This window comes from Dama dama, chromosome X, assembly GCF_033118175.1.
Source record: "Dama dama isolate Ldn47 chromosome X, ASM3311817v1, whole genome shotgun sequence".
NCBI classification, from domain to species: Eukaryota; Metazoa; Chordata; class Mammalia; order Artiodactyla; family Cervidae; genus Dama; species Dama dama.
Genome location: NC_083714.1, coordinates 43903333 through 43975421, shown reverse-complemented (window position 1 = coordinate 43975421; position 72089 = coordinate 43903333). Strand labels below are relative to the sequence as shown.

At 41.1% G+C, this 72089-nt stretch overlaps 2 long non-coding RNA genes across 2 annotated transcripts; both read right to left on the bottom strand.

The window, feature by feature from the left end:
• Positions 1–17792: 17792 nt before the first annotated feature.
• Positions 17793–65806, bottom strand: LOC133051576 (uncharacterized). Its single transcript, XR_009691893.1, has 4 exons — positions 64183–65806; positions 55451–55517; positions 51130–51201; positions 17793–17861 (listed from the first exon to the last, which is right to left on the bottom strand). It is a non-coding gene; the product is annotated as an uncharacterized LOC133051576 (long non-coding RNA).
• Positions 65807–65889: 83 nt separating this feature from the next.
• LOC133051575 (uncharacterized) lies at positions 65890–70509 on the bottom strand. The gene is made up of 4 exons (XR_009691892.1): positions 70455–70509; positions 68514–68549; positions 67631–67698; positions 65890–66603 (listed from the first exon to the last, which is right to left on the bottom strand). It is a non-coding gene; the product is annotated as an uncharacterized LOC133051575 (long non-coding RNA).
• Positions 70510–72089: the final 1580 nt, after the last annotated feature.

The window sequence follows — 72089 nt, the reverse complement described above, 5'->3', positions numbered from 1 at the left end:
GAAAATTCTGAAAGAGATGGGAATACCAGACCACCTGACCTGCCTCTTGAGAAACCTATATGCAGGTCAGGAAGCAACAGTTAGAACTGGGCATGGAACAACAGACTGGTTTCAAACAGGAAAAGGAGTATGTCAAGGCTGTATATTGTCACCCTGTTTATTTAACTTACATGCAGAGTACATCATGAGAAATGTTGGGCTGGAAGAAGCACAAGCTGGAATCAAGATTACCAGGAGAAATATCAATAACCTCAGACATGCAGATGATACCACCCTTATGGCAGAAAGGTAGCATATGACTGCTGCTGCTAAGTCGCTTCAGTCATGTCCAACTCTGTGCAACCCCATAGACAGCAGCCCACCATAGATGGCAACCCACCAGGCTCCCCAGTCCCTGGGATTCTCCAGGCAAGAAGACTGGAGTGGGTTGCCATTTCCTTCTCCAGTGCATGAAAGTGAAAAGTGAAAGTGAAGTCGGTCAGTCGAGTCTGCCTCTTAGCGACCCCATGGACTGCAGCCTACCAGACTCCTCTGTCCATGGCATTTTCCAGGCAAGAGTACTGGAGTGGGACTAGATCATGTTTATTTATCCATTCATCCACTGTATGTCTTTTGTTTAGTAAGTTTAATCTATGTACATTTAACGTAATTATTGATAAGTGAGAACTTAGTATTGCCATTTGGTTCATTGTTTTCTGTTTGTCTTACAGTTGTTTTGTTTCTTTCTTTCAGCTTCTTTATTGTACTTCTTTTTGGTACTGTGGAGCTCTCCAAGTGATATTCTCATTGGCATGCAGTTCAGTTTTTGTTGTTTTTTTGTGGGAGGGGTAAATGTTGGGACCTCCTGGTTTGCCATCTTGGTGACATCAGGGCAGAGACAATTTTCAGTAATTCGGAGATTTTATTGAATATATTCTCTGAAATGGAAACATCCATTCATGAGGGCTTTGCCCTCATAACCTAATTACTTCCCAAAGGCCCCACCTCCAAATACTCACGCTTTGTTATTCTAAGTGAAAGTGAAAGTCACTCAGTCTTGTCTGACTCTTTGAGACCCCTTGGACTATACAGCCCATGAAATTCTCCAGGCCACAACACTGGAATCAGTAGCCATTCCCTTCTCCAGCGGATCTTCCCAACCCAGGAATTGAACCAGGGTTCGATCGTATCCATTGCAGGTGGATTCTTTACAAACTGAACTATCAGGGAAGGTTACTATAACAAATTCCCCAATATGTGAAAGAACTCAGTTTAGTTCAGTTGTCACTCAGTTGTGTCCAAATCTTTGCGACCCCATGGACTGCAGCATGCCCTGGCACTAAGGGGCTGCAGCATGCCAGGCTTCCCAGTCCATCACCAACTCCCTTTGCTGAAAGAACTCAGCCAAGATCGAAAAAGCTGCTTCCTAACTTACCCATAGCTGACTGCAGACACATAAGTGAGCCTAATGAAGAAGACATGCTCAGCAAATTCATAGGCTCATAATAATAAAGATTATCAACTTAAGCCACTGTATTTTGAAGTGTTTTCTTACCAAAAATAGGTAAGCAATACAGGCCCTATCAACAAAGGAACCTGGAAGAGAGGGACTTTGTGTGTCTTTTCTATGACAATCAAGTTACCACTGAATTCAAAATTGGGCTACTGAAATGAAACATCTTAATCCATGTTGATCTTTGCTGCAAAACTTTAAATAACTGTTTTGCCCTTGTTTCAATAAGAAACCATGTAAAGAATGTCACTACTTGGATTATTGGGTGTGGGATGAGGGTGAGAAAAAGAAAGGTAAGTAACTGACGTGGGCATAAAATTGCAATTGAAGTTTGCTATCTTAAATTTCTGGTGTTTTATGTGTTGGTGCTTATGACACAAACAGAATTGTGAATTATTTAGGTGTAAAAAAATGAGCCCACCTGAAGCTTCTGGATAAAATTTTTAAGTCTGATGATGTTTGATGTTAGCTACATTTACTGATAATTGCTGTTTGCAAAGATGAACTGGTCCATACTGAGATAATAAATGTCTGCATTTATTCTAAAAGCCTTTAAGAAAATGGAGTTCAAACTGCCTGCAACAATACAAAAGATACTAGTTCCCATTAAAAAAAAAACACTAATGATACCTTTTTAGAGAACTGCTTGATAATCTATTTGAGCTACTCACATCCCACACTTTTTGAATTCCTCTGGTGGTGGTGGAGATTTTTCTTTGCAGAACACTGGGGTTTGATGGAGATTGTCTGGATCTATGCAATTTGTGGCCATTTTAAAGAAATATAAACTAATAGAGAAAAATGGAGGCTGCTAAACTGGGACTGAGGCTGCCAGTGCTATCATTTGAACTCATGGTATGGTTTCGTAACACCTATCATCGTATAATAAAGCCAGTAGAAAAGGAAAAACAGTAGCATCAAAACACAAATGAAAAATTGGATTAATAAACCCTCATTAAACCAGAACAACAACAACAAAAAACAACAACAGTAACTTCAAAGCAATAACATGAATGTGGGTATATTTGGGGGAAAAGTAATCATTTTGATTTATTATGAAAGTGGAGAGTAGCCACCATGGTACACTATTCTACCCCAAGCAGTCATGTGAAACTGTTTCCACTCCTAGCATCCTGATATTGGTCTTTTCAATAAAAAGAAACTGGGGTCCTTAGATAGTGGCATTCTTTAAAATCAACCTGAACATCCTGATCTTGGGAGGAAGCCAGCACACTTTGAAAGGTGTCTGAATTGTGGCACAGGAGTCAGCGTGAAATCACCACAACTAGTCTATGAAAATTCGAACATGAAAAAAGTTATTTTGGTCTCCTGAAAGCAGTGGAGTCTGTGAAAGGCCAAACGTCCATGAGGAGGCTCGAGAGGGACAAAATTAAGTAAGCAAGAAACAAGTTGTTTAAAATGCATATATGATTGCAGTCCTCAGACAAACTTTGTATTAGGACCATCTGAATCTGGACATTATTATAAATTGAATCTGTGGGCTTTCTCACCTACTGGGAACTTGAGGGCAGACACAACATGAACACCTGAGCTCATCCTCCTTTTTCACGTTGCTAATGAGGATAGAACCTTTTTGATGCTGAGCTTGGTTCAGAATAGAGACACAAATTTTGGTATGTTCTTCCAGGATAGATAAGACCCACTATGATCTTCCCTGAGCAAGGAGAATCAGATTGGTAAGGAATGAACAAATACTGGATGCATTTAAATGCTTCTTTTATTACAAAAGTATTAATGCTCACTTTAAACATAATTTTTCACAATGCAAAAATATATAAAATAAAATATGCATTTAAATATTAGTGCAACCACTCTTAGAAACGATATTTCAAACTTCTAAACTACTATATAAGAAAAAAGAGGAAATGCACTTTGACAAATCTAGCAAGAAAAAAACTAAAAATTTTTAAATGACAGAATTATTACTAATTTGACAGAATTGTAATCTATGTGAAAGGTTTAATTATGAATTAAAAGGCAGACATTCTCAGATGAAGTAAAAAAAAATCACATCACATGCTGTTCTGGAAAGATGAACTCAAAACAAAACACAAAAAAAATTGAAAATATTGGAGTGGATAAAGATCCACCAGACAAATGCTAACAAAAACCAAGTAGGAGTAGCAAAGAAATGTCAAAGCAAGAAGCATTAAATGGGTTAAAGAAGGTTTCTTTATGTTGTAAATTAACACAATGCAATAAGAAAATCATGAAATTTAACACAATGGGAAAAAAGTTCAAATATGTAAAGCAAAAAAGGTTAAAAATATATCCCATACTTGAATCTAAAAATTTAGATCAAGCAGTTAAAAAGGGAAAAACTGAATAATAATGAACAAGTTTGATTTAATATGTAGAAATATGATACATTATTACCAAACAAAAAGAAAATACACATTTGCTTTAATTGCCATGATTTGAAAATGTTAAGCAGGCACTACTCCAGGGACTTGTTAAACAGAGATATATATTCTAAATGAAATATCAACATAGTCAAAGCATCACTACCAAGTCAGTTTTATTCTAAGAATAGATCAACATTAGTTAAGTCTTAGTGTAACTAATACATTAATGGATTAAAGACAATAATCATATATCACCTTCACAGATACCAGAAAAGGCCTTTGATAACATTCTATATACATTCCTGACAAAACTATAAGTCAAGCTGGAATAATGAAAAGAAGGGCATTTCCATAACTTGAAAAAGGGTATCTATCAGAAACAATGGCAATCATCATATTTTAGAGTGAAACAATGAGTTATTTCTATTAAGGCCCAAAACAAGAGAAGGATACCTATTCTTTATTAAGTCATATAAATCAGCATTGTCCTGGAAGTCATAAGATCTTTACCAGTGTGCTAAAAAGGAAAAATGTTAGATATAAACATCAGCAAGGAAAAGACAAACATTTCATTATTTACAGCTGACATGATTGTGTATCTCGGGATTCAAGATCACTAACTGGAATAAACTCCCACAGAACTAAGAACAGAGTTTAATATCATGCCTGGATACAAGACAAATGCAAAGCTCTATATTGTAAAGATGTCCATTCTTGACACATTACTCAAAAATTCCAAGGCACTTTGAGGAATTTTTTTGTTTGTTTCGTAGAAGTTGATGAGTTGATTGTAAAATACATCTGGAAAAAGAATATGTACAAAAATAGCCAAGTAAATGCTAAAAATAAAAGAATAATGAATGGGGAGCAGATTTCAAAACAGATTATAATGCTACAATAATTAAAGCAGTGAGATACTAACTCAGTAATAGACAAAAATTGAACAGAAAAGAAACATAAACAACATACCCACAGAGAGAATTCCAAATCAGTGCAGATATAATTCAATACAATAAAGAGATTAGGAAAACTAGCTCTCTTCTGAAAAAGTAAACATAGGTCCCTACTTTTCACCATACACACCACATATGGATTAAGACACTAAGCAGTAATATATAAAATATTAGAAAAAATATTAGAAAAAATAGGAGATTATTTTTTGATCTTGCCATGAGGCATGTGAGATCTTAGTTCCCCAACCAGGGATCGAACCTGTGCACCCTGCATTGGGAGCACTGAGTCTTACCCACTGAACTGCCAGGGAAGTCCCAGGAGAGTATTTTTATAATCTTGGGTTACAGAAGCCTACCTAAATATAAGACAAAACCAAGAAGCTATAAAAGAAAGATTAAAATGTTTCCCTTTTTACATAATTAAAATTTATGCCAAATATCATCATAAATAAACTTTTAAAAAGACATTGGCAATATATAACAGACAAAAGGGTATCAGCTCTAATATCCAGAGGCCTCCTACAAATCAAGAAGGAAAAAAAAAAGCACAAATGATTCAACAAAAAATAGGCAAAGGATATGAACAAGCAATCTCTAACAGAAGAAATATAAATAGCTAATAAATATATTAAAAGATGCTTAACTTAATTGGTGATTAGGGGAAAAGAAAGGAATGAGAATCAGTTTTTCATCCAAAATGCTGACAGAAAATTAAAAGAATAATAGCGTCCGGCATGCCGGGAGGGCAGTTTAGCTCAAACCCTTTGATCTAGCAGTTATATTTCTAAGGTATTAGTCTACGAAAATATTTCTAAATGTGCAAAAGACAGATTTTAGAAATGTTTTTATAATATTACTTGTAACAGTTAAAAAAAAAAACTGTTGACAACCTGAAGACCTATCCTGTGAAAAAAATTGAATAAATTATGTAGTTCACCTATTATAGAACTCTACCGGCTGTTACAATGACTTTTTATTGATCCCAAGGCTGGGAGGTGCGGGTTGATCAAATTGTAGAATAACAAGCATAGGATAATTTTGCTTTATAAAACACACAAGAACACATAAACAGAAAAAGAACTTGGAGATACAAAGCAAACAAATTATCATGGCTATCTCTGGGCTGTGGGACTAGGAGAGGGATATTTTCACCTGTTACTTTATATAGCACTGTAATTTTACTTTTATGATAAGCATGTATTATTTTTCTAACAGGAAAAATAACATAAGCTCACTTTATAACATTTGGATTTTTTTTAAAAACTATAAGGAAACAGAGAAAACATGATATGAATTCTCACCACACAGAAGCATTAAATTGTTGCCACTTTTCTTTTCAGTCCTTATTATGCATTTTTAACATATTTGAGATTGTAATTTTAGGCTTGTCTTTCAATTAAGATAATACTGTATTTTCCCTATAAAAATTCAGAGAATAAAGAGACACAAGAGAACAAAAAGCACATGTATTCCCACCGCACAGAGATAAATGCCTAAGAAAATATTGTAAAATTCAAGTGCACAAAAATGGATTATGAGTCATCCATTCACATTGTCATAGAACATGCAGATTTGTTCTTTAATTTCATAATAATCACACAATAATTAGTCAATATGTTTTAATTATAGAATGAATACCACCCACTCACCCATCAAACCTGAGCAGCACAAGAATACTGCCAATGACTTCCCCCTACTTCTATTCTAAACGCCTTTCCTCAATCCCAATTGCCATTATCCTGAATTTTTTATTGCCTTTCCTTTACTTTCTCATAAAATACTTTTAATCCCTAGTATATATGTACACCTAAATAAAATATCCTTCAGTTTTACTTGTTTTGAATAATTGATATAAAAAGAATATCCTATTATATGTAGTCTTCTGGGACTTGATGTGCTGTGCAGTGCTTAGTCACTCAGTCATGTCCAACTCTTTGCGACCCCATGGACTGTAGCCCTCCAGGCTCCTCTGTCCTTGGGGATTCTCCAGGCAAGAATACTGGAGTGGGTTGCCATGCCCTCCTCCAGGGGATCTTCCCAACCCAGGGGTCGAACCCAGGTCTCCTGCATTGCAGGCAGATTCTTTGCCAGCTGAGCTACCAGGGAAGCCCCTGGTCTACCCATATTTATATATATAATATGTTTATCTGTTGTCCACTCATTTCTCTGCTGTATAATATTCCATTGTATAAATGCAGCACAATATATTCAGTTTCCTTTGGGGACTTTCTCTACTCATACTTCAGTGTATATTCTATTGGTCTATACATACTTTCATAGACCTATTTCTCTCACTACTGAAGAGTTATGTCATTCACCTCTGTATGCCAGTTTCCTGATCTGTAAAACAGGGATGATAGTATCTACCTCAATGGGTTCTTATGAAGATTAAATGAGTTGATGCATGTAACGACCTTAGAACAGTGCCTGGACATAGCAAATGCTATGTTAATGTTGTTGCTGTTACTATTATTTATGCAACATAAGATTAAACCACAAAAATTGGTGTTATAACAAATGGATGAATACACTGTATGTTAGCTTTACTAAAATAATAAAGTCTCTAAACAGCAGTTTTTCTCATTAAAATAAGAATTTCACTTGTACCAAATGGAATTGATTTTATTAAAAAATAGGAGCATTAGTAAATTTGCAAAACTTATCACAGCAATCTTATGTGTGTTTATTCTCCAGAAACTGTTTAATAAACACTATCTTTAAAAGTTGTAAAGAATGAATACACATTTCCTAGGAGCAAAAAACACTACTAGGCTGAAGGAATGCCTTATTCAATTTTTTAAGGCTAATTCTACTAGAAGCAGCAATATTTGAGTTGGAAGACTTGCCTATGGAAAAATCTAAACATGGAAAGGCTTGGACTTGGGAATACTAATTTTGAAAAGGTCTCGATCTGGGGAAAATTTGGAAGACCTGAACTATGGAACATGTTAAAATACCTGGATATCGTAGACACTGGAAGACCTGAATGTTAGAAGACCGGTACACCGGAGACGTTGGAAGACGTAGATATTGAGCCTGCTTTTGGAAGACTGAGTAGTTGTTTGGAAGACATGGAGATGCTGGAAGACGTAAAAATGTTGGAAGACGTGGAGATGTTGGAAGACGTGGAGATGCTGGAAGACACAGAGATGCTGGAAGACAAGCAGATGCTGGAAGCCCTGGAGATGCTGGAAGACCTGGAGGTGTAGGAAGACGAGGATTTTCTGGAAGACACACCTTCGTTGGAAGACAAAGATTTCCTGGAAGACGTGGCTTTGTTGGAAGACAAGGATTTCCTGGAAGGCGCACCTTCATTGGAAGACAGGGATTTTCTGGAAGACGTGGATTTCCTGGAAGGCGCACCTTCATTGGAAGACAGGGATTTTCTGGAAGACATGGATTTCCTGGAAGGCGCACCTTCATTGGAAGACGTGGATTTCCTGGAAGGCGCACCTTCATTGGAAGACTAGGATTTTCTGGAAGACGTGGATTTCCTGGAAGGCGCACCTTCATTGGAAGACGAAGATTTTCTGGAAGACGTGGATTTCCTGGAAGGTGCACCTTCATTGGAAGACGAGGATTTTCTGGAAGAGATGGATAGGCTGGAAGACATGAATTTGATGGAAGACATAGTTTTGTTGGAAGACAAATATTTGCTGGAAGACATTGATTTTCTGGAAGCCATGGATTTGATGGAAGACATGGATTTCCTGGAAGACATGGCTTTTCTGGAAGACATAGATTTTCAGGAAGACCCGAATTGTCCGGAAGACCTGGATTATTTGGAAGACGTAGATTTGCTGGAAGACCCGAAAGTTATAGGAAGACATGAATTTTCTGGAAGACGTGGCTTTGCTGGAAGACCTGGATTTAGTGGAAGACATAAATTTTGTCTGGAAGACGTGGATTGACTGGAAGACATGGATTGGCTGGAAGACTTGTATTTTTCTGGAAGATCTGGATTTGATGGAAGACGTAGATATTTCTGGAAGACGTGGACTGAGAGGAAGACCTGGATTTCTTTCTGGAAGACATGGATTGACTGGAAGACTTGCATTTTTCTGGAAGACATAAATTAGCAGGAAGACTTGGATTTGGTGGAAGACAAAGATTTTCTGGAAGACATGGGTTGGCTGGAAGACCTTGAAATTGTTGGAAGACATGGATTTTCCTGGAAGATATGGATTTTTTGGAAGACCTATATTTGCTGGAAGACATGGATTGACTGGAAGTCATGGATTTTCTGGAAGACTGGTTTGGTTGGAAGACCTTGATGTTGCTGGAAGACTTGGAATTAGTTGGAAGACTTGGAGTTGCTGGAAGATCTAGAGCCGCTGGAAGACCTTGACACTGGCGCCACTGGAAACCCTGGACATTGGAGACATTGGAAGCACAGGATGTTGGAGACATTGGAAGTCTTAGATTTTGAGGACATTTGTTATTCTGGGCATTGGAGACTTTGGAGGCCCTGAGTGTTGGAGTTAATGGATACTGGAAGCCCTGAAAACTGGAGACCCTGCAAGTCCTGTACCTTGGAAGCCCTAAACATTGGAAGATATGGACAATAGAAGACCTAGACATTTAGAAATCTTAAAATCAGAAGACCTGGATATTGGGAGACTCTGGAAAACCTAGATATTGACATATTTATGCTAAAGGACATAGAATTTGGAAGATATAATTTTCAAGATTCTTTAAGTCAAGGATATTGGCAGCCCTGGACTTTAGGACACTTGGTCTTTAAAAGATCAAGATATTAAGAGACTGAGCTATTCAAACACTGAGGATGTTGGGAACACCTGAATGTTAGAAGACCAGGTTCTTGGAGATATTGAAAGACTTGGGCATTAGAGGAACTTGTGATGACAAAACATTGTAAAATCAGGATTTAGGAGATACTATAAATTGCAGGGACTGAACTAACTATGTGCTGGAAGATATTAGAAGAGCTAGACTTTTGTACACAATGAAATACATGGACTCTAGAACACCTGTCTAGGAGGCATTGGTGGATTGGGAACATGGGAAAAAATGGCATTTAGAACTCTGGACCCTGAAAGGCAAGACATAGAATTAGAAGATTAATTTTTGGACATATTAGAAGACCCTGATATTGAGGAGATTAGAAAACATTGGCAGTGAAGATGCTGCAGGCCAGAGAGTAGAAAACATGGAAAATGTAACATGTAGAAGATCTAGAAGATCTGGCAACTGGAGATATTAAAAGACACATAGCTCAGAAGACCTGATATTAGAGACACTGAAAAACTAAAAGGACTAATGTTAGTCCTTTTTAATTAGAGCTATTGGAAGGTCATATTGAAAAATATTGGCAAAGTTGAAAGACTTTCATACTAGGACCTGATATAACATCAAAAGACATAAGACTAATAGTCTTTATGAATATAGCATCTCTTCCACTAAAAAGTAAAACACAGAGAAAGGACTTTTTAGGAAGATGACAAAGCGGAAACAGGCAAATTCAATTAAAAGTAAGTAGTTTCAATGGATTGGAACATACTTCATAGCTTCAGTGAACTGGGATTTTGGGGGTTTATCAGCTGATAGCACAAGAATGAGGAATTATCAAAGAACAAGCAAAGACATGGCCAGGGGAACCACCTGGCTTTAGATCAGGGGTCAGCAAAAGTTTTCTGTAAAGGATCAGAGAGTAAATATTTAAGGTTTTGCAGGCCACGTGGTTTCTGTTGCAACTACTCAATTCTACCATTGTAGTGCCGCTTTAGAAAACACATAAATGAGCTGGGCCAGATTTGACTCAAGGGCCTTAGTTTGCCAGGCCCAGCTCTAGGGTGTGGTAAACTTAAGTACATTCCAGCCTAGCACTCATGGAAAAGAGTAGATAGAGCATTTTGGAGCCCAGCGGTAAATAAAGATCCTATGCATGAGATGCTATTCAGGAGACAAAGCTGGCAAGAACCTAAGAATGAAGTTTAGATCTCTGATTAATTGTTTCAGGGCCCTCAACAAGGAGATTTGTATTCAGAGCCAAAATTAAGTGGGTAGTATTCAAGGCCCCAGCTCAGGGGGATAGGGTTCAGTGAGGATGCCCTAATTTAGTAGGTTGGAAGCTTAAGAAGAAAGTCACACACAAATATTTTTTTTTAAAAGAAGAAACTCACCACTACAGACTAGGGTCATTCTGCCAAGACTAAGCATCACCCACCAAAAGAGAGAGAGTCCCCAGCCTAGGGCAGCCAAGGACCTAGTGACAAGGCCCTCACTCTAAGTCCTATGTTCCTGTCATTCTACCACTGCCAAATAATCTCTAGGTGTTTGCAGTGATGGAGGAGAACAGGAAGGAGATTATAGTTTGGTAGGCTAATCTCAGGCACTCTGGCTTCAAATAATAAGTTTCTGATTTCTGGTCTTACTCACCAGAGACTGATAAGTTAAGAGATCAGAATTGAGCTATAGGCTAAAGACAGGGCTGAGGAAGGGAGGGACTATCATTTATATTGCAAAAAGGAAACACTGGCAGACAAAACTGGTTAAGGTACACTGAGATTGGGCCCAGACTTCAAGGTTAAGTGGGTGAATATATAGACAATGGGCAGCTGCTGATGATTTTTGAACAAGAAAGTACCAGAATCAGAGTTTGCACAAGGAAAGTTAGTCAAGTGGCAAGATGTTGAATGCCAAAGACTATTATTATATACATAAATATAACTAGAACACCAAAGACTCCAAGTTAAAACACTTAAAGGGTTGGATGGGATGTGAGTTATGAGGCCATTATAGTTGAATTAAGTTGAATTACATTTCTGTTGCTCAGCAGACATAGCATCTGTTTTACGATGAATACTTAGCATTCTAAATGCAACTATTTCAAACTGCTTGAATGCTATCACAGAATACATGAAATACAATACAAAGAAGTTCAGAAGCTAGTTATGAGGAACTGTCTTGTTCTCATCTAGTAAGATCACTTAGACATCCAATTTCTCTCAAAGGCAGCTGAACTAATACTTTGTGGTTTAAGCACACAAAGGTCTATATAGCTTAAAGTCCCATATAGCTTTATCTTTGGCTCCTATTAACAGAGTCACTTAGTTATCTTAAAAGTGGAACCAAGTGGATGGATTATTTTCTAAGGAATAGAAATACATCCATGTGAGAAAAGTCATTACCCTTAATTGCTATATAAATAAATAACCACATTTTAAATATATCATATGAAATCACTAAGGTCAAGGTATAACAGGGACTAAGGAATTATTGTCAGGTATCCTTCACAAGCAAACAAACAGAAATATTTAACATCGATTTTTACTCCTCTCTTCGTGAGACCATCATGTATAACTTATTTTGAAGAAATCAGATAAAATTTGGCAAAGATAGTGAATGATCGTATTCTAGTTCTTTAATGGTTATTCACATTAAAATAATAGTGATAGCAACAACTATTGAGCATTTACTTTATGCCAGGCACTGTGTTAAACATTTCATACAACCTCATAGCAATCTTATAAGGTAAGTATTTTCAACCCCATTTTACAGATCAGAAACTGAAGTCTGAAACAGTTTAAAAACATGGCCACAGTTACATAGCTGTTAATTGGCAGGGACAGGATTGCAAGCAGGCAGATACCTGTACCTGATTCCCAAGCTTAAGACCCACGTTAATTTCTCACACCTCGACAGGCCAAAGGTTATTCTGCCAGGACTAAGTACCACTCACCCAAAGAGAGGGAGTCCCCAGTTCAGGGCAGACAAGAAGTCATTGGCAAAGCCCTCACTCTAAGTCCCATGTTCATGCCCTTAGGCCACTCATCATACCACTGCCAGTTAATCAAGAACCAACTCTGGGTCTTTGCAATGATAGGTTGATTAGATCTTTGGCTTTATGTAGTAATGCAAGAAAAATGAAGTGCAACATCTCAAGCACACTAGATTCATATTTAACTACTCTCCATGTTTGTTAATGAAATGTACTATTTATCCTTTCACCTATTTTCTACTTGATTTTATAGTTCCCCAGAGCATAGCACATATTTATTTTTGAACTCTCAGGAAAACAACCATAACACACTGACATCAAAGGCCATTAAAAGGTAATAAAACTATGTAAAGTTCAGTGAGTAATGTATTTCATAGCACAAACATGACCCATACACTCTTTGAGACTGTACACACTGTAGAAGCCCTTTATTAGCATTCAGGTGCTGGCAGCTATATAATCCAAATGTGTAGTTTAAAGAGCCTTCTTTGCATTTTGATCTTAAAAGATTTTAAGCAAACAAAATGCTCTTTTTAAATGTAATGCCAGTTTTCTAATATTTTCTACAAATTTCAGCAACCTGAGCTATCTTTTCTCTCTACCCATTTTGTCTTTCTTTTCTTTCTTTTTGCCAGTTGTTAAATATGTCTGTAAAGAAGGAAATTTCCATGTACTTCATAAAATCGAAGACCAGAATTTACCTGAGCCATTTGACAACAGAAAGATCCTTTCCATTCAAACTGTATATAAAATATACCAAAAGAAATTTCAGTTCTTCAATTTTAGGAACTAGTCTTAACTTAAAAAAGAAAAAAGGAACACCCATGTACATGGCGCTATTATCGTTAACTTCTATTTCTACCACTTAGCCTAAACCAACTTTCACATCTGTGTTCTGCAGACTTGTGTGTGCTCAGTCACTCAGTCGTGTCTGACTCTTTGTGACCCCATAGACTGTAGCCCACTAGGGTCTTCTGTCCATGGGATTCCCCAGGCAAGAATACTGGAGTGGGTTGCCATTCCCTTCTCCAGGCTATCTTCCTGACCCAGGAATGGAACCCCAATCTCTTGCATCTCCTGCACTGGCAGGCAGATTCTTTTACCACTGAGCCACCTCGGAAGCCCTGCTGACTTGCTAGACTGAACCATATTAAAATGGTCTTTTACCCTCATCAATGATATTTCTTAAATTATTTGAAATGGATATTGCCATAAACAAGAATTAGATCTACCCCAGTATTTTCAAATGGTCTAGGCCCTAGACAAATGTTTCCATATATCAAGCCAAAGTCTAGGCATTCCTACCACCACCAGAATCATATAATAGTCAGTTTCCCATTGTATTATTTTATATTAACAGTTCCTGATGGATGCTATTCAACTTAAAGTTTTATTTCTCTAATTCTGGTCAAATTAAGACAAAAACTTGCCAATGCAATAATGTCAATAAATGATAAACTTATCAAGAAACTACATTCTTTAAAAGCATATGGAACTGCTGATTATACTGATAAAAAAAATCATTCACTTAAAAATATTTGCCTCTAGGTATGATTAAGAGTACCCCAGTTATCCATGGAACCTTGAAACAGTTAACATATTTCTCTGCTTTGGTTTATGGAAACGAAACAAAATATCTAGTTTTATTGACAATGTCTATGCATTATATATATAATGCAAACCCTGTAACTCAGAGTTGATGTTACATTGGTTTCCCTTTCTTCTATGGCATCTGTGACTAACTGTTTTCTGAGAGGGAGTAAAACATAAGAAAGCCTGAGTCGCAAGAACCATTTTTAAAATAACAAGAGTACAAGACAGTAGTATTACTACTTAACTTGGTCTCTATGAAAGGGCTTAGGTAGTCTCAAAATCAACCAATGAGGCTGATGTACCTTTCTCTCAAGGTAACAATGTCAGGGATAGAAGGACCTCAGAGACCAAGTGTTCCTATTCTCTCCTTGGACAGATAAGGAAAGAGTAGGATGATTCGAATAAGAGCATCCACTGAGCCCGTGGCAGAGCAGAAACTTGGAATAGAGGTTTCCTGCCCTCTGGGCTCACTATCATTTGTGGTATATTTTCTATCATAATTATGGTTTTCAACAGCAGTGGTTTCCAGCCATGACTCTATTAAAAAACTGCTTGAGTAGCTTTCAAAATCAACAGCTGCTGGCCTAATCCCCAATTTAGCACATCTAGGGACAGATCCCAGAAAACTGCTTTTGAAGTTCCCCATAACAATTTTGATGGGCAGCCAGTGTTGAAAACCACTGTGACTTGGAGAAGAGTGTAAGCTACCCTGGCACTATGGTGAGTCCCTAGGTCCCTATCACCCAATAATGGGTTTTCAACACTCATCTGCCTCTTTGGAACATGTTGAGGAATGTCTGTCATCCCAACTGTAACTACACAAGCCAAGACTTTTAACTTTTGTATTCTTGTCCCCTTTCTCTGATCACTGCAAACTCAGATATAGGGGACCTATCTTTCAGATTTTCCAGGCTAGGGGAAAACTTACTGGATTTCTACCAACTTTAGGGAAGAGGATATTCAACCATTTAAATCACTTAGAAGACCAGATATGAGAACAGAGAGGATGGATGGCAATGAACTCTAGCAGCTTCTCCTCCTTGATTAGGTACCAAAGTAAATCCAGGAATCCACTATAAATGTACTGCCTTCCAGGACACACCATGCCTTTCGGTACCTTATACAACTGCTGCAAAACAAATGAACTTATACCAAATGAATTAACAAGGGGATTTGTATCCTTTTTGTTGAGACAGCAAGTTAGGCTTAAACAGAGTTAAAATAAATTTTAGGGTCAAAGACTTATCAAACTGAGTAGCCCCCTCCTTAGGTCCTAGAGTTGAGTTACTTAAACCCTCCTTGTAGGGGAATTTGTGTTGGAGGAATTTATAAGTTTTGGGGGGAAATTGGGGGAGGGAAGGGAGTACTATAAAAGCCCAGATAATTGGTTTGTTCATCAGAATAAAACACTAAGTAAAGTGAGCCTTGATGGAATTTTACGATTTTACATTAGCAATTGTGATTGGTGGGCAACTAATTTCTATTTCTCTCTGAGCTCAAGGTGAAGAATAACATCACTGAAAAGGCCGATCATCACAGTAGTGACAGGGAAAGAATGGAGAAAACAGGATTTTATCTGCATATGAGTAAGCTCAGTCTCCTGCATGGATCATCACATCATCAAAGCTGTCAGAGTCTGAATCCCAGGGTTCCACTGTCTGTATGAGGTCGTTCTGTCTGCTATTTGTAGAATGGGTTTGCATGATGCAGTCCGATGGTCCAGCCTCTTCTCCCTATTGAACCAAGCATAGAGAAAATGCTTACTGGCCTTTGTTTGAAGGTTTCTTATTCCTGCCTTTATAAGGTTGTGGGTAATCATTTAAGCCTTGCCTGAAAGTCAATAAATATTCCACCAAAGAATCTCTTTTCTCTGAATCATCACGGCAATTTGATTTGCAGAGTGGGTGCTTCAACATTCTTCAAGTTCTGGAAGTTAACCTATACTGACCTCTTTCATCAACTTGTGATGTGATCACGTCTCTGACAGTTGAAATATTTCTCAACTATCTTCTGAGGGTGAGAATCTAATAGTTCAGCAATGTCACTTAATTCACTGTCTTCAAATCCTTCACCACCCAATCATTTTGCAGATGCTACAACATTTTCAGTTTCTTCTGGCACTGGAAGGAAACTTTCAGAATTAGTTACAACCTCATTCTGAAATTTCTGCCAGGCTCCATTAAGGGCTGATTGTTTTATTTCTCTCACTGACTCTTCTACTATCATTAAACTATTACATATGGAGAAATTTTGCCAAGTAACTTTCACAGTAATTTCAGGTGTCTCTCTCCTAAGAGTTGCCAGGTAGTCAAATATACTCCCAAGTGCATGGGTTGAAGGAATGGAGTTGTACTGGGGTAAATGGAGATGACTTTAACACAAAGATCAGCATTTACTATCACATTTTTATCAGTGGGAGCCATGTTCAGAATCAGCAACAATTTGAATTCAAGATGTTTTTGGTTTAAATATTGTTTAACGTCAGGAACAAAACACTTCAAAAACCAATCCAAAAAGAATTTCTCAGTGATCCATATCTTATGGCTTCCCTGCATATACACAGAAAAGGGTTTCTGGCATTTTCTTTTAAGAGGGCAAGAATTTAGGAACTTGTGAAGCAACACGGGTTTAGTCAGACAGTCACCAGAAGCATTGGAACAAAGAACTTTGGAGCTTATCTTTCCCAGGCTTCAAGCCTCTGGTCTTTGTCTCCTCCTTTGCAATAGATGTGCAAGTAGGGGCATGCGCTTCCAGAACAAGATTGTTTCATCAGCATTGTAGACCTGTTCAGGCATATAGACATTTTTTTCTATCTGTTCCTTCAATATTCTGCAGTGGCTTCATGATCTGCTTCCTCTGCAAGCCATGTCTTTTCATACAGACCATGGCTGTTCCTAAACCTATCCCACCACCTACTACTCATGATAAATTTTATAATTTTCCATCCAGATCAAAATTTAAATTTGCATGTTTGTGATGCTTGCTAGCAGATTTTACACACAGAAAGAGCTCTATTAAGCCTTTTCTGTTTTAGAAGCCACAAATGCAAATCTCTTTCCTTTTTTTCTATTTGGGCATTTTGAGTTGTCTGATTTTCTCAATGATTCTGGTGTGCCCCTCATGCACTGGCCTTAATAGCTTTCTCATTTTTCTTTATTGATTCATTAACACCCAAAAATGCCCTACAGAGGTCTTGGTTTCACCATTATCAAGCATTTCAAGAATTCTCATTTTGTTTGCCACCTTTTTTGTCCTCTTCACCCTTCTTGCCTCTCTATCATTTACCTTCTTGGTTTTTTGCTTGGATCCATTCTTATTCAAACTTACACAAAATTACAGCTATTGAAAGTTTTCTGTCACTGAGCAATACACAGCACTAACATATAAAGAGCAAATGACAACATTCACAAGACAAATAAAAAGGGTAAAGTAGCTTTGGCATGACTATACATCTGTGTGATTGACGGCAGCAGAAGGAAGAAACAGTAGAAGAACCAGGGTACCAGCAAGCAACCCAAATGTTGGTCCTGTCATGTGAGATACTCAACAAGACAGCATGATGGTAACTGGAATTTGCATATTGTTCTGAAACTCTCAAAGGTGCAGACCAGGTAAACTCAAATTTCATATGAGAATGACTTGCAGTTGTGAAGGCATCACAGAACTCAGGAGTCAAGGTCAGGCTACCAGGCTGAGATGAGAACAAGTATCACCACCTAGGAAAAAACAGACACAAAAATGGGAAACGAAGACAGGAACAGAAGCAGTCTGCACAAGTAGCTTAGAAGCTAGTCAGGAGAACAGAAATGTGGAATAATAATAATAATACTATCTGCCAAATTGCCCTTACAAAAGTTAGGCCAATTTTCATGCTCACTAAGAGTGGATAAGAGTTCTTTTCCCCCATATGTTCACCAAAATAAAATACTATCCGCTTCTGCAATCTGTAGCAAGCAGAAGGTGAATCACAAAGTATCTCATTTTTAATTTTCATTTCTTTCATCATCTTTCCATATGGTAAGCCATTTCTATTTCATCTTTAAATTGTCTGTTCATATCCTCTGCCCACTTTTTAATGTTTTTCTTAATGATTTGTAGGCACTATTAGCATATCGTGTGTGTGTGTGCACGCACTCACTTGCTCAGTTGCATCCCACTCTTTGTGACCCCAAGGAATGTAGCACACCAGGCTCCTTTGTCCATGGAATTCTCCAGGCAAGAATACTGGAGCAGGTGGTCATTTCCTTCTCCAGGGGATTTTCCAGACCCAAGGATCTCCTGCATTGGCAGGCAGATTCTTTACCGCTGAGCCACCTGGAAATCTATTAGCATATTAAGGAACTCTTATTTTAAATTCTATATTGTAAACATTTTCTCCAAGCCTGTCATTTATTTTGTCTTTTGCCATAAAGACAATTCAAATATTTATGTAGTCAAATGTTTCACGCTTTGCTTTTAAAAACCTTCCCCTAAGAGGATAAAAAAAACATATAAAACTAAAAACACACAAAATACATTTTATGCATGCAAATAAGAGCATCAAAATCTGAAACTCCAGGTAGGGAGAATGACATGACTCTATATTTAGCTAAATCACTGGGTAAAACTTCATTCAACCAACTTTCCAATGATAGCTATACTTCTACCCATAAAATTCACTTTGGGTCAGAGTTTAATCCTGTGTTCTCTGACTTTTCTAAGGATATGTCATTTTTGCACGATGCTGGAGCCAAGTTAATGTGAAGAATAAAGACTCTGAAGTAAACGTCCCACATTAGCTTTCAGTTCTGCAAGCTGTACAGACGTGAAGCTTTTAGTGAGAGGGTAACAGACAGGAAGGCTAGGGGCCCCCAAACAGAGGAAATAGGCTTCAAGTGTCGGACGTTTTTTTTATCTCTCTCTTAAGTGGCAAGAGGAAACAAACTGCAAGTGTCAGATTTTTTTCCCTTCTCTATACAAAATTAAAAGGAGATTTCTTTTTAAATTCTCTGTTGCCATGAGGACACCTGGTTCCACCTGAACTTAACTTTTCTCATGCCTTGAGCTAACCAATGCATTTTTCTTATGGAAAAGTTTTTCTTAAGCTATGTTAACGAACTGTGTATTTACCTTAGACTCTTTCTTCAAGTGGTTTTTTTTTTTTAAGTTTCAAAACATACTTATTTTAATGCTACAACAATTGCCTTGGAATTTAAACACCACTGTCCATTTTTATGAGGTAAGAAACCTAGAATTAACTTAAATCCTGTGAGCTGCCATCTTGACCTCTCAGTGGTCAGGGTCCATATGAAAATTATCATTAGGCATAAATGCTTCAGCCAGTTCCTATTACTTTATATAAAGCAAGTCAGTTTTGACTAAGACAGAACCAACTTGACAAACCAGTATGTTTTCCTCATGCAAATATTCTCTTAAGCTATGTTAATGATACTATGTATTTGCTTGGAAACCTGCCTTTCTTCAAGATTCATGTCAATCCTCTTATAGCCCGGGATGACTCACCCTGTGCCAATGTTATCTCAAAATGCATGTTGTGGGTGAGGGGCCTGGTGCCACTCTCTGAGTTTTGAGACACTTCCTTTCTCTAATTAGCAGCCTGCTAGTAGGTATATAACTTTCTGCTAAAAAATAGCAAGCAGCAAAGGGGCACTCTTTCTGTCCCCTTCTGATGTCTATGTCAGAAGCTTTCTCTATCTCTTTTATACTTTAATAAAACTTTATTACACAAAAGCTCTAAGTGATCAAGCCCTGTCACTGGCCCCAGATTGAATTCCTCTCCTCTGGAGGTCAAGAATCCTGGCATCTTTCATGGCTTAGCAACAACCTTTCATTAGGATGATAATAAATAATAGAATAACCAAGTGCAATTCTTAGCAAGGTATTTTTCCAAAGTACATTTAGCTAGATAGTGTAATATCATGCTTCTAGTCTTTGTGAATCTGAGAATGCCTGGCATCCTCTGTGAGGAGAAATAGAGCCTGGCTGGTTGAGCTTTGTAGTTATGAGCTGGGGCTCACCCTGTTCAAGTGCCCAAAAGGGCAGAAGGATCTCAGGATGTTTTTTCCTGTTAGCAATTTCACCAAGAACAAAGAATTTTATAAAACATCACATCCTTTGAGGATTTGTATGGACAATAAGACTCAGTTCGTTGCAGCTTCTGTTATGAAAGGACATTTGGTTACAAGGGGTTTGCTTTTGTAAAAATTGTGCAGAACTAATATCCTTCAAAATCTCCTTCAAAAATCTTAAAACATACACACACATGCAAGTGGTGAGCTCAAAAAGTACAGACCATCAAAATCATTTAACATTTTAAAGTATAATACTCATAAATGGTAACCAATGGTGAGGTTTCCATGAGAAATCTTTTTTTTGTTTCAAAACTTATAAACTACCCACAATGCATTTACTAATATGTTAAACAAAGATGTCATTCAACTGACTTCTGAGACCAAAGGACGATAATACAGCACTTCAAAAGTAGATCCTCACGATCAAAAATTTCAGCTATTCATTCATTCTCTTCAATCAACTTATGCTGACAAAAGTGCTTATCATGGACAAGGCCACATGACCTGAGGAATAAAGAAATGAATTAAAAAATCTTGATCTCAAGGAACTTAGTCTGTTAGGGCAGATAAATAGAACACACTATAAAGGTAGGAAGCCTCATATAAGAGTTGCAAACAATGGATTATGGATTATGTGGGCCTAATCTGCCCCTTTCTGTACATTTCTTTTATTTTCTTGGCCATGTGGGATCTTACTTACTTGACCAGGGATTGGGCCCCGGTCACTGCAGTGCAAGTGCTGAGTCCTAACCACTAGGCCTCCAGGGAATTCCCATGTCCATCCCTACTTTATCTACAGTGGTCCAGGCCCTTCTCATTCCTCATCTGAAGAGTGATATAAATTTCTAAATCTGTCTGCCATTCAACCCTATGGGCCACACTGCCTCCAGAGCAACCTTTCTAAATGTGGGATCTGATGCAGTACTTCCTCCACTTTAAATCACTCCCATGAAAGACGTCCCCATGGCTCAACTTCCTCTGTACCATGGCGCCTGCCTACTTTCCCCATCCTATCTTTCACTACCTCTTCCCTTCATCCTCTGTAATCTACAAGTCAGCCAGTTAAGGGGCTATTTCAGTCATCCAGATTTCCTTAAGCTTTAACACTAGTTCAAGTATCACCTCTAACAGGAGGCTTTCCCTGCTCCCTCCAGCTATCTGAGAAGCACTCACTGACTGGGAAGCACTGATCAAAGCTCTCAGAGCCTCCCTCCCACGCTTGCTCTGGTTACAGCACAAACATTTCCCTGTAGTGACATTTCCCTGTGTATTCATCATTTGTGAATATCTCGACAGTATCTGGAACAGAAGAAGAGATCCTCATTTTATTGCACAAATGCTTACAGTAGAGAGAGTAAGAGCTACATGCAACACTCACAAAGGGTCAGCATTTGAATTGGACTTTGAAGAATGGGTAGGATTTCCAGTGTTAATGGAAGGGGCGAGTGAGGGGGAGGTGAGGGCTAAAGGAACTGCTAGGGAAGTATGGAAACTCAGTTAGATGAGGCTGAAACATGGGGCGGCTGAAGTGGATGTTGCTGCTGTGTAGTTGCTAAGTATGTCCAACTCTTTGTGACCCCATGGACTGTAGACCGCCAGGCTCCTCTGTCCATGGGATTTTCCAGGCAAGAATACTGGAGTGGGTTGCCATTTCCTCCTCCAGGAGATCATCCCAACCCAGGCATCAAACCTCCTGCATTTCAGGCAGATTCTTTACCACTGAGCCACCTGGGACAAGTGGGTAGTCAAAACACGAAATTGGAAGTCTGTTGAGGAAAATCATGGAGGGCCTCCAATGACAGATTTCTTTGGTGAAGTGGAGTTGTGTTTAACTGTCCTGATATTAATGAAAGGGTTTATGCTTGCAATGAACAGAAAAGCAGGTATTTAGGATAAATCAGACCTATTCTTCCCTGTTACTAGGTCTCAGCACAAACATTCCTAGGAGAAAAAGTTCTAACTAGTTGTGTCCTAAATAATTTAGGGACATCCTGCTGATATTCATTATCACATAGCTATTTTGTTCTTGGTATTTCAATCCTTGGCAACAAAGACAGTTATGAAACATCTTCACTTTCCTTTACTGTTTGGATGGGTTATTAATCAAATGGACATCCAACGTTCTTAAATAATAATCTATTTTCCCCACTAAAATTTCATGGAAAATAGTGCACATTTCTTTCTGGATCCAAGCAATCTTTATATCTCTGAAAATTCTCTTTCCCCACCCCCCACCCCGACCCCCCACCCCCAAAAAAATGTCAAAATGGAGTCTATGTAGTCACAGTGCCCTCTGCTGGCTACAGAGAGGAACAGCTAAATCCGGGAGGAGAAGGAATGCAACAGCTCACAGAACTTCCCCTTTTATGTTAAGCGGAATGTTGAGTTAATAGCTCCTCAAGGTAAGCTCCTGAAGGTAAGCTCCTCAAAGTAAGGGCTTCCCTGGTGACTCAGATGGTAAAGAATCTGCCTGCAATGCAGGAGGCTGGGGTTTGATCCCTGGGTCAGGAAGATCCCCTGGAGGAGGGCATGGCAACCCACTCCAGTATTCTTGCCTGGGAAATTCCACGGACAGAGGAGCCTAGCAGGCTGTAGTCCATGGGGTCGCAAAGAGTTGGACATGACTGAGCGACTAACACACACACAAGGTAAGCAAACTCATTTTAGCAAGAATCAGACAAGCGCTCCAACAAATTTCACCTTTTTCCCTGTTCTTTTGGAGGACTGGACACACCCAAAGCTTCCAAAGATTTTTTTTTTTTAAAGAAGAGGCACATAAATATAAACAATAGTTTCCCTATCTCCTCCATTTGCTTGGCCTCTTGACCTCATTTTCACCAGTTTTCATAAGACAAAAGAAAGCTTTCAGTTAGGGAACTCTTTAAGGAATCTGGCAATCAAGGACCCAGTGGCCAGCCTCATCCCAATCTGGAATACAACCAGGACACCTCCCAAGTTCAGGCTTGATGCACCATTTAAACACCCACAACCTTAAGATTCGTGCTGAAGCTGAAGCTCCAATACTTTGGCCACCTGACGCGAAGAACTGACTCATTAGAAAAGATACCGATGCTGGGAAAGATTGAGGAGAAGAGGACAACAGAGGACAAGATGGTTGGATGGCAGCACAGACTCGATGGACATGAGTTCTGGGAGTTGGTGAAGGACAGGGAAGCCTGGCATGCTGCAATCCATGGAGTCGCAAAGAGTCGGACATTTCTGAGCAACTGAACAACAAACAACCTTAAGGACAACGAACAATAAGAAGAAAAAAAAAGATCAGCCAAAAAAAAAGTTTCAAGGGATAGAGACCATTGAAAGGCGATTTTTAGCCAGCGCCTAGCGGAGTCTCTGGCCACCTGCTAGGAGAGTTAGAAGCGGTAAGATACGGGGACACGCACTGCAAATGATGGAGTGTGATCCTCATTAAAGGTGTTTTTATCATTGCAATCTCAGACTGAATTGCAATGCCAGGAAACGTTTGTGGCTGGCCCGCAAGGAATAAGGCTTCCCCAAGTTCAGAGACATCCCTTTTTCGACAAAACCATTTCAAAAGCCCTTCCCAGCCTCTTGTGGGTCCTTTAAGGAAGGTATTTATATTCAGCCCAGTTCTGAATGGGTTCCTCAGCCCTAATTAAGGGAACACCGCTTCCTTTTGTGCCTCACTTCCGCGGGGTTTTTTTGTTTTGAGTTTGCAATGAATGCGGAGTCTTGTACCTGAGGCCCTTAGGTAAGCTCTCACCTTCCATCTCCGCGCGCCACACCTTCCTTGCTGCCTCCTTGAGTAAAGCCCGGGTGGGGAAGCCGCAGTCTCTTTGCCTTCCCCGCAGCCAAGGAGGCACAGACAAACTTAAGCCCCAGCCCATTGCAACCGGAAGAGCAAGAAATAAAAAACACAGAGGGTTAGGAGTTGGGACCACGAGAGCGGCGGGAATCACTGTGAAGTTGCCTTGCCAAGCCGGGGGTTAGGGTGAGGCGAGCAGGGTCAAGTCCCTCCCAAGTAAGGCTCGGATCATGTCTTTAGGTCATATTTTCATACTTTGTTCTTCTTGGAATATTTTTAGCATTAACTTTGCACTTTAAAGGTATTGCATTAAAACTTTCATCTTCATTCCTGAGTATCTCGTTGTCCCCTGCCCCTTAAATTTTGGGCCTCAACTCAAATCCCCTGGCGATGAGTGTGATCGCGTAGCCGGAGGCAGCTCGGGAGCCGACGATACTCCGACTCGCTCGCTCGGCTAATTTGAGGGCAGCCCGCCCCCACCCCCCGAGGGCAACCAGTCTGGTTCAAGGAGAATACCGAAAGGGCGGCGGCTCACCTGGTTCGGCTGCTCCAGACTCCGCGATCTCCTCTGCTAACCGTCGAGGCCCGCCCCGCTCCCGCTGGGGAGGACTCCTCTCGCGTTTGCAGGGCGCCAGCTCGGAAGCAGCTCCCCTCCGCGCCGCCGTGATTATCCGGCGGCTCTCGGGAGAGAACTGCCCCCCAAGAGAGGCCCACTTCCTCGGCGCGTGGCGGGCGCATCCCCCGCACGGATGGGAGGACCGCGTGCTGTCACTCCCGACCCGATCGATGACTGTGGGTCAGAACACCACCTCGATCTCCCCACCCCAAGCCGCTCGGTCCCCGCAGCGGCGGCCGAGAGGCAGTCTTGATTAACTCGGTCTCAGGGCCCAAGGGATTAGACTCCGTGAGGGTCTGTAACAGTCCCTTGGGCGGGCGGCAACTCTTAAAGCTGGACCGAGCATCAGATCTGGGTAGGATGTAGCATTCGGTGTCTTTCGTGAAAAGTCACCCAGCAAATGAAATCTGAGCCAACATGCAGTACCAGGGGTGCCTCCGAACAAATACGCCCTCAAAGCAAACTCCACCAATCGCTGCCTTGGCAGCCTTGAAATCGCCATCAAGAGGCATGCACAAGAGTTTAGAGAAGAAAACGGTTTCTGGTGGGATCTGGCCAAAAATAAGTCCAGCCCCTCAGAATACCAGCGCGGGGCGGGGATGGGGTGGGGTGGAATTTGTTGTTTCCACTCAGCTCCTTAATAGGACCCCGAGTTTCTCTGATGCTCTCTAAAAATGCCTGCCCGCTGATTACTCCAGGCTTCTTACAAAGCTTGTCTGAGACTGGCAGCTAAGAATGCTAAACAAATACTTCTGGAAAAATAAAAATGGATGTGAAACACGGCTGTTTATACCACACAGTTGTTTTTATGTGTTAAGGTGCACATTTCCCTCAAAGCTCCAAAGACATACTTTGCTTCAGGAGGCCTGTCTTCAGATTTTTGATCATTTTTCAGGCCTTAGTCAATGCATCCCAAAGTCCCTAAATACAAGAACCAATGCCAGATTTAGCAAATAAAAATACACGGGTCACCCAGTTCAAGGTGAATCTCAGATAAACAGCAAATATTTTTTCATGCAGTATGTCCTTTACAGTATGTGGGACACACTTACACTTTCAAAAGTATTCGTTGTTTAACTGAAATATAAATTTAACAGGGTGTCCTGTCTGTTTTTTTTCTGGCAACTTTTAAGAATAATGCAATGACTACTTGAATTATTTTGTTTATAATTCAACAAACAAGACACAAGTCTACATGGAGAGGTAGGCAAAAAATATCACAAGGACTCTTAATAATTTATACACAAAAAAGAATAGTCACTTTGAAATATTTATTAGGAAAGCAGTAAAAAGCTTATTTATATTAATTGAAGAGCTTGTCCAATCGGGTAGTTAAGGGTATTCATACAGGGATCTGCAAACTGCCCCCTGGGGGCCGGTCAGGCCTGCAACTACTTCTTGGGTGCTTTTGAGCTAAGAATGGTTTTTCACACTTTTCAAGGGTAGAAAAGAATCGAAAGAAGAATAATATTTTGTGGCAAGTGAAAGTTATATGTGTTTCAAATTTCAGTATCCATAATTGAAGTTTTATTGTGACTCAGCCAAACCATTTTTTTTTACTGTCTTGGGCTGTTTTCAGGCTATAAAAGCAAATTTGAGTTATTGCAACAGAGATGAATCAACCTGAAAAACCAGAAATATGTACTATCTGGGCCTTTACAGAAGTCTGTCAACCTCTGATATGGATGAAACCATTGCCTGTAAAGTGATGATACCAATAATCAGTAACTCTGTCAGCTATAACTCTGTACTAAACATTTTCCTCATTTGCAGAAACTATTTGCTTGGCTGTCCTTTCTCTAGTAGTTTAGAAAAAGACCAGATTTTTATGGATACAAAATTTTGGTAAATTGAAATCAATGGCGTTTGAATGAGATTGGTTTTAACAATACTGGCCACCTCTGCTTTTCACAGTTCTAATTCACCCTTTGTGCGCTGCTACACCGCCTCACAAACCGCAGCATCTCTGTGGTTTTAATAGCCCCAACTTGCTCAGCATTTTATCAAAGCAGTTCGCCTGCCACCTAGTGGCGAAAGGTGGGAGTGTATGATTATCATTTATTTAGGTAAACTGGCAAGCTTTAAGCTGTAGGACCTAGGACAGGGATGATTACAATAGTAATTACAGTTGAATGGTAGTTTGTCATTTACAAAGCACTTCCTTGTATAGTATTTTAATTAATCCTCTCTCCAGACAACACAGTGTTATAAGCAGCTCTTCTTTGACCTATTTTTCTGTTGACAGAGTCAGAACATTACCTTATTTATTCAGGGTCATACCAATAGGCAAGTGTTTTGTTCACAGACGCCCTCTGAACTTAGGTTCCCTCATTTCTATATTTCTAGTTCTACTCTATCGAGAGCTTCTATTTGCCACAAGTATATTTATTTTAGTAAATTTCCAAGGATAGTCTTTTTAAACAAACATGAGCCATCCAAAATATCCCTAGTCAAGAAAAAATTGTAAGGAATACAACATGATTTATTCTAGGTAAATGTTTAATTAATGTTTATCAAAACCAAGGTGTAAGTTAAGATCCATTTTCCGAGGGAGGGTGAATAAATTGGGCAGAAGACACTTAAGGCTTAATCCTTGGAGGGCTGTTTGATTACTGGCAGAATACCAGCACCTTTAAATCCTTTTTGATTAAGACATATAATAATCATTTTTCCAATGCAATATGATTCCCTTACTTTTAGACCTAAAAAATGATGTTTGAACTTTCAGAGTGTAAGACACAGAGGTCTCAAAAAGAGATCCATTTTAATTGCTCTGTGTCTCAGGAACTTCTGGAGGCTTGTGAATCTGCAAAGGGATCTTTGAGCTCGCTATGCTAAAGCTCATTTGAAAAAGGAGATCTGTGGTCTCTTCCAGTGCTTATTAAGGTGCCTCCATCTTGAACAGCAGCCTGTGTGCTTTAGTGATGACCAAGAACCAGATTAAGTGAGCCAAAGGTTAGGGCAACCCAAAAGAAAGAGACACATATACAATGACATTTCATTGGCTGAATCTGCAGTGGGACACACAATGGGAATATACTCAATCACAGGCTACCTGCGAAATGCAGTCATACTTGTCGACTGCACCCAAAATCACACACAGGGTCAAACGAGAAAGAACAGTTTCCACAGCTTTGCAGATCATGGTTCTCGGACTGTGCCTGTTTCTTGTGAACACGGCCCCTGTGGGAACACTTCAGTATTACAGTCATCCCTCAGTATCTCCGGAGGGAGGCAGGGGAGTTGAGGGAGAGAGGGCTGGTTCCAGGACCCCACTCCACCTCTCGCAGATAGCGAAATGCACAGATGCTCAAGCTCCTTACATAAAATGGTGTAGTATGCTTGGCCCTCCGAATCTATCGGTTTTGCATCTGCTGAATCAACTGCGGATTGAATTTTTCACATTCAATTGGTTGAATCCAAGGATGAGCAACCAGAGAAGGTTCAACCTGGGGATAGGAGGGCAGACTGTATTTGGAAATAGCTGCACTTTCATATTAAAATTACAGCTTGAGGTAGGGGTGTGACAGCTAAGGCACCTGGGACATGGGAATGAAATTCTTTTATTGCCTTACTTTCAGCACAATCTTAAGTTTAACCACAGGTGATGCCTACTGTTTGCAAGCTTTGCTGATGTGATTTGTATTTCTGAAACTCTAACTTGGACATAATCTTGGACCTGTTTTATTGGTTGCCCCCATTGTCTTGACAGCTAACATTGTGGCTGAGCCATTTTTAGCTGCTGAGGCCTGGCTATGCATGTGTACATGTGTACATGGCTCAACTCAGGTGTATCTTCACAATTATGCAAAGAGGGTAGTACTGATCATTTTTAAATAGCCCCTGAGGTTCACCACTGGTTTTCTCAAGCAAGTCAGGCCATCCTAAGTTGTCCTTATAAATTCACAGCGCAAAAGTTCCCTAAAGATGCTACTTATTTATATCACTAGTATTGTTGCTGCTACTGCTAGTGCTACCAACAACAGCTGACACATGTAGTGATCCCTTTTGCTAGGCACCATCCTAGGAGCTTCATATACATGAACTAAATCAATCCTCTGAGGTTGTACTTGAGGGACACAGTCTATTGTCACCCCCATTTTACAGATGTTAATACCAAGACCCAGAGAGGCTAAGAGACTCGTTCAAGTTCACTGATGAATTTGAATATAAATGCAAGCAGTCTGACTGCAGAACCCTAGCTTTTAATTAATATTGCCTCAATCCCAAAGCACAATCAGAAGAAAAGACACACTGTTTACTCAATGAAGTCCAGCGACCCAGCTTGGCGTTGACTACCTTCCATGATCTGGATGCACCTGATGTTTTCCTCACGTTGTGCCACCATTCAGCCGAGTCTACTTCAACCACTTCAGAGGACTTACTGAGCAGGACTCTGTGGAGCTCCTGGACACAAAAGCCTCTTGTGTCCCCCACTGCTTGACTACAGGAACTAGGCTTCATTCAGCCTCCAAGACCTTCCCTGAGTTCCAATGGGCAGGTTCAAACAGCTGCTTAATTAGGGAAGGGAGGGGATGCAGAAATAAGGGAGGAACAGTCAAAAAGCAGCCTTGGGGCAAGGTCCTGGTTTGCCTGGGTACACACAACAGCCTTGCATTGATCTGTTTTGCAGATACTGAAAACCCCTCCGGGTGGGCAAAAGTTAATAATTAAAGAGTGTTCTCTGCCCACAAGTATACAGATCCCAGACCAGTTGAGACCTGAATGCTGATGACGCTGACTCCTATTACAACACCACGAGCCCATCAGAAGAATGTCCACGAGCTGACCACACCCTCTTTGAACCATTACTATAAAACTTCTCACTATCCTCTCAAAGTTGGGACACACAATTTTGAGGGCATTTAGCCTGCTGTGGACCCCTCTGCCTGGCAAAGCAGTAAAGCTATTCTTTTTTACTTCACTCAAAACTCTGTCTCCGAAATTTAATTTGGTGTCGGGGTACAGAGGCCAGGTTCAGCTTCATTGTCAGGAAGAGGTTACACCCTGACTCATGCTGTCCCTTTTGTACTATCCCCTCCATCATCCCTCCCCTTGTTGAACTTCTACTCATCCTGTAAGGCCCAGCTCCAATTTGATCTCTTTGGTAAATACCTGAGGCCCCAACTGGAAGTAAACATATTCACCCCTGAATCCTCCCTCATAACTCTTTGTCTGAATTTCTCTCAGGCACTTAGCACCTTTTACATGGTATTATAACTCCGTATATGCATAGCAGTCACATTCACTAGATGATAAATTCGCTAAAGAAAACTCAGCTCAAACTCTGCTTCAACCATGAGTCCCTCCTTGGCTTCCCCAATGATATTAACTCCTGTGTGCATGCTAAGTCGCTTCAATCATGTCTGACTCTTTGTGACCCCGTGGACTGTAGCCTGTCAGGCTCCTCTGTCCATGGGATTCTCCAGGCAAGAATACTGGAGTGGTTGCCATTTCCTTCTCCAGGGGATCTTCCTGTTGGAGGAATCGAACCTGTGTCTCCTGCTCTGTAGTCAGATTCTTTACCACTGAAGCTTTAACTCCTAAGCTCCCTCACTACTTTGTTCTTACCTTAATTGTCTGTAACACTTAACCTTATCCCACAGTTCTGTCATTAGTTTGGGTATCTGTCTTTTCCTAGTAGGTAAACTCAAGAACAGAGGTTATTTTATTTGGCTTTGTATCCTCAGCCTAGCATAACCTCTTGTTCATTTGTTTGTTGAATGAGTGAATGAATGAATGAGTGAAGCCTTTCCTGAATTCCTCCTGCTAGAAGTAATCACTCCCTTCTCTGAACTCGAATAGCTTCTTGTTCTTCCTTGTGGCACTTCCGTTTCTTACCTTGTATTACAGTTATCCACAGACAAGTCTTAGCTCCTTGTTAGACTATAAGCACCTTAAGGCTGGGCAATGCCTTAGGTATCTCTAAGGTTTGATCTTAGAAATAGGTATCTCTATAGTTCCATCACCTGGCAGAATTACTGGTCCAATAAATGGGCTCAGTAAATATTTTTGAGTGATTCATCACAATGAATATAGCCCCTTAATGATGGATTCATAGGTGTCCCCAAAGAAAAAGTGAAAAAAGGCCGAGCAGGGTGGGGATTAGCCATCCAGACTGAGGTAAGCCTTGTGTGATGGAAGGGCTGTGATTACTACGGGACCTGTCACTCACACGGATACAAACAAGTGGCCATCACTTATCATTGTGAGAACTGACATTAGAGGCAATTCATTATCCTTTGCTTTGCAATTGGAGAAATTAGAACAAACACCACCATCTTCCAAAACAATAAGACCAAGTGATAAAAGCCTATAAAGAAAAAAATTAGTTTCAGGTTCATACAATAGCTGTACATGTTCTAGAAAAAGAACTATGCATTCACTGGCCAGGGCAACTATATCCCAAACCTAGAATTTTTTTTACATTATTAAGCACCTAGTACTATAAGAAAAGTAATTAAAAAGTGTATATGATAATGCAAATGTAGAAAGGTTTTAAAAATCATAAAATAATCATGTGGGTCTACAAGTTAATACTGGATCATTCCTTTGACATCACTGATAAATCAGCAAAAATAAAACATTTTTCAGAATAAAGTAATCTTGAAAACTTAATTATTTATAGAACAACACATGTATAATTTAAAGGAAGAAAGGAAAAGAACATTTGCTGAGAACCTACCACCTGTCGAATACAATCCTCAATGATTTTACCCACATTGTCTAATTCATCCCTCTGAAAAATCATGAGAGGTCACATGAAAAATCATACGCATCTGAACTGGAACTTGGTCATAGGTCTCATGTGTCCTCCCCTGTATTCTTCCCCTCTTATTAAGAACTCACTGCAAACATAGCTCATTGGAATTCCTCATCAGTACTGTTTAACTTGAAGCCTCCCCACCACCAACAGCATTTTAGATGCTATCTGGACCAGTTAATTGAATTTCAGAGATTCATTCAACACATCTAAGTCCCAGTACTCAATATTTCTCCCATTAACCTACCCTATTGTCAATGCACATCAAGTATCTTAATGTAGTTAGCTTAAATTAAACCTGTTAAGTTACACAGACTAGTGTTTCTAATTTTTTTTTTCATCTCCCCCAAACACACTATTTTAGTAGCCTAAAGACAGAAAGTCAATTGTGGCAATCCAGATGTTACAATGAATCAATAATCCACTTGGCATCTGGCTGTCAAATACCCAACCAACCATCATCAGAAAATATGGAGCCAAATTCTCTAGCCTGCCACTAACTAATTGAGTGGGTCATTTTTCCTTAGCAGTGGTGACAGTCCCTTCCAAGCAATGGTAGGCATGAGAGTAATATGGGACCAGCACACAGACAGAGGACTTACTTGAAGGTATTACAGACAGTTTCAGACTTCGGAAGAGTTTGTAAAAATGTATAACAACAAATTTAAGTACTAGAGTAGTCACAGTTTTGAAAACACTAAGCACTTGTCAAAACGGCAGAGTTAATTTCTTTTAGAATTAAATGAAGGAACAATAATTAGGCGTGCAATTATCCATAACAATACTTGTAAGATTTGTAATTATAGTTAATTGCTATAAAATGTGTTGATTTTAAAAGCTGTTAACGAAATTGAAAATAAAGTAATGGCATTGTAGATGCACATTTCCTTATGTTTGTCCAGGCACATGGGCTAGGGTAAAACCTCAAATGACGTCGCAACCCAGCTCACTGTAATAGCTGCTGGGCTGGCTATATATTCAGCTTCCCTTATTTTTGTTGCACCGCTTTTTTTGCTTTCTCACTTTGTCTCTGCATATGTAACAGGTTCTATTATTCTCTGCTCCCTTTTCCTATTCCATAGAGCTCCTGTGAAGGAGATTTCAAGAGAAACTGATCCACGGATTAAGAAAAAGTAAAATGAAATCATGGAGGTGATCTGGCTTTAAAGTTGGAATACCATTGGATTTGGTTTCCCTGGTGGCTCAGATGGTAAAGACTCTGCCTGCAATGCGGGAGACCGGGATTGATCCCTCTGTTGGGAAGACCCCCTGGAGAAGGAAATGGCTACCCACTCCAGAATTCTTGCCTGAAGAGTCCCATGGACAGAGTATTCTGGCAGGCTACAGTCTAAGGGGTCACAGAGTCAGATACGACTGAGTGACTAACAGTTTCACCATTGGATTATTAAAGCCAGGGTTAACTCTCTCTACACTTGACCCGACGGCAACGCACGTCACTTTTATTCTCTGCAACCACAACTATCTCTTAACATAAGAGGTCTCCAATTTCACCCTTTCTGATGTTTTGTTCAAATATGATTTGGGTTATAATTATAGTATAACGATGGGCTTTCAGGGGAAAAAAGCATGATGTTATCTTTTCAAACTTCACCTTACATTAAAAAATCTAAATTCATGGCTCTGCAATATCTCTTTGTTGAGTTAAATCACCATCCTCTTGTGGGCTGTCCTTAAAAAGAAAAAGTTGGGTACTTGTTACTTGTTTGTTCTATTTTTTGTGAGGAGAAATTTTATAAGCAGTTCAGAGAATTATTTTTTCTTCAAGCACTTAAAGGTTCATGTTTCAAAAATATATAGTTATTAATCACCATTCTAACTATTGCTTGTCCATTTTAATAGCCCTTTACTTAGTAGCATTTACTTACATTGGGCTATAAATTACCTGCATTTAACATTTTTCATATTTGAGACCAATTTGATCCCTTAAAATATCTCTGCAACATTAAACGTATACTCTGGACACTGTGAGACTCAAAGCAAACTGGCAAAAGATGCTATCTTTAGCTTTCCATCTATGTCTAGTATCTCTTTTGTGAAAATGCATGGGGAGTGAAGATACCCTGAGTCTAAAAATTTGATTAACTAATTAGCCTTTAGCAATTTGCTCCCAAAAAAACCCCGGCACTTTCGGATTCATTTCAAAAAGTGGACAATTTCACTGCAATATTAATATTCATTAATTCATTCATCTATTCATCCCACAGACCTTTACTCAGCTGCTATTCTGGGCACATCATTACCATTTAAGGTGCTGGAGATGTGTAGAGTAATTCATCACACGTCCTGACAAAGGTGTGAGGTAGGTCCTACTGTGATTCCTATTTCACAAGTGGAACTTTAAGAAGTTACTTGCCCAATGTCACATAGCTAGTAAGTAACAGAGACACTCCATAATAACTCAGACAACATGACATCTTTTACTGAATCTTTCACTCAGGGAAGTAGCATTTAATCAAAAATCATAGAGGATTGGGAAAGCCTCAGGACACTATGGACACAGAGGACTATTAACTGGAAAAAAATGTTTGTCACTCATTCGTGTCTGACTCTTTGTGACCCCATGGACTGTCAGGCTCCTCTGTACATGGGACTTTTCGGGCAAGAATACTGGAGTGGGTTGCCATGCCCTTCTCCAAGGGGTCTTCCTGACTCTGGGATTGAAGCCGGGTCTCCTGCATTGCAGGCAAATTCTTTACCGTCTGAGCAACCAGGGAAGCCCCTATTTACTGGAACTTTCCCCTAACTCTCTACCACCTTGACAAGACATTATCACCACTGTGAAGTGAAGTGAAGTTGCTCAGTTGTGTCCCACTCTTCGTGACCCCATGGACTGTAGCCCACCAGGCTCCTCTATCCATGGAATTTTCCAGGCAAGAGTACTGGAGTGGGTTGCCATTTCCTTCTCCAGGGAATCTTCCCAACCCAGGGATCGAACCTGGGTCTCTTGCATTGCAGGCAGACGCTTTACCACATGAGACACCAGGGAAGCCCCTGTCACCACTGTAGGTGGCACCAAATTTGGCCATTCATGATCACAATAACTTAGCACCTCTTTTTCAAGCACCCCGACAGTCAGAAAGTGCTTTGACTTCCCAGGATCCCAAGATACAATTCAGTAGGATCTGATTTAAAAGCCTAGGGTTTTTTGTTAGTTTGCCAATCTATTCCGAACTCATTACCAGGTCTCCAGCCTTAGTCATCCATAAAGACTGAGCAGGCACCTGGAGTTCTATGAACTAACAGGACCTTGGAGAAGGTGACTCCCAGAATTTGAGGGTCAGGTTAGAAGATGCAGCCTGTGCTACTAGGAATTAATGTGAACTCAATGACTGCTCACTCCAAAATAGAGGATGGTTCAGTTCCAGTCAAGCCACCTTTTCTATGTTCTCTTCCTTAGACCCCTTAAAAGTCACCTTCAAAAATTCCCCCCACTAAAACAAAAGCCAAACAAAGTAACACAAATTTGGCAGAAGGAATTCTCTTAACCAAAGAGATGGTCACACTCCTTGACCCCATGTTCCTCTCTGAAAACAGAACAAGTAATACTAAGTATCTCCCTGGGAGGCCAAATGGAATGCAGTAAGCTGATTTTCAGAAATAGCAGCTAAGACAGAATTAATTCAAGTCAGTGTTTCCTGTATGTTTGCTTCATTTTAACAACAGAAGAGCTAAGAAGAGGGTCCGTTCATCCTGGAAAATTAGTTGAGGGTCTGAACTAAGCCTGTTTGAGTGTTGCATGCCCCCTTCATCCAGCAGCTGGCCAACCTGGAGTTATACATGTTTCTGGCATTCATGTCACAGAGCCCTATATCATTATGATCACACCATCTACGGCCTTATGGAAGGAATTCAGAGCACAGAAGAAATGATCACTATGAGTTGCATTAGGTGAGTCAAAATCATTAGCAGGAATCAAGTGTTTGTGATCCCCATGTGATTCTAAAGTGCTTCCAGGGCTGAGAACTGCAAGTTTAGATGGTTTCAACTTTGAGAGGTTTCCAAGTAACTGGAACTCATATCACATGCAAAAGGAGTTACTCTCTAGACCAGGACTACCCAATCATGATATAACATAGTTCATGGATAAAATTTTTAAATTTGCAGATAACACATGGATAAAAGTGAAAAGCAACAGGTAAATTAATTTTATAACACATTTTATACAACCGAATATATCCAAAATATTAGATACAAACATAGATCCATACTGACACTTAAACACTGATTCTGTCTTTTGTGCATTCAGTCATTGACTGGCCACCCCCTGGCAGGCACTGTGATAGACGCTGCAAGGTACACAGAAGTCAAGGAGATTTTCCTTATAGGGGACTGGAATACATAAGTAGGAGGTCAAGAAATATCTGGAGTAACAGGCAAATTTGGCCTTAGAGTACAAAATGAAGCAGGGCAAAGGCTGACAGAGTTTTACCAAGAGAATGCACTGGTCATAGCAAACACCCTCTTCCAACAACACAAGAGAAGACTCTATACATGGACATCACCAGATGGTCAATACCAAAATCAGATTGATTATATTCTCTGCAGCCAAAGATGGAGAAGCTCTATACAGTCAGCAAACACAAGACAGGGAGCTGACTGTGGATCAGATCGTGGACTCCTTATTGCCAAATTCAGACTTAAAGAAAGTAGGGAAAACCACTAGACCATTCAGGTATGACCTAAATCAAATCCCTTATGATTATACAGTAGAAGTAAGAAATAGATTCAAGGGATTAGATCTGATAGACAAGAGTGCCTCAAGAACTATGGATGGAGGTTCGTGACATTGTACAGGAGGCAGTGATAAAGGCCATCCCCAATAAAAAGAAATGCAAAAAGGCAAAATGGTTGTCTGAGGAGGCCTTACAAATAGCTGTGAAAAGAAGAGAAGCAAAAGGCAAAGGAGAAAAGGAAAGATTTATCCATTTGAATGCAGAGTTCCAAAGAATAGTAAGGAGAGATAACAAAGCCTTCCTCAGTGATCAATAAAAAGAAATAGAGGAGAACAATAGAATGGGGAAGACTAGCGATCTCTTCAAGAAAATTAGAGATACCAAGGGAACATTTCATGCAAAGATGGGCTCGATAAAGGACAGAAATGGTATGGGCCTAACAGAAGCAGAAGATATTAAGAAGAGATGGCAAGAATACACAGAACTATACAAAAAATATCTTCATGACCCAGATAATCACAATGGTATGATAACTCATCTCTAGCCAGACATCCTGGAATGTGAAGTCAAGTGGGCCTTAGGAAGCATCACTACAAACAAAGCTAGTGGAGGTGATGGAATTCCAGTTGAGCTATTTCAAATCCTAAAAGATGATGCTGTGAAAGTGCTACACTCAATATGGCAGCAAATTTGGAAAACTCAGCAGTGGCCACAGGACTGGAAAAGGTCAGTCTTCATTCCAATCCCACAGAAAGCAATACCAAAGAATGCTTAAACTATCACACAATTACACTCATCTCACACGCTAGCAAAATGATGCTCAAAATTCTCCAAGCCAGGCTTCAACAGTACGTGAACCGTGAACTTCCAGATGTTCAAGCTGGATTTAGAAAAGGCAGAGGAACCAGAGATCAAATTGCCAACATCCGTTGGATCATCAAAAAAGCAAGCAATTCCAGAAAAACATCTACTTCTGCTTTATTGACTATGCCAAAGCCTTTGACTATGTGGATCACAACAAACTTCAAGAGATGGGAATACCAGACCACCTGACGTGCCTCTTGAGAAACCTGTATGCAGGTTAAGAAGCAACAGTTAGAACTGGACATAGAACAACAGACTGGTTCCATATCAGGAAAGGAGTACCTTAAGGCTGTATATTGTCACCCTGCTTATTTAACTTATATGCAGAGTATATCATGAGAAATGTTGGACTGGATGAAGTACAAGCTGGAATCAAGATTGCTAGGAGAAATATCAATAACCTCAGATATGCAGATGACACCACCCTTATGGCAGAAAGTGAAGAACTACAGAGACTCTTGGTGAAAGTGAAAGAGGAGAGTGAAAAAGTTGGCTTAAAACTCAACGTTCAGAAAACTAAGATCATGGCATCTGGCCCCATCACTTCATGGTAAATAGATAGGGAAACAGTGGAAACAGTGACAGACTTTATTTTCTTGGGCTCCAAAATCACTGCAGATGGTGACTGCAGCCATGAAATTAAAAGATGTTTGCTCCTTGGAAGAAAAGCTATGACTAAACTAGACAGCATATTAAAAAGCAGAGACATTGCTTTGAGAACAATGGTCCATCTAGTCAAAGCTTTGGTTTTTCCAGTAGTCATGTATGGCTGTGAGAGTTGGACTATAAAGACAGTTAAGCACCAAAGAATTGCTGCTTTTGAACTGTGGTGTTGAAGAAAACTCTTGAGAATCCCTTGGACAGCAAGGATATCCCACCAGTCCATCCGAAAGGAAATTGGTCCTGAATATTCACTGGAAGGACTGATGCTGAGGCTGGAACTCCAATACTTGGTCACCTGATGTGAAGAACTGACTCATCTGAAAAGACCCTGATGCTGGGAAAGATTGAAGGCGGGAGGAGAAGGGGCTGACAGAAGATGAGATGGTTGGATGGCACCAGCGACTCAATGGAGATGAGTTTGAGTAAGCTCTTGGAGTTGGTGATGGACAGTGAAGCCTGGCACACTGCAGTCCATGGGGTGGCAAAGAGTCGGGCACGACTGAGTGACTGAACTGAACTGAACTGATCCTCAGGGTGCATAAGGGAACATACAACCAGCTGACATACAACCCCCAAACCTAAGTGTACAGAGACATGCATATGCAACACTATGAGAGGTGCATCTTTTTACTGCTTCCGACCTGTATGATTTTGTGTCCAGATCATTTTGACCAGATCAGGGTAAGAAAAGGAAACAGAGGTGAGATGAGGAGAAGAGAGAGGAGGCAGTTTTGACAAACAGCAACACTTGAAATCCGGGCTTGAGGATCAAAGCTACAGTCTTAGTTTATTCTGCTCTAATGGCACAGTGGTGAGAAGATCACCATTTACCCAGAAAAATCATGCATTCTTGCTTGTCCAGCTTTGCATGACCCCCAAGGAGGTGGGTATGAATTTTTACCAAAAATGTGAAAGACAGCCTTCCCAATCAAAGATATATTTACAAGATATGAACCTATTTGCCCAGAAGAAGCAAGAGAATCTTCACTATGGGGCTTGTGCAGAGCTCAGTTAATCTGGCAGTGTTCACAAGCTTTATTGGGAAGATACAAGCAAACGACCATGCCTGGCCGTTGGAGCAACAAACACAGCGCAAGATGGCTGATGTTAGCGTCAGAGAAGCCTTTCTCCACAAAAAAGTCTAGGGCCTTGCTCTCTCCACCTCCTTCTCTTGACCTTGGAGCTGATAAGATTTTTAGGTTTTGCCACAGAGTGTGCTGAGTGGGACTACCAGAGGTCACTGAAGATTGGATTTCTTGTTTGAGGCGTAAGGGATGATAGCAATGCATTTAAGATGAGCCTTGAAGGATGGGGTGAGTTTGAACAGGCAAACTGAGGAAGAGAAACATTCTAGGTGAAAGCAGTGGCATGCAAAGGGAGAGAGGGAGAAGAGCCTAAAGAAACAAGATGAGCCAGAGCAAGGTGACCCTACACTTCCAGATCACAAATTCCTACAAGCCCATGAAAGAGGCTGAATCAAAGTTCTCTGCTGGGGCTAAATCTAATGCCATGTCCCTAGAATCATCATCACCCAGCAATCCGGGATATGGGTGAGAGGATGACACGGAAAAGGTGGACGAACAATTGCAAACATCTCTCTTTCCTAGGCCAAGTTCCTCTCTCTCCCAAAGCTGTTTCAGCTCCTCTTTCTTAAGCCTCCATGTAATAATGAGGACTTGGGGGTTAAATGTGCAGAGGGCTTTCTGAGCTCCTACAGGGAACTCAATAATAGAGCTTTACAAACAAGGGGCTTTCAAAGTCCTTAATCCCAAGAAATTTAATAATATTCACAAACACAGGTTTAAATGAAAAACTTGAAAAGCAAAAAATGTCTGCTACATTAATACAGCATTAGTGGACTGTAATAAGGTTTTGATTTAATCTCTTTAGAAAGCCCTTAATACTCTGCATCAAATACAAAGCTAATCTTCTTGTTTCCTCTGAAACTCTACCTCAGCAAATTGTTCATCCAGCCATGGCAAGAAATTGGAGCCTCTTCAAAATTTATTCTGCCCACGGGCAAACCAGTGGAGATTTCCAGGTCTTATTTTATACCACATGCATCTCACTTTGGACTTACAGTGTATTTTGTAGATTAAACAATCCTCTATCAATAGTTATGTTTTTAAGTTGCAAAGCTTAAAAACACTTTCCAAGTACTTGCGCACAGAAAGGACTTTTCATCCTCTTTTGGTCATTCTTTTTTTCTCCTGGTGATCTGTCTTATGTCAATTTAATTATTAGACTGGCCCAAAGAACTCAAGAAGGATTAAGAGGAAATTTCCCCCTCCCGACACTGTTCAACATGCCAGTAAATAGGGACGCAGTAAACTCTAATTATCTGGCACACCATAATAAGATGTTTCATTGCCTGGATCAACTAGATAAAATTTACATCAGGGAACTGACCCTTAACTGATTGGGTTGAGGGAAGCAAAACAGATTGACTAACGCAGAGAAAGAGAGCTGTACCCCTCCCGGATCAAGTGTCCAACGGCTGCCATTAAATTGAAACTCAATGAAATACCTTTGCTGCCTCATGGTTTCATTTCCTCTACCCAAGAAGCAGTTTCCTGAATATTTCAAATAAATTGGAAGCTCATAACTTTAATAAAGTTTTATGAAAATGAACAGCGAGATGGTTTTTTCTAGACTGGAGGTTAATACTTTACATTATATCAGTTCTTCATCTGTAAAGGAGCACAGGGTGCCTTTAACTGCATAAGGTGTTAGCATCCATCACACACTCTGCTCCTTATTAACAGACTGCTGGCCTGGGAGAGGGAGAACAGAGTTTTGCTGCCCTTGGCCCAGTTCTGCTCTTCGTGAAGGCAGTTGGGCACAGGATCCCTTCCAACTGCCAGCTGAAAGGGGACCAGAGATCCAAGTCAGGACACCTGGCTTTGCAAGCTCACAATGACTGCAGTCCAGAGTTTCAAACTTTGAAAAAAAACCACAAAACCCAGTGCATCCCACCCTCTACCTAAATAAACTTTTTAATTTAAATATTGCATTTCTTATTTTTCCTGCTAAGAAAACTCCTCTGCATTTATGGTGGACATTTTTGAAAATGGATTAATCTTTTGTTTTTCAAATGAATTCAGCTTTGCATTTGAAACTTACATGCTGTTTTCTGCAGAAACTAAAGGCAGGGCAAAGGCAAGGAGCCAGATTTGAAACCGTGGGAACTCCAGCCGCAAGAAGAGAGGTGGGAAGAGCAGCAAACATAGTAAACGCCAACAGTAAGAGGCATCAGAATATTTAATCATGAGCACAGTGCAATGCAAGCAAAGTCTTCACCCACATGACTTTTCTTTCCAGAACATTCCCAGCACCTCAGTCTGTTCTATCTCTATAGCTACATGTACAGCAATCACCCTTCTTGCCCTAATTTTGAGTTTAGCTCTTGCATGGAGTGTCCATTACATAATTTTAAGTAAGTCATCATTGTGATGTGTGCTGGTTATATAAACCCATCAGGAATGTGAACATTCTCATAGATGTAATATCACACTGCATTATGAATCCACCACATCACATCTTCTTTACATTCTACTGGGGATTATTATTTAGTTAATTATATATGGAATATATCACACTTTTCAGCCCATGTAGTAAATAAACCTTTTAGCTAAAATCTAGAGAAAGAAATAGATTAGATTGCTATATTTTTAAGTGACCAAGTCCTCTTTTCCTCTCCTTGCAGATGATGTTCTATGTTCCTGAGGCTGTGGTGGGGGAGGGGACATGAAGAAAGAAATTTTCAGCTTACTCCCACTTCACTGTGAGTAATGCACATAATGAATACAATTCCTCGATCCCATCTAAGGTTCACTTTTCTGTATTTTCTCAGGTTCCCAGAGTCCATATGAAATGATATGTAGATAAACTAAGGATATGCAGAAGAAAAATAGATACTACAGCTCTCAACAGAAGATAAATTTCTACTCTCCATTTTTGTTCCCCCCTGTACCACCATGAGGCTTCCCAGGTGGCTCAGTGGGTATAGGGTCTGCCTGCAATGCAGGAGATGCAGGAGACCTGGATTTGATCCCTGGGTTGGGAAGATCGCCTGGGGAAGGGCATGGCAACCCACTCCAGTATTCTTGCCTGGAGAGTCCCATGGACAGAGGAGCCTGGTGGATTACAGCCCACAGGGTCGCAAAGAGTGAGACACAACTGAAGCGACTGAGCACACACGCACATAGCACCATGACTTAACTTTCAGTGAGTAAAATACTTTTGGTTAGAAGCTTTGGTTATCCCTGGGGTTCTTAGTGAAGCAGGTTTAAGGCACCTTTCAGATGCATTTAGAGTGTCTGGAAACTCTGGGTGACTCAACACTGCAATCTGATCATAAATGTCATGCAGTCAATAGACAAATGATACTCAGCTTAAGGAACAAATGGTCCAACTGCACCAGGAATACTGTCCAAACTTTGGGATCCTGGGGACCTGGACTCTCAGGACGAGGGAAACAAGGGTAAGGGTGACACGGGCTAAACTGTCAAATGGAGAACGGCAGAGACTAAGCTAGGCAAAGAGAAGAGTTAAATGTCTTCAGTGACCAAAAGTGCCACATGTCAGCAGGATGCAACTTGCCCCAGAATTCACAATGTGCCTCCCAGGGAGGCAGACTTCAGTCCAGTACAAAGCAGAACTACTGAAGACAGCCAGAGGCTGAATGAACTGCCTCAGGAAACACTGAGCTTCCCATTTCTGGAGGAAAAAAAACATTTATTGGAGGTTTCAAAATTAAGATATAATAATTGCACTAAATAGCCTTGAAGGGTTCTTTGCAACTCCGTGATGATATTATCATCTTCCTATAAATGAGGTCATCGCTGAGCTCCCAACCTGCCTTCATCAACAGGTATGGCCTCTCTTGGTTGGTATGGGAACACACAGTAGGGATTTCAGGCAGTGCTGCAAGCAGCTCAAGAAAGCTCTGATTCCAACCTGAGCGGGGCCTTACCTAAGTCAAGTACAGGCACCTGCACAGATGGCGCCTTTCCATCTAGTTCATGAAGTCCCCCAGAACACCCTGCCCACACCTCATCCTCTTAACTATAGGCATCGTTATGCCTGTACCGACCTCTGAGTGCAACAGCGAACTTCCCTTTACAGGCTCTCTTGTGATGAAAGTCTCTCAAAATACACGTGCCCGGTGGCAAGCTCATTAGCACAAAGACAGCTGCCTAACCACCATCCTTATCCTCCATCTCCAATCCTGATCTAGGCTGTCAGGCATCCTCCCCAAGCTAAGTTGTCAGGCAGCTGGCAGTCTCAGATCTGGATCAATCACAGACCAGATGTTGGCTGCTGGTTATTGGTTTACCAGATCTGCAACCTTTGTGGCAGACTGAACCTGGAGTGCAAACTCTAATGCAAAAACATCAAAATAATGCACATATCTCCTGGCCATTTCACCCCCTGCATGGGAACACAACACAGTTCCCTCCCATTTTCTAGTAGATGCTTGCAGCCAAACACACTGCACTGTCTTAGGCAGGAAATAAATAGTTTCCTCTTGGACATTCATTCCTACAAAACTAAACCCCATCCTCGCTTTTGCCACACACAAGAAACAAAAGGTCTTATACCTGATATGGGAACTAAAGGGAACTGTCAATCACCACACCCCATTAGTGACAGAAGACATTACCAAGATATTTCCAATGGCATTTTCTATGACCTCATTTGAAGTGCTGCTTTCCCCTCTCTCCACTGCATCATAACAAAACCCTCAGTTGTTTAAATAAGGCTGGCAGGATGTACCACAAAGTCACTACGGGCATTCTTGCACACTTAAAAGCCATATGGTATTTCCTGGCTTCTTTGAGCTTTCATTATGCCATTTTCGCACCCCACCCCTCCACCCTGCCCCATATCCAGGAAAATTAGTTCCTTCACATAATGGAGTCAAAAGTCTACTTTTCTTACTCAGATAATGGCAACTATGAATACAGCTCCATTCTGAGCAATAAGAAAGCTCCTGTGGCCATCTGAAGTGGCTCGCACCTATGGCTGGGTCCTCCTTAACCCTGGATATAGCCCACGGGCTTCCCAAGTGGTGCAAGCGGTAAAGAACCCGCCTGCCAGGTTCTGGCATAAAAACTCCTTATGCCAGGAGACATAAGAGACACAAGTTCAATCCTTGGGTTGGGAAGATCCCATGGAGGAGGGTATGGCATCCACTCCAGTATTCTTGCCTGGAGAATCCCCATGGACAGAGGGGCCTGGCAGGCTACAGTCCATAGGATCGCACAGAGTCAGATACAACTGAAGCAACTTAGCATGCACATACGCCCTAGAAAAAGTCCTCAGGACTAGGCCCCAGGGATGCAGAGGATCTTTCCTGGCTACACTTCTTCTCATGTCTTCTCAGCCCTCTTGCCCTGTCTGAATAGCAGTGATTTCCAGCCAGAAGCCTTGACCCAGCCATCTTGGCAGCAGTGTGATGTGCCTCGGCAGGCTCTTAACACAGCGGGGGTGCTGACTATCTGGCTCTAGAACCCCCTTGGATATCTGCTGTACAGTCATGGGGCAGAGCGGCCTCACCGCTGAGTGCAACTCAAGCACCAGGACCCCAGCAGATCAGTGGCGCCCAGACTCCATGCCGGGGAAGGGGCATAAATCATCTTCTGTATCTGCTTCAACCTTTAGAGATCGCAAGTACTTCCATGGACATTTCAATCTAATTCTAACAATTAATTTTATCTGGGGTTAAGGTGAAATGTCACTGCCATTTACAGTTCAGAAAAGAGAGACAAAGAAGATGCCACAGGTCCTATGAATCAGTGGAGAAGTCCATACAAAGTACTGTTGACCATTCCTGTGATGTACTTCTACAACTATTACTCTTAACAACAATAGTAGCTTAGGAATACTGTATTTACAAGTACTGACAGAAAGGATTCAGGACACATTAGAAAAGCAATGCTTCTAATTTAATTTGGCAACTTCAGTTCATTATTCTCTGGCAAGTGTCTCCTTTTGAACAGATTAGCTATATAATTTGTGGGGTTCAGGGCAAAATGAAAATGTGGGACTTCCTTTTAAAAAAGGTATTAAGAATTTCTAGACTATGACAGCAGAGCTTTAAAGCAAGCATGGAGCCCTTCTAAGCTCAGGGCCCAATGAGGCTACACTTGTCACAAGCTGGGCCCTGCTTCTGAGCCTTCAAGAGACACTTAAGTCTTAGTATAAGTGTAGGGACAAAAGAGGAAACATGGTTGGGATTCTTTTATTTTTCTCATTTCCTGAGAACTCTGAAATTTGTTTCCTTTTATAAATATATCATCACGAGTACCATTAGAATCAGAGATTCGCACAATTTCTGGATGATAAATCTAGACTGTGTTTTTCCTTCACTGATTCTTGACATAATGAATTTCCTGTGGAGTTTTTATTCATCTTGCTCAGCCTCTCAAATACTATCTAAAACAAAGACTAGGAAAGCAGTTCTATCTCCATCCCTCCCTCTCTTAGACCCTTCAATTAAGAAAGGATACGGTGAATATGTTAGAACTAAGCTAAGCAGGGGCAGGCAGAAAGGCTGTGTCAGTTACCCTGCTTGCGAAGAACAAACAGTGCCATTGAAGGCACAACCCCACACAAAGCTGTGCGAAGTGATTCTCACTCCAGAGATGCTAGATATTTTCAGTCTGGGGAGAGCCAGTCTGTGCCCAGCCGAAGCCCCACCCATCACGATTCTTCCCTAACTCTCCCACTTCCAAGTTCAGTTCAGTTCAGTTGCTCAGTCATGTCTGACTCTTTGCAACCTCATGGACTGCAGCACGCCAGGCCTCCCTGTCCATCACCAGCTCCTGGAGTTTACTCAAACTCATGTCCATTGAGTCAGTGATGCCATCCAACCATCTCATCCTCTGTCGTCCCCTTCTCCTCCACTTCTCCCACTTCCAAGCCAGGAAACAAACAAAAGAAAGCTAGGAAAACCATCAAACAACTAACATGAAATGCATATTGCAATGTTTTTAAGTGCTCTATGATAAAAGTTTGAATAAGAGCCACATTTTGGGTTTTGTATACCCGATCACACACAGAAAAGGTGTTTTCACTAGGCTGATGTCTTGGAGTCTGGCTTTCTGTCCTCTGTGATCCTTTCTTGACAAATGACTGACCATATTTAACCGATTCTAAGATGCATATTTTCTTCACATTTTCATGTGTCTGAAATCAGAATGTGTCTTATAAACAGTGGCATTTTACTATCCCTGTCAGCCAGGAGGCAGTTGAAAGGGAAATGTCACTGCCATATATATTCAAACTTGGTTGTGGCTATTTTGGTATCATGATATATGATAAAAATATATGTCCATATATGCCAAAAAAAGCCCTTTTGGTAAGTATAAAATTAAAATTTTATGGATATGAAACCATTACATCACAGTTTATTTGGAAGTATTTTTTTCTTTCTTAGTGTTACATAAAAACATACTACATAAAAAAATCTCAAATATGATGAAACACGTCTTATCTTCTGTAGAATGCAATATCTGCCACTGACAATTTTGAAGAGCTTGAAGAACTTCATGTATATCCACTGAGAAGCCATCCATAGTTCATTCTGGGAAAATTTCCAGGTACTAATAAAAGACTACTTGTTCAATATCTTTAGTGGAATATTGGTTTGTTTGGGGTTTTTTACTTTTTCCTAAGAAAAACAACTACAAATTTCAAGCCTAACAACTAGAAATTCCCCAATTCAGAAACTCAAATACTAGTAAAGGAACTAGTTTCATCAGAATATCAACATTAGTGGACAAATCAATCTCTTCTGTGATCATGCTTTTTAGGGGAAGTTAGAGAATTTTAATCTGAGGTCTAGAGTAGCACTATCATATAAAACATAATGCAAGCCACCTATATCATTTTAATTTTCATGTTACAATATTTTAAAAAGTTTTAAAAATAGGTGAAATTAATTTTAATAATGTGTGTTGTTTCACTCAATATATCCAAAATATTATCATTTCTACATGTACTCAATACAAAAATATTAATGAAAAATTTCATTTATGTGTGCCCTGTCTTTGAAATCTGCTGTGTTGCATTCTACATTTAGAATATATTGCAGTTGGCACTAGTGTGTGTTTAGTCACTAAGTTGTTTCTGACTCTTTGCAATGCCATGAGCTGTAGCCCGCCAGGCTCCTCTGTCCATGGGATTTCCCAGGCAAGAACACTGGAGTGGGTTGCCACTTCCTTCTCCAGGGGATCTTCCTGACCCAGAGATCGAACCTGGGTCTCTTGCATCTCCTGCATTTTCAGGTGGATTCTTTACCACTGAGTCACCTAGGACAGGTGACTTCACTAGGGAAGCCTAGTTTGCACTAATCACATTTCAAATACTCAATACCCACATGTTGCTAGCGGCTCCAATATCAGATTATGGAGGTCTAGTCAATATACACATTTATCAGCAAAACTAAAATAATCCCTTTCAGAACCTTTGGCTCAAACATGATCAGTCATAGAAGCAGTTGGCAGAAAATCAAGAGTGGCAGCTACCTCCACTGCACTCCTATGACTGTGAACTACAAAAAATTGATTATTCTAACTGACAATACATTGCTCTGGAGCAATCCTGCTGATGACAGTTTAGAACAATGGTCTTCAAACTTGGCTACTCATCCATGAATTCTTTTCAGAAAGTATGTGAGCAGGGGTAGTTTGCAGGGAATCCACGCTCAGCTTCTCAACATCCATGCCTCTTCCTGCCTAAAACTGATCCATCCAAGAACAACTTTTTCCCACTTGCTTAAAATTAAGCATTATGTTGCAGCTATTCTCAACACTAATCACTTACATCTGTCATTAACTGAAAAGAAAAGCACCTCCTAATAGCGGCATATACTGTCCACGCTGATTCTTTTACACATAATTGAAATGTTTTTTTGTATTACAAAATGTTTCCATTGGTAAAACATGTATAGAAGTTGTATGTGATTTCTTTCAAATAAGGTACATTATTCAATTAAACTAGCTAAAATGTGTTTTCTCAGATTGTATCTTGAAATATCTTTCCCAATGAAAGTCAATCCTCATTTCATTTTATAATTACAGATTTTCTAGCACTTATTATCAAAAAATACAATACAGTTGTTGCCAGACCAGTTATTTTTTAGCTCTATATATTTTTCTCTTTTATAAAATATGGTTGAAAAGTTTAATCCTGTGGCCCAAAAAAATTAATGTCTTTAAAACTTTTTATACATTATTCTTAATTACTTCCAGAAACCCAAAATTGGGATATTTGTTTATCAAAAGAAACTATGCATGCCATTCAATTCCTTGTTTTATAACATGTTAGCTACATATTACACTGCTTAATTTTAAATTACATATAAGAAACAAAATTATTATTTAATTTATTTTGAAATAAATAAGAATCTCATTTTAATCTTCTATTTACTTTGCTAGTAAAATATTTAACCAGAGGTGTCCCCAAGTTGATTTCTCCATGGTTTAAATAATGCTCCTCAAAATGCATATTAGTTTATATTATCCATTTAAAAATTAAATTGGACACTTTATCTGAAGATAAAGCTGATTTGGCTGATTATTTTGATATGAACATTGCCTTTGCCAACTGAGTTATATTATAAATGTTTTCTATGAAATCAATAATCCAAATCAGTAGCCTCAAAGTTTCATATTTAGGGGAAATAATAAACTAAAGGGATTTTATCAAAATTATTGTATTAACTAAGTGACACTTATCTAAGTATTTTGATTTTCCCAATCTTTGTAAGTCCACTGAATTAAAAACAATGTCTCAGAATGAAAGAATGATATATAACAGTCATTTGCTAAACCTTGGTAATAAGGTTATTCTGGTAAATCTCCCAGAAATGCTAAAATTAATGATTCAGCAACAAACCCTTCTATAAATTGGGCTTCTTTTCTTTCAAACAATTAAAGATAGGTTCAGCCAAATTGTCTGTTAAAAATAAAAAATAAAATTAATTTAAAAAGTTTAAGTCAGCTTTTCCTTTTCCGGTAAGCAGCCTGAGCTGACCCCTAAAAATGGTGCAGTATTCACTCGGCCCAGAAAACCCCACAAAATCATGCAAATCAAGAGGTTCAAATCTTCATGTTCACTTTAAGAACACTGGTGAAACTGCCCAGGCGATAAAGGGTATGCATATCCGAAAAGCCACCAAGAATCTGAAGGCTGTCACTTTAAAGAAGCAGTGTGTGCCCTTCCGTCATTACAACGATGGAGTTGGTAGGTGTGCACAGGCCAAACAGTGGGGCTGGACGCAGGGTCGGTGGCCCAAAAAGAGTGCTGAATTTTTACTACACATGCTCAAAAATGCAGAGAGTAATGCTGAACTTAAGGGCTTAGATGTAGATTTTCTGGTCATTGAGAACATCCAAATGAACAAAGCCCCCAAGATGCAGCTCAGGGCAGGACTTACAGAGCTCACGGTCAGATCAACCCCTACATGAGATCTCCCTGCCACACTGAGATGATCCTTACTGAAAAAGAACAGATTATTCCTAAACCAGAAGAAGAGGTTGCACAGAAGAAAGAGATATCCCAGAAGAAACTGAAGAAACAAAAACTTATGGCCCGGGAATAAATGCCACAGAAAATAAATGCAAATAAAAGTAAAAAAAAAAAGTTTAAGTCATTAAACTTTTTTTTTATGACTGGTCACCATGTGATTTTTGACCTGTGACTTGGACACTCATTCCGTTCCCTTCTCTTTACTCATGGGAATAAAATTTATACTGTACTCTGTCTCATTAGAAGGAAGAGTCATCCTCCATGAACTAATTTGGGGAAAACTAAACAATCAAATTCACTTAAGAAAAGCATTGCCAACCAAATTCTAGCTTTCATTTTTTACTTTTCAAAATGTGTAATATTTTATACTCTTCTGATAAACTGTGTGCTACTAATAATTTAATAGTAAAAGATTTAGTACGTAGAAGCTTAGCATTATAGGAAAATTTATTTCAACCTATATTTTTGCAGAGATGTATGGGTGACTAATAAAAGGTCTTTAAACATAAAAATAAATTGCATTAGGATAAATTATGTGAGGGAAGTTGAATGGAATGGCAATTCCAAGGAAATAATAAAATCATGTAAAATTTCTAACCATTCATGGTTTTTTCTCATTTGTTTGCTCTTAATTAACAATGATGAGTATTTAGTTAACATGATATTTTTAGCTCATTGGACGGATTAAGGTGAAAGTGAAAGTCACTCCTTCCACTCTTTGCAACCCCATGGTCTATACAGTCCATAGAATTCTCCAGGCCAGAATACTGGAGTGGGTGGCCGTTCCCTTCTCCAATTAGCATGGTATTTTTAGCTCATTGGACAGATTAAAAATGTGACTAAATCATTAAACCATTTATTAAAAGTATAAATATTTATAATATGCTGCAAATGATAACTGTACAAATAATTAAGCTTATGATAAGAAATTTCAGATGCTAACTTCAAGATGTTTGACAGGGTAGACAGTTTCTCAAAATTATTTTAGGTAGCCTATAATTAGAAAGTTTGAAGACCACCACTGTAAAACATAGTCTCATTGAATCCCAGAGGAAAACTGAGTGAGGGAAAGAATTTTAGAAACAGAGACTTGTTTTTATTTTCTGACTTTTAAATTTCTGAACAGTTCCCCCTTTATTCCCAGGGATATGTTCCAAGACCCTCTGTGGATGCCTGAAACCGTGGATAGTACTCAACCTTATATAGACTATGTTTTTTTCCTATACATACACACCTATAATAAAGATTAATTTATAAATTAGACAGTAAGAGATTAATGATAATAATGAAAATATCTTATTGTACCATATAATGTCTTTTCCATCATAACTAGGCACTTATCCCTCACTGTGGCTGTAATTCTCACAGTTTGAGATGCAATAGCAAATCTGGGACCAATTTCTTTTTCCTTCTTCACAATTTCATGGGTAGAAGATGCGTTCTTACCGTAGATCCTAGCAACCTCAGCATACAATGTGGTTTTCTTTATTAACTCAAGAGCTTTTAACTTACAGGAGCACTTCATGGCTTCTCTTTGGTGTATCCGAATTGCCAGCATCACTACTCTTGTACTTTGAGGTCATTATTAAGCAAAATAAGGTGACTTGGACACAAGGCTGTGATATCTCAACGGTCGATCTGATACTAAGTGACTAATGAGTGGGATGTGCAGGACTAACGGATGCTTCACATCCTGGGTGGGACCGAGCAGGCTGGCGCAATATTTCATCATGCTACTCAAAATGGCGTGCAATTTAAAACTTAAGGATTGTTTATTTCTAGAAATTTATATTTAATATTTTCAGACCACAGTTGAGTGCGGGTAACTGAAACATTGGAAATAGAAACAATGGATAAGGGTGGGGACTATGGTATAGCAGAAACCACTATAACTTCATGTACACCAGCTTATTCACCAGGGCAGTTATACAACCTTGCAACGGTGAAATTTTAGGGAGTATTTCTAAGCAATCCACAAATACTGTACTTACTCACAATGGTCACTAGGTGGCGAAAGACACCCTCTTCCCCGCTTCCACCAGCTCTCTCAATCTTCCTATCTCCTGCAAAAAGAAAAAGGATAGGATTAACATAGAACAGTGACAACGAGACACAACAATAGCAAGAAATATTTGTTTTAGGTGTTTCCATTTCCCAAGGACAGTAAGAAGTCCCTCTCATCTCTGAAAATTTCAGAAATAGCCTTGTCTGGGAAGGTCATTTATTCTTCATTAATATCATTTACAAATATTGTTAACTAATACATCTCTCTGATATAACCAGGCACTTTAACTACAAAACTCAAACCTTATTCAGCTAAGTACTTCAGCTCTAGAAAAACCAAAAAGCAGCAGCAGCAGTGGCCTCTGGGACATTCCAAGTACGAGGTTAAGCCCTTCATTGCACTGAATCTGCAAACAGCTCTAAGAGCTAGGTGTTAATATCACCCCCAGGACACAGGTGAGAAAGTAGGAAAATGACCCCAAATCGTTGAGTCAGTAAGTGCCAGATATGGGATGCAAATGCAGGTTTGGTTTTGTTCATTTTCAAGTTCAATAGCCACACCCTTAAATATCACACTCTGAGATACTTTGGGGTTGTGTGTGTGTAACTGTCTATGGGTCTTTCTATATTTGCCTATCCATATTTATATTTCTGTGCTTCTGTGTCCACAATTCTGTGCAATGTGAAAGTGTGTGTCTGTGTGCACACACACGAACACATGTGCAATCCAGAGCTTTCAGAGATATTTCTGGTAATTTCCACATCACTTTATATAGTTTAGCCATCAGGGGGAGCTCACTAATTTTCATTTTCTCTTGAAGAGGCTAAGAAAAAGATACACTAAAAGTCACATTCTTTTATATGTGGTTGAGTCTGTTTTCATATGTTTAAGTCTGAATGTGTCTCTACATCTATGCATGTGGAAGTCTGTGTTTCTGTCTGTAACATGGTTACGCCCATGGATACACCTATATGCTTACACTGACAGATGTACTAGTGTCTGTACATTCTTATATTTGATGTACATTTAGACTTAGTATTGTGTGGGCATAGAAGTACATTTGTAGATCATTTGTGCATATGCACACATGAGCACGAGTCAATGTGTGTATATATTGACATGTGAGGGTGCATCTCTGTGCATCTGTGCATTTGTGTGCCTGTGGGTTTGTCTCTATTTCTACATGTATATGGTAAAGAACCTACCTGCCAGTGCAGGAGACTTAAGAGATGTGGGTTCAATCCCTGGGTTGGGAAGATCCCCTGGAGGAGGACATGGCAACCCACTCCAGTATTCTTGCCTGGAGAATCCCACGGACAGAGGAGCCTGGAGGGCTACAGTCCATGGGGTTGCAAAGAGTTGGACATGACTGAAGTGACTTAGCAGCAGCAGCAGGAAGATAGAATTCATCAGAAAAATTCCTCCTGTTCATTATCTTTACTTTCTCTGACTGAGACTATAAGAGCTTCTTGGTCAACTAAAAACCATCCGCAGAATAGGATTGTGGGGGATTCTGAAATGAATTCTCTCCTAGAACCTCCAGGAAGGAAAACATGCATACGTGTATGTCTCTCGCTTTTATAGGCTGAAGATTTTCTGTGCCTGTGTATTTCTGGGTGGGGATGCCTGCCATCTGAGTGTACATTTGCATGTGAATTTGTGTGTCCATATAGGCAAGTGCATTTATAGAGCTCTGTGTGTATGTGCCTGTAAGGGGCTTTGGAGCATGTCAGCATCTATGTGGTTGAAGTCTCGTCTTCAGTGTGTATATCTCTGCAAGGGACCGTGTGTATAAGATAGCACCCATGCCTGCGTGGACATGTTTAGTCCTCATGTTTACTGTTTGCAAATATTCATCTGTGTGGGCCTCTGCATGTCTGTGTATCTGTGTACATGACATAGGTGTGTGTAGGGGTGGGAGTCCATGTGCCTACATGTGTACATTCTTGCCTATAAGCCTCTATCTGTCTCACGGCTTCTCTATTCACACATGCATGTCTTGGTGTTCATACATCGGTTCCTCCACCTCTGATTGGATGTGTATATCTGTGTGACCATCCTCATATCTACGGGCACGTGTGTGTGTGTCAGTCTGCATAAGTCTGTCTGCATGAGAACTAATGTCTTTGGATGACTCTCTGGGTGAATGCATCTGTGTGTCCATGTGTAGGTGTTTATGCCACCGTGTGCATTTGAGGACTCTGTGTACGGGAATCTTCCCAATGTGTTCTGCTATGTCTCTGTTCCTCTTGGTTTATGTATGCCTCTGTGGTACCTATGCCCACTTCTGTTTGCATGCATACATATGGCAATACATACACGTGTCTGTGCAACTGTGTGTCTGTGAAGGTGTGCTGGGCTCTGCCAGTGTGGGTGCATACCTTTCTATGTCTGTGTGCACAAATATGCATGCTTGTGTTCCCGTGTGCCTCTGTGTTTGTTCAGGTATATTTGTGGGTCTCCGTGTCCATTCACGTGGAATGTGTTCATGTGTGTAAATCTGTATAGACGTATCTGTACAAGCTTCGGTGTCAATACCTTTGTGCATCTACATGGGTGTGAGTCCATGTATTTCTCTGTCTCTGTCTACATGCCTGTGTCTCTGTGAATCTAACTGAGATTCTGTGCATGAGTGTGACTTTGTATGTTCCTCTTGTGCATCTAAGTGAGTGTGTGTGAGTGCAGACGTATTTGCCCATGTATATCTCTGTGTGGGTCTCTAGGCCTGTGTGCCTATATGTCCATATCTGCAGGTATACACTTCTGCATATGAATCAATCTCCCTCTTTCTTCCCTGCCTCATTCTCTCCCCTGTAACTATATATAATGCTTATCTCTCTATATATAAAAGTATATGTCTCTATATGTATACAGCACTGTCTCTGCATATATATGCATGTAGAGGTTTCTTTATGGATCATCTCTGTTGTGTCTGTGTGTGCATGGATATGTCTCCATGTACAAGTGCATGTATGTGTGCACTCCTGCATGCTTGTGTGTTTCTACATGCACACCAACATGCACGAACATTCCCATGTGCATCCCCATGGTCATTTCTATACATATGCATGTGTGCACATTTATATGTTTTCATGGGGAGCATGAGCGTGTAGATTTCATGTACAGGCAGGAACATGTGTGTGAAGGTATGTTTTAATAACAACTATGCCTCTGTGTGTAGATTCATGTGATCCTGTGAGCATGAAAATGATAGTAAGTACATATGTAAAACACATGTATCTACCTATGAATAAATCTCCATACTTCAGTGTTTGTGTAAATGTCTCCATGTCTCTGTGTATCAATAAAAACACATACACCTGTGTCTGCATATGGACAACTCTGTGCAGTCTATGGGTGTGTGTGTAGACAGGTGAACACCCATGTGTGTCTGTGAGCTTCCATGGGTTTGTCTATGTTTTTGCATAAACATCTGAAGTGTCTGAGAATGGACATGTACCTCATCAGCCTCCAGAAACATCTACATGTTGTCATATGTCTGTATGTGTATGCATCTGTGTTTTTGCAACTTTGAGGTTATGAATTAGTAAACACATCCTCTGGATGCCTAGGTTGGCATACATATGTCTCTGCATGCTTCTCTGGGCCTGTGTGAGTGTGGAGTGTATATTTCTGACTACATGCTACTCTGTATCTACATACAGAACTGTGTGCATTTGTATGGATCTGTGTGGATGCATATGTGTATCTGTGTAGACATGAGATGATCCCTGTTGGAACTCTGGGTTATACACTCATATTTGTGCAAACACATGTCTTTGGCGGTAGCTGAAAGAATGTATGATCTGTGAGATGATGACACACCTGTAGGTCTATGTCAGTGTGAATATTTGTGGCACTATGCATGTGTGTGTGTGTTCTTGTGTGTAGGTACTTATCTGTGATGAATGTTATGTATGTTGATGTGACTACTTTATTGGAGGAAGACTTCTCTACTCATTTCTTCAGCTGCCTTTCTACTGTTCGGCCAGGAGAGGGGGCTCAAGATTTTCTTCCTGCTCTTGAAATAGCCACAAAAAATAAGCATTAAAAGATGGCCTTCTTCAGAAAATGTGAATTATTAAAGATGGTAACTATGGTGTAATAACACAAGCTTTTATAATCTGAAGGCCAAATATGGTGGCTGCTCATATCTTCCAGTCCTGATGCCATCAGGGACCTTTCTGTCAGAGACCCTGGCATGCACCTATCTTCCTCCTCCCCCTGGGCATAGGCAGGGCCCACCTGCTGCAACCTTCTTCCCCATTCTACTGCTTCTCTTGGACTAGAAATGCAGATTAAGATACCTGGTGTCATATAGTCCAACAGTCTTGGAGGCAGGAACCAGCATCATCCACAGTTGACAAATGAAGACTGAGGATCAGAAAATTAAAGCGCATCATGAGCATCATATGGCTAATAAGTGGCAGAGGCAGAATTCAAAACCAGGCCTGACTGACGTGAAAGCTTTCCACCTTCTGCTCTACCCTGAACTACTTCTACTATCGAGTGTGTCCAGTTCCCAGTGCTGGAGCCAGGACTGGGAACAGGCACAACTGCATTCCCAAGCCTGTGTCCCGAACCTTGATTCTTTCCTGAAACTGTCTCATTTCATCCTTGGAACGGCTGAAAAGGAAACATTTCATCCATGTTTACAAATGCTTAGACAGAGCCAAGGAAATGAAGTCACGTGCCAAAATCCTGTGTGAGCATGTAGGTCCTCAGTTCGTGTCCTACAGAGTAACAACTTGTTGTTGAGGCTTAAACGTGATAGCATGGATGCTTCATGAAGTCAATCTGAATGTTCCAGAGGACACACACTTACTACCCTGCTTTTCTTGTAAGACCTTCTGAGTATTATGTAGCAAGTCTGGGTGTTATGAGGGTATCTGTGAAGTCTGGGGCCAGGTTGGGCGTTGTGGGATGAATATGTATGCTGTGGATCATGTGTCCCTTGGTATGGCTCTTCTGTGAGGATCGTGGGACAAGTCTGAGTGTCCCGGGGCCAGTTTCTGAGTTTAGGTGGCATGTCTCTTTGTAGTTGGAGTGAGGCTAAATGTTGTGTGTTGAGTCTGTCTGAAGGAAGGTGGGTCTAACTGTTGTGGGGCAAGTGTGTGTGAACTATGTGGAGTCTTAGTAAATGGTAGGGCCTATGAGTTTCTCGTGGTGTCAGTCCATGATTCACATGTGCACTGTGATGTTGTTCTCTACATTAAGGGAGGAATAGCTATAGGGTGTGAGGTGAAGCTGTGGATCATGGGTTATCGCTATGAATTATGGGTCCTGTGAGGTCTGAGGTTTGGAGTGAGTGTGTTTTGTGGGAGTGATTTGGAGCACTGTGATTTTTATCACTATGATTTTTTGGATGTGTGTGTGTTTAGTCACTCAGTCATGTCTGACTCTGTGCGACCCTATGGACTGTAGCTCACCAGGCTCCTCTGTCTATGGGATTTCCCAGGCAAGAATACTAGAGTGGTTTGCCGTGCCTTCCTGCAGGGCATCTTCCCAACCAAGAGACTGAACCCGCTTCTCTTGCATTTCCTGCATTGGCAGGCGGATTCTTTACCACTAAATCACTGGGGAAACCTTTTTTGGATGTACCATCAGGTAAATCTATGGACTGAGGAACATGTCCTCACAATGTAGGGCATGTCTAGCTGTTGTGGGATATATGCTTGAGTCACAGGGTGAGACAACATGTCATGGGTTGATTCTGGAGATTCTATAGTAAGTTGTTATGTCATAGGGATAACCTTTGCACTGTAGGATTTGTCTGTGCCTCATGGGCAATCTACATGGCTTCATAAAGAGGGACAGTCCCCTAAGTGGAGTTGTGTCTTTACATAGTATGCCATTTTTGGAAGACGTGGTCCGTGCTACACACTGTATGATTAGACTGATTCTGGATGGGGTGTTGGGTATATTTTGGTGTTTTATTTTTATTTTTTTTTATTTTGGTGTTTTAAAGAGAGTGTGTATTATAAGTGGAGTTGTGTCTTTACATAGTATGCCATTTTTGGAAGACGTGGTCCGTGCTACACACTGTATGATTAGACTGATTCTGGACGGGGTGTTGGGTATATTTTGGTGTTTTATTTTTATTTTTTTTAATTTTTATTTTTTTTTATTTTGGTGTTTTAAAGAGAGTGTGTATTATTAAGGGTGATTCTGGGTGTGCAGGAGCTTGCGTATTTGCATTAAGATTACCCTGTGTGCTGTAGGCATATCTACTTTATGAACTAATTCTATGTTGTAGCATATGCCAGTGTATGACTGAACATGTCTTCAGTTTGGGATCTTTATGCTGGGTAAAGATTTGTTCTGTGAGGTACGTTTGTGTGGTAGGTCAGTCTATGCATTACAGGGCATGTCTCTCAGTGGTATAGGACAAGACTGTGTACTGTGAGGCTTGTCTGTAGTATTGTGGCTCATGTATTGAATTGTGACATTTTGTGCAGGCAGGTAAGTCTGAATATTGTGGGGCATGTCAGTGCATTGTGGGGAGAGCTTGATCTGGAGTGCGCTTGTAAGTTGTGATTTTGTTCTAGGTGTTTGCAAGTGAATTTGCTTTGGGGAGGAAGTCTGAGCCTGATGTGGCCATTCTGGAACTGTTGGGCATGTCCCTGCATTTGCAAGGTGTTTTCTACATTGTAGGATGCCCCTTTTCACTTGCTAAGGTGTAGGGGTGACAAAGTGCACTAAAGATTGTGTCTAGGTTGTAGGTCAAGGGTACCTCGTGGGGCAAGGCTGTGTTGGAAAGTACATCTGGTGAGGAGAACAACTCTGTAATAGGGATCATGTCTTCCTCCTGTGGGGAAAGTCTGTGTGTCCTAAGGCAATTCTGGGGGTTTGGGATACATGTTTTCTTTGTGGGGTAAGTATTTATGTTATGGAGTGATTGTGTGTGTGTGTACTGGGGTGAATCTGTGCATCAGAATGCAGTTTTGTGTTTGTGGGAGAAACCTCTGTGTCACAGGGTATACTTGCTCATCATAGGTTAGCTACAGCTAGGGACTATGGAGCTAGTTTGTGTGCTGGAAGACACGTCTGGGTGTTGTGTGGCAAGACTGAATTTGTGGCTGGATATTTTTTAAATCTATTTTTACCATTGGGTAAAATTGAGTGAGTTGATGTTGTAAAGTGAGGCTGTGCAGTATCGGGAGAGTTTGGCTTTGTGGAAGTTACCTGTGGGTTATAGGGCATGTCTTGGTGTGGTGGGCTAAGCCTGGACATGGTGGGGCAAGTCTGTCCATTATAAGGTCATTGTAGATATTGTGAGACATTTGGTGAGTACTGTGGTGCAAGACTGATTCTGAGGCAAATCTAAGTGTTATAGTGATGTTGGATGCCTCAGGGAGCAAGTCTCGGCTTTTTTGGAGAATTTTTGCGTTGTGAGAGAAAGCTGTGTATGGTGATACTATTCTATGGGCTGCAATGGGAGTCATGTCATGGAGCATGTGTGATGTCATCAGTTGGTCTAGGTCGTTGAGAGCTGAGTTTGGAGTTCTGGGAGAGTTTAGGCACTGTAGGGCTCATATACACATGGCAGAGTGGTTTTTGGAGTTGTGGTTCACGTTTTGTGTGTTTGGGGGCATCTGGTGGTTGCAGTGCATAATGGTCTCATTGTTTGCTCTGTAGATGAGTCTCTGCACTGTGGACTTATGCCGTGTGTAGGGGGAAAGCCTGTGCATTGTAGGATGAATTTGGAAATTGTGTAAAACTGTGTATGTACTATCAGGCAGGTAGGTTTTCTGTCACACGTTTTAGAGCTCCTGGACAAGACTTTGCTGGTGGGGAAGGGAGCGAGTCTCTGCATTTGAGGATGTGACCAGATATGGTGGAGGAGTCCAGTTGTTATGAAGTGCATGTTTTGAGAAGTGTTTGTAAGTTGTTATGCAATTCTGTGTGTTTCTGGGGGTCTACATCTTTGGGGACATATGTGTGGATTGTGGGATGTACAAAGGATGTATAGAACAGCTATGGGGGAAGCTGCCCACTTGTGTAATTTGGGCTGCTGTGATGTGAGTCTGGCCAATGTAGCAAGAGCGCGGTGGTGTGATTGGATTCTGCCCATTGTTTTGGCAGTGTCTTAAGTTGTGACTGTTGCCTGTACATTCTAATGTGTGTACGGGCACTGTGGGACAGATGTGAGTGTGTGTGTCATGCTGGGCTTGATGCAAGGTGGGTTTGTGTATTTGGGGCTAAGTGTGAGTGTTTGGTACAAGTTTGGGAGTGGTGTGGTTAAGTGTGTGGTGGCACGAGTTTGTTCTCTGGGGTAGATCTGTGAGTTGTTGGTTGTGATTATGCAGTGTGATGCAATTCTGTGCATTGTGGGGTGACTCAAAGAATTGTGAGCCGAGTTGAAGTGCTGCTGTTCTTTTCTATCCATTGAAACACAACTATGGGCTTAATGAGGGTGTATCTATGGGGGCGTGCTTTTATGTTTTAATGTGGTTTGGCAATTATTTTTAGAGTCTGCGTGTTGCACTGTGAGTTTGAGACTCCAAGGGGCAAATTTGCATGTTTTGGGACAAGTCTGAAATTTGTGGAGTTAGTGTAGTGTGGGACAGAAGTGTGTGTCGAGCTCATCTGTACCCTGAATAGTGAGCTGATGTGCTGTAATGTAAGTCTGTGAGTTCTGAGAGGAATCTTTATCTTGCATGAGTGAGTATATTGTAGGGTGTTTCTGCATGTTATAGTGCATGTGTGTACACTGCTTGAGCAAATCTTCGCATTATGAGCTAAGTGTGTTAACTGTGAGAGGCTTCTACAGATTGCATTCAATAGAATGGGTGGTATCCTAAGATGCTATTCCATGCCTTGTTGGGAGAGGAGGTTGTGTTGTCATTGACTGCAAGTGTTGGGGAGCACTCATTTTGCTGAGGGATATGTGTGTACAAATGCATGTATGTGTGTTTTGTGTCAACTGTGAGTGTTGTGTGACACATCTGTGTGTCTTGAGTCGGCCCCCTGCATTACCTGGGGAATCTGCCCAATTTGGGCTGGTTGTATGCTCCTTTGTGTGGGTCTCTGAATGGTGAGCAGAGTTTCGGCACTGTCTTTGGAGAACATCTAGGAGAGATGCATGCTGGGGCACATTTCTGCATTGTAAGAAGAGTCTTGTGGCATGAGTTATGTCTCCTCATTGTGACTTGACACTGCACCGTGTGGCATATCAGGGCTTTGTGACACGATTCTGTGCTTTCCAAGAAGAGTCTGGGTTTCATATTTGTGTCTTCCTATTGGGTTTTCGCAATTCTGTACACTGTGTGCTGAGCTCAGAGTGGTGGGGTGAGTCCTTGTAATGGGTTGTGGATAAGCATTGCAGGGTGTGCCTTTGTGCTGTGCATGACAGGTCTTGGTACTTCGTTGCTGCTCCTGTTTTCACTGTAAGCCAGGTGCCTGCCCAGCAAGGTGCGGGGTGTGTGTGTGTATGTGTTGGGCGCCACGTCTCGGTTCTAGACCACATCTGTGCTCTGTTGTACAGCTTTGTGCTTTGAAGGCGAGTCTGTGTGCTGTGCATTTCTGTCTGCATTAAGGATATGGGGTTTAATGGAACTGTGAAGTGAATCTGGGCATTGTGGGGTTATCCTGGATGTTGCAGCCCATGTCTATGTGCTCTAGGATGTGCCTTTGCGTACGGGGATGAGTGTGTGCTCCGTGGGGTAAGTCTGTGCACTGCAGGGAACTAAGTATGTTTTCAGGCACGTTTGCGTTGTATACAAGGTGTTCTACCATCTGTCCAGACTGGTGTGTGATGTATGCCTTGCACAGTTTGGTTGGGCAAGCTGGGGAGGCAAGGGAGCATACCTGCACGTTATAGGGCCTCCTCTGTGCTGGGGAAACTCTTTGCAGTGAGTCTGGGTGTTGTGGGTCTAGTGTTTTCATTGTGGAGTGACTGCATCTATTGTGGAGCAAACCAGGTTTGTAGAGTGAGGGTGCGCATGGTGATCCCAGCCCATGCACGGTATGCCTTTTGTTATGAGGCAGGTCTATGCACTGAGGGGTTTGCCTGTGCTTTGTTGGGGTCGTTTTTAGGCCCCACTGTGGACATGTTACTTCCCTGACCAGGAATTGAACTCGTGCCCTTGCAGCAGAAGTGCAGAGTCTTAACCACTGGACCACCAGGGATGTCCCTTTGTTGGGCTTTATACTTGGCATGATGGTGCTATGTGATGGATGTGTGCACGACGTGGCAGACAGGTGTTTGTGGAGTATGTCTTGCACTGTTATCACTCTGTGCGTTATGGAGCGGGTTGTGTGGGTTGGGGTTGTGTCTGTACTTCGGGATGAATATCTGTATGTTGTGAGGCATGGCTGTGCACCGTGGGGTGATCTGTCAGCAGCAAGTTCCCTCCAGATATTCTGATGTAAGTGTGGGTTAGGCGGGCAGACATTTGTATTACCAGTCACAGGTCGTATTTGAGGGCTCTGGGCCTTGCATATCTATTGGAGGACTAGGTGGACACAACTAAAGGTGTTTGGGACCCTCGCACTGTGATATAATTCTGTTCCCTTGGGGGGGGCGCTGTGAGTTGTGTGGACATCCACACCCTGAGGAAGACACCCAGGATTTCGGGGACTAGACTGTGCACAGTGGGACAAGATGGTGTGTCATGATGCCATTCTCTACTTTGTGGGAGGAGTCTGCGGTGAAATCAAGTCTGTATGCTATAAGGCATGTCGATATGGATCAGCTCTCAGAGAAGTCTATGTGTTATGGATTGTTTCTAGGGATTTTAAAGTGAGTTCTCTGTGTTGTGGGGCCAATGTGTTCTCTGGTATGTGTACTGTAGACCCTGTGTGTGTGTGTGTGTGTGTGTGTGTGTGTGTGTGTGTGTGTATGACAAGGTGCATTTAGTTCAATGGGATGAGTGTTTGCATGGATGAGTTTGTGTATCATGGGTGTGTTTGTGCACTGCCACGTGTGTTGTGTGATGCGTCCATGTCTTAGAGACTCTGCACAGTAGGTGCTTCCCAGTGTTGTGGGCTAACTGCAGTCGATAGGGAAATTGTAAGGAAAGGGTGGTGGGAGTGAGCTATGATGTGATTCTGAGCTGCATGTTGTGTGTTAATTTGAATTATTTTAGATTGAGTTGTACCATTATGGTCCAGTTGCACGTGAAGAAACAACAATAACAACAACAACCAGTTCTGCTAACATCCGTAACACTAATTCTGTGCCAGGCACTCTTCTAAACACGCTATAAGCAATCACGCATTTATTCTTCTTGACAGCCCTAATAAGTAGGTACCATTATTACTCCCAATTTATACCTGAGAAAAACAAGGCACAGAGACATTAAGACTCCTTTCAAAAGGCACATGATTAGTTAATAATACACGTGGGCTTGGAAGCCAGGCAGCCTGAATCCTAAGAGTAAGCTTTTAACCATAGTCTACACTGCCCCTTTGTTTGGGGATGTGCATATCTCTGGACCCTGTGGGGTTTGTGTCGGTGTGGTGGTATAGTATAGGTTGCAGAGCCCCTACAGAGAGCAGAAATTCATCCAAGTGTGTGAGGCTTCTCCCTGAGTTTCAGGGTGGGTCTTGTGCAGAGGGGGCATTGTTTATATCAAGTTTGGAAGCAAAGATGCTAATATTGTGCCCTGTGTGGCAAGGCTTTCCACTGTGCACCGACTGTGGCCACTGCACTGAGCTCTTGCTTTAAAGGACAGGTATGTGGTGATACAATTTTGTGAGCTGTCAGAGAACCCTGTGTGTTTGCGGGAGTGTCGATTTGGAAAGGTGTGTTTACATGTTGTACATCTAGTCCCTGGACGATGGGTATTGCTGCCCTAGACTGAGTCATGTAGGGGAAGTCTGTAATCATGAAGCAGTTCTGTGAGTGATGAGGGGACCGTGTGTGCTGTGGGAAATGTGTTTATGTTGCAGGGGTCTGCAGGTTTTTTGAGGTCACTGAGGAGGGAATGTGTGTATGTCTTCAGTCGTGTCCGACTCTTTGTGACCCCATGGACTGTAGCCCGCCAGGCTCCTCTGTCCATGGAATTTTCCAGGCCAGAATACTGAAGTTGGTTGCCATTTCCTACTCCAGGGGATCTTCCCAACCCAGGAATCGAACCCCAGTCTCTTGTGTCTCCTGCATTGGTATGCAGATTCTTTACCACTGCATCACCTGGGAAGCTAATTGAGGAGGGGGGTCTGTGCATTTTAGGATGCCTCTGCATAGGGTGTGTGTGTACTGGTGTACAACATCTCTGCACATCTGGGGCCTAGCTGTGCTCATGTTACGGAAAGTGTCTTTGTGTTGTTGGGGCATGCTGGTGCTTTGCAGGCAGATGTGCATTTGGGCTGAGGACACTGTGTTGCAGAGTGAGGGTGTGTGTTACACAATGCTGAGCGCTTACACAGTAAGCACCCGAGGGGTCTGGGAGGTGTGACACGTATTATGGAGTGTTCTCTGTGCTTGTGAGGCAAGCTGGGTGATGCTGTATGCTGTGGGATGAGTCATAATCAAGGCACAAGACTTATTCACTGAGAAGCATGACCTTAGGAGCATAGTTCTGTGCTCTATCCACACATGATGGGACAAAATCTATGCATGGTAGGGTGTGTTCATGTGACAGGGGGCACATTGCTGAGTTGGAGGGTACATGTGTGTGTTCATGTGTTGTGTTGTGGGTCTGGATACTGTGGGGGTGAGTGTGTGTATTAAGCAGCAAGCCCATGCATCACAGAGCACACTTCTGAACTGTGATGAAGCTCTGTGTGTGGCGAGCAGGATCTGGTTTAGGATCCTGTCCATGCTCTGTAGGGTGTGTGGCTGTTGTGGTGAAGCGTCTGTGTGCTGTAATGTTCCCAGACGTTCTGGGGTTGACCCTTTTCACATTAGCAATGGTACTATCAATTACATTGTTAATTACATTAACAACTGAAACAGTTCTTGTGTGCCAGGCACTGTATTAAGCACTTAGCATATCCTAATCCATTCAATACTCACAACAACCCTTTTCAATAGGTACAGCTGTTATCTTTGTTTTACAAATGAGCAAGCCAAAGAACAGAGAAATATACTTACCCAATGTGCACAATTAGAAAGGGGTGGAACCTGGATTCGAACCCAAGTAGTCTGGGTCCAGAGGCCTTGCTCTTAGCCATTACACAAGTGGTATACGTTGAGGGCCAGGGCTGCAGCTCAGTGAGATGGTAAAGCACATCTGTAAACTATGATGGAAATCTTGGCATTGCACAGGTAATAGTGTGTGTTGTGTGTCTACATATTGGGGACGGCTCATGTGCTTTATAGGTTTTCTATCTTAGGGTAAATGTATGTTGTGTTGCATCTCTATGCATTGAGGGAGAAATCTATGTGTTCACAGGCATTTCTGTGAATTCTAAGTTTTGTGGGTGTGATTATGTTGTGGGGCAAATCTATGACTTGAAAGGCTTGACTGAGTATTTGGGAGTGAGGCTCAGGGTTCTGTGGTGTTTGTGTGTGTCATGGAGCAAGTGTGTGTGTTGATGGGACAATCTGTGCATCTAGATGAAGTTCTGGGCCTCCTTGGGCCGACTTTGGTGTGAAAGCCATCTGTGTGTTACGGGTGAATCCGGAGGTTGTAGAACAAAGGGTGGTGAGTGTTTGGGGGGGTGTGTGTGCTCTGCGTAATCACCCTAAGGAGTGTGGTTTGGGTGAAGTGAATCTGCATGACAAGTGTGTCCTGTGACATGACTCTGCATCACTGAGTGCAGGGTTGTGCTTTATCATAGGTTGTATCGAGGTTGTGAGGTGACTGTGCACTGAGGGGCGAATCTGAACATTTCCGGGAAAAGTTAGGTGCTGCCATGGCATGAGCGTGTCTGTTGTGGAAGAAGCCTGTGCGCTGTAGGGCCAGTTTGCACACTGGGAAGTAGTGCTCTGAGTTGTGAGGTGTGTATATGTATCACAGAGTGTGTCTGAAGAATTTGACAGGGGCTTTCTTGATCCAAGGCCACAGTGTGTGTTATGGAGAAGTGGATATTTGGAGGAGCTCTGGACGCTGTAGGGCACATGAGGGTGCCATAGGGTGTGTTTGCATTGTGTGGTGACTGTGTTTGTTGCGGAGTCAACTGATGCCTTGGAGGGAAAGATGGTGCGTTGTGCCACAGTCGAGGGGATACATGTTAAGATGGCCTCTGCATCTCTCTGTGATGGGGTGAGCTCGTCCGAGTGCAGTGGGGCGAGCCTGTGCTCTGGATTTAATCTTGGTGCTGTGGGGAGGGTCTTGGAGCTGTGGGGAGGGTCTAAGTGGTGCGGGCACGTCCCTGTGCTATGGACATGATTGTGTCCCACCGAGAGGCTGTGTGTCCTGGGGCCAGTCCGCTGAGTTGGAGAGGGTCTGTGTGCCCAGGGGAAGGGCCTGGGTCCTGGGGGACAGCTGGTTTGTGGGATGAGCCTAGATACTGGAGACAGTATACTGTGTGCTGTGGGGAGCATCTTTCAGTCAAAAGGAGAATCTGTGTGTGTCCGGGACACTCCGTGTGCTGTCAGTGGGGGCGGGGGGGGGGACTGTGTTTTGCAGGGTAAGTCTATGTGATTTGAGTTGTGTCTGTGTCCTGCGGGTCACGTCCATGTCCATAGGAGCGGGCTTGGAGCACGCTGCTTGTCTGCGTGCTGTGGAGTTTGCTTGTCTGTCAGCGGAGAGTGTGTGTGTCTCTCTGTGCAGATTTTCAAGCTGTGTAGTGAACTGTGTTCTGGGATGGGGGAGGCTGTGTGCCTGGTGTGGGGTGGGGGGTGAGGTCCTGTGCCCGGAGGAGGGCCTGTGTGCTCTGGGGGTCGTCTCTGTGCCCTGGGAAAAATCCTCGCCCTTGGCGGGAGTCCGTGTGCTGGGTCAGGGAGATGCAAACAGAGTCTGCGCTCTGTGGAGGACCTCAGCTATGGGTTTACTGGGTGGGGCATTGGAGAAATCTGGGTGCTGTGGGGACAGCCTTTGTTCCATGGGGCGCCCATGTGCCACGGACTGAGTCCCTGCTGTGTGGTAAGAGTGTTGTGTCGTGGGGCGTATTGGTGGGTGGGAGGGCATGTCTGTGACCTCAGGAGTGAGTCTTTGGGCCTTGAGAAGATGCTTGCTTTTGGAAGAATCTGTGTTCTGTGGGCTGTGTCTGTGGGCTCCACGTGTGCCAGGGAAAGGCTCTGTGTGATGTGGGGACAGTCGGAGGGGCTGTGATGGTCTGTTTGTCTGGGGTAGAGTGTCTCTGTGTCACGGGGGGTGCAGATCTGCATCCTTTAGTGAGACTTTTGGCTGCGGGGAGGATATGTGTGCCTCTGGGTGAGGCTGGGTGATGTGGTGAAATGTGTGCTGTGGGGCACGTTTGTGGCCCTGGTGTTTATCCACGTGCAAAGCGAAGAGTCTTTGTGCTGTAGGGGTAACTTCTCTGCTTGTGCTGTTTGGCCACGGGCCATTAGAGGGTGAGTTTGTACACTGCAGCACAAGTCCGTTTCAGGGCAGGTCTCCTTTAATATCTACAAAGAATAATAGCCAACATTATACACTGATTATCATTACCAGACACTGTTCTAAAGGTGCTATTATTACCCCCATTTTCCATCTGAGGAAATTGAGGCACAGAGAGACTAAGTAAAATTGTACCTGTGATCATGCAACTAGCCACCGGTGGAGGTTTGAAACAAGGCAGTCTGTTACCTGTGCCCACACCATTATGAATCCCCTGGGGGCCCTGAGGCATCAATATCCCCTTGTGGGTGAGTGACCTCAAAGACTGGGAAGACTTCCTGATCTCTGGTGGAGAGACTGAGAGCAGGTAATATAGGAGGAAGAAAAAGGGAGTGGCTCAAAGCCTTCTGAGGATTAAAAAAAATTCAATGCTCTGTATACCATAATGGTGGCATTTCAGCCCAGAACTGACATCAGGACAGCAAAATAACACCTTCAGCGTCTGGAGCCCCCATGACCCCTCCCTCGCCTCCACAGCCGCATTCTGCCACTGCGGAAGAGCGAATGCGCATGCCCTGGTGAGCTGCCATTGCCATGGAAACCAACCTCCAGTCACAAACAAATCATAGCCTAATACAGCAAATCTAGAAATGATTGGGGCTGTGGCTGTGAGCCAAAGGAGCCCCTTGCAGTAAGGGCAGGCAGGGCATCCTCCCACCCACGCCCCCCCCCCTTTTTTCTTCCTGAATCAGTAAAGGCTAGAAGCGAGTCAGAAGTCAATAGAGAAAAGAAGACTGTGTTGGGAGTCGGGGTGGCAAGGGTCAACAGTGGGTGGCAGGTGATTTTAATAGTCAAATATTTCTTTGAGTAACATTTAACCCATCTCCCACTAAAAGACTCCGTGGTTTATGCTTGAGCCTTCCACCTGCAGTAAAAAGAGGCGAATCACAGGAGTATGTCCCTCTCTACAAGAGACGTTGGCAGTGGTGGCATGGATTGGGACTCATCCTGCCCCCCTTTAAGTCCCTAGATCAGACTACTGCCAGCAACAGGCTGGCAAACATTATTTATTTTTGCTCCTTATACATTTCTTACATGTTCCACTTCTACCATTCTAGAAAACTCCAGGAACTGAGTCCAGTCAGCTTTAATTCTCCGAGTACCTGAGGAGTAGAAAAAGAGGTTGAAGGAGGAACTTTAGGAATAACACTAACCCCAGGAGTATTATTTGACTATACAATTAGGCTGTCAGCTGTGTCTAGGAGGACTAGCACATCTGGAACAGTGGTTTAATATACCAGGATTCCTCGATTTTCACTTGTAAAACGCATCTCAGAAAGATAATTTTTTGACTATTTAAAAATGTTTAAATCCTGTTTGAAAATCACTGCCCTAAACTGTGTGTGCCCTGAATTTGTGAAAGGCATCAGCAAGAACGTGATGCTATAGTATAGAAAGCTGTCAGAAGCTGCAAGAAGGTACCAGTGCTATTGTTGGATGTAACCGTCTTGGGTAGAGAGAAAATGGCCGACCTGTGGGAAGCTACACCCTATCTAGTGGGAGGACAGTTCTTGCCATTTCAAATCAGTGGAAGAAGGTTGGATTATTCAATAAATGATGCTGAAACAATTGGTGACCTATTTGGAAAAAACACAAAATTAGATCCACTTCATATCATATGCCAAAATGAATTCTAGATGAATTAGAGTTAATTGCAAAGAATGAAACTAGTAAATGACTAGGAAAAATGCAGGTGAATATACTCATAAAAGAAAAAAAATCACAAAATCAAAACTTGATAGTTATGGATGTCTAAAAATGTAAAGCTGCAACACGTTTAAGAAAACTCACCATAAATGACAAAACATAAATAGGCACATAAACTGGAAAATAATGCTTTTACCACATATGATAAATAAATGAGGCGATAATGTATGGGGTTGGCGGGGTAGGGGAGAAACCTTAAACTGGTTCATACCATTTGATCCAGGAATTCCACAGCTATGAATTTATCCTAGGAGAAAACAAAAACAAAAACAAAAAAGCTCACAGAGGTTTATATGGAAAGACATTCCTTAAATTATAACAGCAAAAATTGCAGGTAGAAACTTTCAATAATTGGACATTTAGTGGAATACTTATATGATAAAAAATTAAGCATCCACAAAACATCACATTCTTGTGGGATATTTTAAAATATGGAGAATTTCTCTCAATATATTGCTTAGTTAAAGCAGATTGAAAAGGATATGGGTGTAGGTTCTTAATTTTATATATAAATACATATTTTATGCATAGATTTGCATGGATTCAGAGAAGAGGGATTGACTATATTAACAGCAATTAGCTCTTGGTTATAGGATTCTGGGTAATTTGTATAGGCATCTTTAGGTTTTCCCCAATTTTCTACAACAAATATGTGAATTTTTATAATAAAGGGGAAAGATGGCAAGATATTTTAATAAGATATTGATTTTAATAAGGGCTATAAAAGGGATGAGAGTATGGAAAAGAAAGTCTGGGATTAGAGACAATAAAAAGCAAAGAGTAAATCTGCCCATGTTTATCAACAGTGGAGCAAACCAGATAAACTCAAGATGTGTTATGTAAAGATTATAGTAGTATTTGTATGTTAGTAGGTACAGAATTTCTTATACAAGATGGACTCCTGGAAAATTTTCTTCACTACAGCAGAGAATGGTCACATGTCCCTGGATGTGTCAGTCATCCTCTTTGCCGCAGTGCTCTGTTCGAAGCCCCCCTCCTTCCTATGGCTTCATCACACTCTCCCCACCACCTCATGCAAAACATGCCACCAGCAGACATTTTCAGCTTGGAAAAAATGGCCCCTCTTACCAACTTTCTTTAAAGCTATTTCATTCTTATCTCTTCCTCCCTGACTGCTATTTTGGCATCTAACTCAAAAAATCTACTTATCTCTCTTTTTCCTCCTTTGCTTCCTATTGACAAAGCAATCTGAATTTCAGAGAAATAAAAAACCCAACACTTCAGCTTTTTTGCTTATTTTTTTTCTTTTTTTCCTTGCAGAAACATATGCACGAAAGCAATTTCCAGGTAAAAGGAGACACGAGAGCATAAATATTTTCAGGCACGATTCAGAAACAAATATAAAAGCTTTGTTGATAGGAATCTGCTATTTTTTTCACATCCCTTTCCCAAGAAAGAAGCACTGATTATATTGTCTCTACTGTAAAAATCGATGTCCACAAATACAAATGAATTATTTTCCAAATAAAGGTACAGTCACAATAGTCATTATTTCTCTTTCATGATGTTTCATCCTAAAACCAAATTTAAATCTTTCTCATTCAACACACGTTCATCTCTCATGTGAAGCAATTAATCTGAACATTACAGGGTGCCCTCCTTCTCATTTTCTCTCCTGTACAGACATCCAGTCACATGATTTTCTTAATTAAAAAAAAAAGTGAGGCATGGTATTCTTTTCCCCATTGCAAAATAACATTTTTCTCATGCTCTCTCCATACCCTGAAAGGAAATCAGATCTTAGAACACTGTGAATCATCATCCATTTCATCACATCTACTGCAAACATCCTACAGCTGCCATAGCATTCCGAACGCAATTTCTCATTTCAATAACATCTTCATCGAGTCCTCTTTGAGGCACTATCTTAACCAGAATCACAAGAGGGAAGTTTCTATATTTCCTTCTAAAAATTCATTCACTTTTCAGAAAGGAGCTTTAAACTAGAAAAGTGACCATGGAATGTTTAGAATTGAATTAAGCCATTTTCTCAATGCCATGGATTAAAATCAGAAATTCCTCCACAGTTCTGTATTATCTTGATCCATCAAAACATGTCGCTTGCTATTAAAACAAAACAAAACAAAACGTTTCGGATATCTATGTTACAAAAGATTTCTCCGCTACTTACCAGCTGCCTTCGCTCTGCCCCTCCACCAGCTCAGAGGTTGTCGCACTGAAGGGTGGGGGGAAGAGCCGCAGCAGCCGCTGGAAAATGAGCTGTGCTGTGAAGAATGGATTAGCTGGAGGGAAAGAAAAAAAATGCCTTGGCATTATCCTCAAAATTCCTCCCCAAACATAAAATCATATTAAACATTACATGCTAAAAAGCGCATGCTCAACAAAGGGCGGAATTTAATAGTGAAACCGCTGATCTAAAACATACCTAAATTGTCTTGCTTTCCAGTGAAACCCCTACAAAGCCATGGTTTTTGGCTCTCCCATCTCCTAGCAACAGTCTCATTAATATTTTTCTCTGCAGTGGCCCTACTAGGCATCAGAGAACATTCACAAGGTCTAGTCTCTGGTGGTGAGCATTACCATTTTATTGTTCAAGATGCATGCGTTTACCCCAATACGGGCAAGGCAGGCATTCAATAACAAGTTCTCCCTGGGAAGATTTCAGATTCCGAAGACATTCGAGTCAAATGACAGAGATTGTTCTTGTCTGGTCCCTGTCCCTTGGTGCAGTGTTGTCACTAGACCCCTGACCTAAAGATGGGAGTTGGCAAAAGATACCTAAACCTTTCTGCCATGACCAAATTACAAATAGCAGCACAGCTATAAATCCAGGCTCTAAATCAGTGTTGTTAGAGAAAAAATTAATGCACAGAATTCGTTCCTATCCTTGGCCCTGTAACCATGCTCCCCACCCACCTTCTTGGTTACTGGAGGTACATGTTACAAAAATAGTGGATGAAATATAAAGAGATCAAAAACAACCCACTTATCTATTATTAACATGGAAAATATTAACTACATGTTAAGAAAAGGCAGGTTACTATACAGTATATATAATATCATTTTTATATCTTATATGGCTAAGAATAAGTATACATAAATAAAACTGAAAGGATATTTCCCAAAATGTTAGGAATAGCTATGTCTTGGTTTTCTATGGATGGTAAATTTGAGGGGTGTTTAGATCATTTTTCTTTTTGATTATCTATTTAATAACTTTTCTATAATTAACATATATTCCTTGGGTTATTAAAAGAGAGCCATGCACAACAATGTGAACATACTTAATGCCACTGAACCGTTCACTTAAGATAGTTAAAATGATGCATTTTATATCGTGCATATTTTACTATAGTAAAAGAAGAGAAAACCATTCATTCATCCCTCGAACATCTATTGAGTCTCACCACATTCAAAATACTGGGGGTAGAAAGATACAGTCTCCCTAGACTGAACCAGGAAGAAATGGAAAATATGAACAGCACTGAAATTGAAACTGTGATTAAAGACCTCCTAAAAAACAAAAGTCCAGGACCTGACAGCCTCACAGGCAAATTTTATCAAACATTTAGAAAAGAGTTAACACCTGTCCTCCTGAAACTGTTCCAAAAAGTTGCAGATGAAGGAAAATTTCCAAACTCATTTTATGAGGCCACCATCACTATGATACCAAAACCAGACAAAGATACCATTAAAAAAAAAAAAAAAAGGAAATCACAGGCCAATATCAATGATGGACATAGATGCAAAAGTCCTAAACAAAATACTAGCAATCCATATCCAGCAACACATTAAAAGGATCATA